The sequence below is a fragment of the Pistacia vera genome, unplaced genomic scaffold (assembly GCF_008641045.1).
Source record: "Pistacia vera cultivar Batoury unplaced genomic scaffold, PisVer_v2 Contig736, whole genome shotgun sequence".
Lineage (NCBI taxonomy): Eukaryota > Viridiplantae > Streptophyta > Magnoliopsida > Sapindales > Anacardiaceae > Pistacia > Pistacia vera.
Genome location: NW_022196597.1, coordinates 1,743 through 73,831, shown reverse-complemented (window position 1 = coordinate 73,831; position 72,089 = coordinate 1,743). Strand labels below are relative to the sequence as shown.

The window sequence follows — 72,089 nt, the reverse complement described above, 5'->3', positions numbered from 1 at the left end:
GTGAGGTCCTTTTTTTTTCTAATCTTTATTTTGCAGAAAACATGTTCGGAAACAAAGATAAAGGCACTACTGATGATTCTTCCATTCCAGCGACTCTAGAGCTTTGGAAGGAGGCATTAGTAGGGGAGATGAGACAGATGATGAAAGGGGAATTAGAACATTTGCTTGAGCGCTTAGATCAAGTGGAGAACGCACGCGTAGAGCAGCCACAATCTATTCCACAAGAACGTGGGAGTGAGTGAGCTCCAATTAGAGAAGAATTTAATAATTACTATGGGGATGAGTATGGCAAGGAAGAAGAGTTCGTGGGTAGTCATAGGAGGAATGGATAGGGTAGGAGAGATAGAAACAAGAGGCTGATAGCTTTAGTGGTATAAAGATGAAGATTTCGTCGTTTCAAGGGAAATCTGATCCTAAAACCTACCTTGAATGGGAAAAGAAGATGGAACTTGTGTTTGATTGTCACCACTACTCTGAAGCACAAAAGGTAAAATTAGTTGTGATTGAATTTACTGACTATGCTGTGATTTGGCAGGATCAGTTAGTTATTGGTAGGAGACGGAATGGAGAACGTCCGATTGCAATGTAGGAGGACATGAAGCCCGTGATGAGAAAGCGCTTTGTGCCAAGCCATTACTACCGAGGCTTGTATCAAAAATTGCAAAGTCTCACGCAAGGCAATCGAAGTGTGGAAGACTATTACAAAGAGATGGAGATTGCCATGATTAGGGCAGATGTGAAAGAAGACCAAGAAACAACAATGGCTCGTTTTCTTAATGGCTTAAACCAGGAGATTGCTAATGTGGTTGAGTTACAACATTATGTGGAGATAAAAGAGATGGTACAAAAGGCTGTCAAAATTGAGCAACAGCTTAAAAAGAGGGGCAATACATGACCTTCATCAAGCTTGCAATCCAATTCTTGGAGACCGAGCTATCCAAAGAAAGAAAAAGACAAGGCCCAAACGTCCACCATTCCCAAGCCAAAGTCCGAGCCGTCCAAACAAGGAAATCACGGTAAAACCAAAACTCCTAATTCTCAAAATCGTGATATTAAATGTTTTAAATGTCAAGGCAGGGGACAAATAACAAGTCAATGCCTGAATAGGCGAGTTATGGTGATGCGGGATAATGGAGAAATTGAGATCGATGACAAAGAAGATCATTTGAAATCCATGTCTCCATTAGAAGACGCCTCTGAGGAGGAATATTTAGCCCATGATTCATTGACTTAGTGGCAAGGAGAGCGTTGAGCTTGCAAACAAAGAACAAAGATAAAGTTCAACGAGAGAACATCTTTTACACTAGATGCTATGTCAAAGACAAGGTATGTAGTATAATTATTGATGGTGGTAGTTGTACTAACGTTGCAAGCACAACCATGGTTAATAAATTAGGATTGTCAACGATACTACATCCTAAGCCGTATAAATTGCAATGGTTGAATGATAATGGTGAGGTGAGGGTGACTAAACAGGTGTTAGTGGCTTTCCAGATTGGTAAATATGAAGATGAAGTTGTGTGTGATGTAGTACCGATGCAAGCTGGGCACTTGTTGTTAGGACGGCCACGGTAGTTCGATAGGCAGGTGAAGCATGATGGATTTACAAACACAAATTCATTTGTACTTAATCAATGACCCATAACCCTTGTACCTTTGTCACCGAAACAAGTTCGTGAAGATCAAGTGAGGTTGCAAAAAGAGAGTGAACAGTAGAAAAAGAGAGAGAGGCCAAAGAAAAAAAGAGAGAAAAGGCAATTATAGATTCGACCATTGAGGTAAAAACAGAGCGAAAACAAAAGAATTTTTATGCAAAGGCCAAAGAAATTAAGAGAGCGATGTTTTCAAATCAACCGATGATTGTACTCTTGTACAAGGAGGTACTTTTAAACACTAACGAACTTGACCCTGTTATGCGTAGTTCTGTTGTGTCTCTATTGCAAGAATTTAAGATTTTTTTTCCCGATGAGATGCCGCATGGTTTGCCTCCAATTCGGGGAATAGAGCATCATATTGACTTTGTACCCGACGCTTCCATTCCAAACTGACCAGCTTATAGGAGCAATCCTGACAAGACGAAAGTGCTTCAAAGGCAGGTTAGTGAATTGTTAGAAAATGGGTATGTTAGGGAAAGCATGAGTCCATATGCGATTCTAGTTTTGTTGGTTCCTAAGAAGAATGGGACATGGAGAATGTGTGTTGATTGTCGAGCGATCAACAATATAACGGTAAAGTATTGTCATCCTATTCCTCGTTTAGATGATATGCTAGATGAATTGCATGATTCTTGTGTATTTTCCAAAAATTGACTTGAAAAGTGGATATCATCAAATCCGAATGAAAGAAGGCGATGAGTGGAAAACTGCATTCAAAACTAAATATGGATTGTACGAGTTGTTAGTAATGCCATTTGGTCTAACTAATGCTCCGAGTACTTTCATACGTTTAATGAATCATGTTTTATGTGTATTTATTGGATAATGTGTTGTGGTATATTTTTATGATATTCTCATATATATCAAAAACTTGGGTGATCATGTACAACATTTGAAATATGTTTTGGATGTGCTTAGAAAAGAACAGTTATTTGCTAATCTAAAGATCTGTACCCTTTGTACCGATAATCTTGTGTTTCTAGGATTTGTTGTGAGTAGACAGGGTATACATGTTGATGCGGAGAAGATACGTGCCATCCAAGAGTGGCCGAGTCCCACAAACGTAGGTAATGTAAGGAGTTTTCATGGACTTACTAGTTTCTACCGACAGTTTGTGAAAGGCTTTAGCACATTGGTCTCACTACTTACTGAAGTAATCAAGAAAAACGTGGGTTTCAAGTGGGGAAAAGAACAAGAAATGGCATTTCAATTGGTCAAGCAAAAGCTGATCAAATCTCCCTTATTATCTTTGCCTAATTTTACTAAAACGTTTGAAATTGAATGTGATGATTCAGGTATTGGTATAGGCGCAGTTTTAATGCAAGAGGAACAACCAATAGCTTACTTCAGTGAGAAACTAAGTGGGACAGCCTTAAACTACCCGACTTATGACAAGGAGTTGTATGCATTGGTTAGGGCTTTGGAGACATGTCAACACTACCTATGGGATAAAGGATTCGTGATCCATACAAATCATGAGTCCTTGAAACATTTAAAAGGCCAACATAAACTGAACAAAAGACATGCCCGGTGAGTGGAATTCATCGAGACATTTCTGTACGTTATCAGATACAAGCAAGGTAAGGAAAATGTAGTTGCTGATGCACTTTCTCGCAGATACGTATTACTTTCAACTCTTGATATAAATTACTTGGTTTTGAGCAAATTAAAGAACTGTATACAACTGACCATGATTTTTGTGAAGAGTATAAATTATGCGAGAAATCCACAAATGGTAGATATTTTAGGCATGATGGGTTCTCGTTTTGTGAGAACAAATTATACGTGTCTAATTGCTCTATGAGAGAATTGCTGGTTAGAGAATCCCATGGTGGAGGCTTGATGCGACATTTTGGAATTGCAAAGACTTTAGCTATTTTGCAGGAACACTTCTATTGGCCACATATGAAACGGGACATTGAGAGGATTTGTGTACGATGTATCACCTGTAAGCAAGCTAAGTCCCGAGTGCAACACCACGGTTTGTATACCCCTCTCCCTATTCCTAGTGAACCATGGATTGATATTTTAATGGATTTTGTGTTGGGTTTACCTAGATCTAGACATGGGAAAGATTTAGTTTTTGTTATTGTGGACAGATTTTAAAAAATGGCACATTTTATTCCATGTCACAAAACTGATGATGCTTCAGATGTTGCAGAGCTGTTCTTTAAAGAAATTGTGCGTTTACATGGCCTACCTAGAACAATTGTTTCTGATAGATATGCTAAGTTCTTGAGTTATTTTTGGAAGACTTTATGGGGTAAATTAGGAACTAAGTTGTTGTTTTCAACTACTTGTCGTCCTTAAACCGATGGTCAAACATAAGTAGTAAATAGGACTTTATCTACTTTGTTGCGAGCAATTATTAAAAAGACATTAAAACATGGGAAGATTACCGCATGTTGAGTGTGTTTATAACTGTCCACTCTACTACTAAATTATCACCATTTGAGATTGTTTATGGGTTTAATCCTTTAACTCCTTTGTATTTATCTCCATTACCTTTGTCTGAGCATGTGAATCTAGATGGAAAAAGAAAGGTTGAACTTGTAAAGCAGATCCATGAAAAAGTAAAACTCAACATTGAAAGAAGAACTAAGCAGTATGCGAAACAAGTTAACAAAAGGCGGTAACAGGTGGTTTTTGAACCTAGAGATTGGGTTTGGTTGCACATGCGTAAGGAGCGGTTTCCAACTCAACAGAAATCCAAGTTACTACCTAGAGGGGATGGACCATTCCAAGTCTTGGAACGAATCAACGACAATGCATACAAGTTGGACTTACCTAGAGAATATAATGTAAGTGCTACCTTCAATGTTTCTGATTTAAGTCCTTTTGGTGTAGGTGATGAACTTGATCTGAGGACAAATCCTTTTTAAGAAGAGGGGAATGATGAGGACATTGCTAGCACGATATCATGGAATGTGGATCCAATTCAAGTTCCCATTGGTCCAGTTACAAGAGCACGTGCCATGAAATTCCAAAATGCGTTAACTGGGCTGATTCAAGGGATTTGGGCTCAAGCAAACACGTGGAGCCCATTGATGGTGATGAACGAAATCTCTAGCCTTTAACAAGCGTGATTCAAATCCAAGAAAGTCAATAGGCAAATTGAGAGCTGATTTAGGATTGAAATGAATTGTTCCTTTCCTGTTACACAATTTTAAGCTGAAATATTAAGGAATTAAAGTCAGATTTGACTTCCTTAAACTGAGGCCGAAATTATATTAGTTTAAGAATATTTTATTTTTCAACTTTTCCTTTTTCGTTGCCTTAAGCACATTTTTAGGAATTATTGTTGCAAACTTTGGGATTTCTAAGGTTGATCTTTTGTGGCCTTAGTATTATAAATTGTACTTTTTTCCCATTCAATAGAAGGCAGTTCTTTTATTCATAAAATTGAGAGTAATTTCTCTTTTGTTCTTTGAGAACTAAATTGAACTTATCAGATTTCTCTGTGGCGTTCATCCTTGACTTATCAATCGAGTATTCCATCCTTGATTGTGGCATCCTCCTTTATACCAAGGTTCACATCTCTTTATAGGTGTTTGGTTGCGATTTCCATCTAAACCTGAGTGTAGAACGATCTTAGGCAACAATCTTGACACAGGAGTCGTTACAACTTGACGGGGTTTGTATCAATAGAGGCTCTAGGTTGAAAGTTCCGAATAGTTTCCTGGACAGCTTCACCGGCTAACTGCTTGGGTTCTCGACCTGGTAGATAAGAGAACTCTGAAATAAAATTAGCAATAGTCTGCCCTTTGATTGTTGTCTTCGGTCTGTAATGCATATCAAATTGACTTAATTCCATAGCCCATTTAAGCAACTTAACTGAAGCCTCTGGCTTTTAAAGAACTTCTCTGAGTGAGTAGTTAGTCAGGACATGGAAATAAGGTCATAGCTTCCTAGAAGAGATCAACATGGCATAGGCTAATCGTTCCATCTCTGGATACCGTGTCTCAGCATCCAATATTCGCTTGCTAGTGTAATACACTGGCCATTGAACTTTGCCCTCTTCTCGAATGAGAGTTATGCTGACCGTATATTGAGAAACGGATAGGTAGATAAATAAGATTTCCTTGGGAAGAGGTTTGGATAGAAGAGGTGGCTTTTCGAGATGTTTTTATATGCTCTGGAATGCTTGCTCACATTCTAGGGTCCATTAAAACTTCTTGTTGGCCTTGAGAATATTAAAGAACGGCAAGCAATGACTTGTTGCTCTTGATATGAAGCGACTGAGAGCTGCTATCTTCCCATTCAACCTCTGAACTTGCTTTCGATTGGCAAGACTTCTCATATCTAAGAGATTTCAATTCCCTGGTGGTTAACCATATACCCTGGGAATTTCCATGAGGATACTCCAAACGAATACTTAAGAGGATTAAACTTCATTCTATATCTACGGAGTACGTCAAATATCTCAGCGAAATGTGCTATGTGATCTGAAGCGACATGCGACTTAACCAGTATGTCATCGACATAGAAAACACCAATTTTCTGATATGCTCAAAAAACATACTGTTAACCAAACGATGGTAGGTTGCCCCATCGTTCTTCAGACCAAAGGGCATGACCTTATAACAATACAATCCTCGATCTATGATGAACGAGGTATGCTCCTCGTTAGGCTCATACATCAAGATCTGATTATACCCTAAGTAGGCATCCATAAAGCTTAACAACTCATGTCCAAAGGTGACGTCGACAAGCTGGTCGATCTGGGCAAAGGAAAACTGTCTTTCAGATAGGATTTGTTGAGATCAGAAAAGTCAATGCACGTTCGCCACTTGCCGTTAGGTTTCTTCACCAAAACTGGATTGGCGACCCAACTTGGGTAATAAGCTTCCCAAATGAACTCATTTGAGAGGAGCTTATCCACCTTAACTTTAAGAGTAGCATAACGCTCTGGGTTCATGGCTCTTCTCTTCTGGCGAGCCGACTTGACCGCGCTATTAATGTTGAGTGCATGACATATTATATTCAGGTTGATCCTGACCATATCAGCATGAGTCCATGCAAAAACATCGACATTTTGTCTAAGGAAGCTCGTTAAATCTGAAACGAGTTGAGGGCTGAGATTATTCCTGATTCTCAACACTCGCGTCGGCTCATCTGGTCGACAGATATCTGAAAGAACCATGATGCGTGATTTCATAAACATGCAAATGTAGCAAGTGTTCTAGTCACAAAAAGTAATAAAGTGATAAGTAGAGTATCGTTCTCACGATGATAGAGTTATTAAGTACCGATTTCTCTAGTTTAAGTCCTAATTAAGGAAACAATAAATTGGATTGATGGAAAATTAACAAACTAAATACAAATTAACAAAATATAAATGAATGATAATGAAATTAAAGCAAAACCCAATAACTTAACTAATTAAACAATGCTAAAAAATGCTAGGGTGTTGATTTCACCTAAATACGCTAACCCAAATCATAGAATCTATTACCCAAGTTCTAATTCCTTGATTGAAAATTGAATTCCCTAAGTTGTAAAACATACCTTCTCAGGCTACATTTCCCTACTTATCCCTATTAAGCTTCTGCACCCAACAAAATGAAGATTAATAGTTCAAAGTCTTTTAAGCTTTATGAAATACTATCTAGATTTCATAGATCGCTAAATCTATCTCTAGTGTTTACTTAATCTACGGTATTTATCCCAAGAGGCACAATCACAAATCACTTCTAAGTCTCATTATGAACAACACACATTTAAATGGTGATCAAGCATCCAAAGTCATTAAGCAAAAAGATAAACACTCAATCATGAAATTAAAACTCAAAGTAAATCAATTTATATAAATTTGAATCATTGTATTAAGGTTACATCAAACCCTAGCTAAACAACTCAGTTCATACTCAAAAATGAAATAAAATAACAAAAACAAACTGAATCAAGATTCATCATTGAAAAACAAGCAAAAGATGGAGAAATCTTCTCTAATTTGAAGCCCAAATCTTCAATAATCTTCTTCTTCCAAGAGTTGCCTTCCAAATGACGAACCAAGACTCTTTTCTCTTCCTTTTTGCTCTAATTTATACCTCTCTCACTTAAGGATGAAGCCCTACCAAGGCAAAAGGCGTCGTTTTATTTTTATATCTGATGCAGGTTTCACTGCAGCGAAGCTTTTTCCTTGCCACGGCAAGGAATTTCAGGCAACATTTGAGCATGATAGAATCTGAATCTGGAAAAGTGTTAAAAATATTAATTATATCCCTTTAAATTATATTTCTACTCGTTTAAGAATCAGCACAATCCGAGATCTACATCTCAAGTTATGGTAGAAAGACTGAAGCACGTCCAAAGACGTTTTTCTTCAGTTCCCAGCGTACTTTTCACAACTTCAAGCCAAGTTTTCACCCTTGTCCAGTCAGAATTAGGAAAAACCCAAAACATAAAAGTTGTAGCTCTTCTCCTTAGCTTTCCAAAGCTTCTAAATTCAGGTCATTCTGAGTTTTCAACCTCAAGTTACACAATTTACGCTTAAAACTGTCATTTATGCTCAAAATCATCGTTTAGGCCTGTAAAGACAAATTAATAGAATTAGGTAGCAATTATGGCCCAAATTGTATGAAAAGTATCCTAAATCCCATCAAAATGCAATGCAAAATCATAGTATAAAATATGATTATCAAACCATGAAGAGGTGGTGGAAAATATTGATTAGAAGCATGTAAACAAGACATGCATATAAAGAGTTGGATTGATAGGATTCAAAAATGCAAATAAAGCACAAAAACATTATACCTTCTCCTAGTGCTTAGGTTTGATGAAGCCAAGATTCAAAAGTATGAATCCTCCACACTTTAACACCACCTTGAGAGAGTGAGAGAGTGGCCAAACCTAAGAGAGAGAGCTTGTTTTTTCTTTTGAGTGAACAAAATGAATCCTTAGCAACCATTTGCATTTATATATACATGGGCCATTTTTTATTTAGTTGTTTTTCACTTGCATGCCCCAATAAAATCTTATTCTAAAAGGAGCCCAAGCATTTATTAATTTGCCCTTTGAATAATCAATATTATTCAAGGGCCCATGTAAACTAAACTAGTTTACATTAACAACCCATACGTTTACCTTTTGCCCTTTAACTTTTAAAAATGTTATTTTATTTCATCTCATTTATCTTAACGTTTTAAGATATAATAATTAAATGCAATTAATTATTGCTTGACAATTTTAACCATTAAAATGTCACAAATAATTTTCTATATAACTATTATTATAGAAATCATGTCATTACCCTCGGAAGGTGCTAGCCCTCTTCGGATAATCATTTCTCTCTCTTATCCTTCTCTAACTTCTCAAGGCTATTGGTGTGACCATGTAGGTCCACCGTGGATTAGCAGTGAGCCAGTTCTGGATGAATCCGAAAACCTGTTCGGAGGCCTAACGACTATGGTAAACATCTAGCAATGTGTCATAGTCCCTAAACCACGATGAAGAAATACTTCATCAAACCCATTTCAGATCATATTTACCATGTAGGTTAAGTCCCTCCATTGATATATCCTGATCGAGTACGGATTCATGGAACGTCAAAATCCTAAACTCAATCTTCTACCGAATCGTCGATCAATATGTCTGGAACTTATCATCACAAACTTGCTTTCGTATGATTAATAATAGAATCTGGCCAGAGATTCTGATTTTCTACATTTATTGACGTTCGTTTAGGAACTCAAATCCGGATGGAGTCAACGGTACTCCTGATCCTATATTTCTGATTCAATGGATCCCTTCTTGACCATCATTCGTTTCCGCATATGAACAACGTATGACCAAATAGGCTTTATCATACAAAACATGACTAGTCTCGTACTTGTACATCGTATGAACCATACGTATCCGTATCAGATCCGACCACAATGTCTCAGGTCAAAGGACTACATCGTGCACTAATATAACCAAATGATAAATCATTGACTACATGCTTTTCCAAGTGATTTGTCATTATTCAGTCACGTTCGAAAAATAGTTTACCAATCGCTAATCCATGCTAATGCCCTATTGACATGACTATCATCGTCATCCGTACTTATATCAACTCATGATATCTTTTGGAAGCATCCAGTATGCCTACTATGCAATATAGTTGCCCAAATTATATCTCTTCCGTAGGGAACCCTTTGATAAATTCATTTACCGATTAAATGAATTATCTGGATAATTCATATACATACTTTATTTTAAATGCATGACTGAATAAAGAAAGCAATTTATATATATGAATCGAAGAACTGTTTCTTCTATTATTTATGATATATTAATACAAGACAAAATGCTTTGAAATCGATAACACGAATGGTTTCTAGGGCATACACTAACATACACTAACAATATCTCAGACAGAGACTCAACCAGCCCACTGTGGGAATACTCCTCCTGAACACGAGGATCTATGCAGTCTTCCACTAGACCCAATTATGGTTCGATCATACTGATTGCCATTGCTTGCTCAAGAATACCCATTGGCTTCCCTTTCCCTTTGCATGTCATCTGCACTACTCTCACATAACAGTCGCGAGATTCATTCTAAGACCCTTTCATTTCCCCACACCCCATCGGAGTGGAAAACTTTATCTGTAGATGATAAATGGAGGTGACATCCTTGAAGCTTCGTAGTAGAGGTCGTCCCAGAATGCCATTAAAAGCGGACGGACAATCTACCACTAAAAATTATGTCATCTTGGTCACTTCGTTGGTCTTGCCCAAAGTGACAGGAAGTGTGATCGTTCGCTTGGGAATCAAATGATCCCCAGTAAAACCATAAAGAGGGATAGAGGTAGGCTTCAGATCTGCCTCATCCAATTGCATTTCCTCAAAAGCTCGTTGAAATAGGATGTTTGCAGCACTACCATTGTCTACCAACTTCCTCTGGACTTTGCATTGACCTATTTCAGGCACGATGACGAGTGCATCATCATGGGGAAGATACAATCGTACCACATCTTTTTCTGAGAAGGTAATCTCTTCTTCTCTGCGAATCTTAGCGGGTCACGACGCTGTGCTCATCACACTCACAGGGTCATGCCAAGCTTTTCGAGCGTACCTTTCCTAGGCACCCTGAGAATTCCCCGCGAGGTACGACCCTCCAAAGATGATCCTTACAAAGTAGAGACCCTTATGGCCATGACATTTCTTCCTTTAGTCCTCTTAATCCTTCTCCCAAACAAGAGTCGGACCATCAATATACTCCTTGAAATGCCCCTACTTAATGAGGTCTTCAATTGCTTGCTTAAGAGCCCGACACTCATCGGTGTGGTGCCCATTATCCCCTATTATCTCAATGATAACAGCAATACTTCTTGCTTCTTCTTGTTGACGGGGAATTGTTCATGGGCGCTAGCTCTCCAAGCAGGCTGGCCTTTTCTAATTTATCCAGAATAGCCAATACTGATGCATTCAGAGGAGTATACTAATTCTTGTCACGATCGCGATGAGGAACCTGGGTATAGGATTTTTTGGGCTTGAACCACTGTTTCTTTCCTTTCTGTTGATCGTCATTAGCTCATCTGCGATAAACTCTTCTACTACCCTCTGCCCGGTCAGGAACACTAGTTAAAGGACCGGGGTCATGGAGATTAAGAGCAGCCATGAAATTCTCTATTAAAAGGTACTTCTCCGTGAGGTCATAGAAACGGGTAAGGGAAATGCTGTCCTCGGATTGCAGTTTTTTTCACAGGTCAGTCTATAGGCGAACTCCTACAATAATAAGAGTCTGAACAGATTCTTCAGGTGTGTTAGCTATATTGTGCAGCTCCTTGTAGAACCTGCCAATGTAGGATTGGAGGGATTCATTTTCTCCTGTCGTATGTTGCTCAGATAGCTCAACGACATTGAAAACTTCTTATTCGCCTGGAAATGTCTCAAGACTAACAAGCTCATCTACTGCCACGAGTTAATAGACCCTAGCGGAAGCGATCTAAACCAACGCTGGCAGTCAGGGTCACTGCCAAGTAGCGACATTTGGCCAAGTTGGAGACTCGGTGAAGCTCCATCAGGTCGTTAAACTCACAGAGGTGATGATGTGGATCAGAATTGCCATCAAATGCTCACATATCGAGCATTTTAAACCTTAACAGGAGAGGAGCAGCTAACATTACTGGAGAAAATGGAGATGCCTCAGTGACCTACCCACGCTCATTTTGCTGAGCTCTAAGTTGATCTAGAGCTCGCTGTAATTCCTCAATTTAAGGCAGCGGAGCTACCTAAGGATCACTTTCCACAAGGTGGATTCGACCCTCATGGTTGCGGTTGAGGAAAGACCGCATATCAGACTCTTCCTAACCTTAGCCGGAAGCTCCAACATACCTTGACACAGGCTTATTGGGGCCATGTGAAGGCAATGAATGGTTCAGGGAGTTATCCCAGCCTCCACGGTGGTCTAAACCAAGCTACAAATGGTGGGGGTTTCCCTCACGATAATGGTTGAGGCCATCCTTCCAGCGATAATGGGAATCTCCCTGCCTTGCACCCTTATAGGCGTGCCCATGCGATATGGCATGGGACGGTTCATGATGCAACATATCGCTAAGTCGTAAAGTCACAGGTATTCTACCTACTCATGACCGACATTCGTTGGTCTCTTGGAGCTTTTTGGCCCATTACTTGCCACCTGCTTTCCCTTGTCTGTACGCACTGTAATGCGTGCAGCATGGGCCTTCACCCATTTCTATGCTTTAGCACGACCTATAGGCATCTTTGGCGGTGGCACCGCCTTGTCAGATTCGGGTGCTATGACCTGATCCAAATGGTCTAACCTTGGTTAACCGTTTTTAAAGTATTATTGAACCTCTCCAAGTAATCCATCACATCTGGGTCAAGTTGTGAGCTCGAATGAATATCCCTCGTGGTATTTTGCTAGATCAAAAGCACTTCGAGAGAAGTGTTATCTTGTACCCGGGGGACTTCCTCGTTACTAGGGTTAGCCCACTCAGTTTTGAAACCACGAGCCATTTGCTAGCGAACAGAACTGATTGATTAGAGATTCCTAATGAAGAGTGAATACTAAATCAGGCCCTTCTTCTAGCGCCAAACTATTGATGTTGGATTTTGACACCAATTATTCGCACGTGCAAAGCGCTAAGATGACTTAGGAATTACACGTGAACTGGAAATGAAATAAATAAAATGGGAGATGAATTTTAAAATGGTTCAAATGCTCTCAGCAAATCCTACGTCCAATGCTTTTTATAAATGGGAGATTACAATCAGGTCGCATATAGCGACCAGAGAATAGAATTATAGAAAGGGAGAGTGAGTGTTTATGTTATCATGATATTATCAGAATCCCAAAAAAGAGAGGGGAGCCCTCTATTTATAGTAAGAAGTTTCTTAGTAATGATTATAAGTCAGCCAGCGAACAGGTGCCATACATTTCCTACCCTGCTTCCCATTGGTTGGTTGCACGGGAGATAACCTTAAATCACATAGGGCTTGGGCATGTGGGTGACTCCCAACCAAACATTTACCTACCAAGTTGATAACAGCCTTACTCCTTCTGTCCTTGGACGACGTGATAGTGCCTGGGTAGCACAAAACCTTCCTAAACTCTGATTGGCCCTTACTGATGCGAGCCTGCGTCAACCTTGATTTTTTAGGCATAAAAAGTTCTTTATCATTTTTAAATGAAAAAAATATTTATGTAAAATCAACATTTTACCTTCATGTCTAATAAATATGAAAAATATTTTGTCAACTCCAACTCAAAATATAATTGTGATTGAGCCCAAGCTTTAATAAATAAACTACTTTAACTGTTTGATAGGTCAAAAAAGAAAGTGAAAGCCCAGAATGAAACCCAATGAAGTCCACCAAAAAATGTAAAGCGAAAGAAAAAGTATTGAAAGATGACACGACAGAAAATCAATGAGTTGACAAAAAAATGTGCAAGAAGCATCTTTAAAATTTTTGCTTTTTATGGCAAATGTACCTATATAAGGAGGAAGAAACACGTAACTTTTAACCACTGGTGGATAGTTTATGGTAAAAGAGAAAATATGGATTTAACATGGTCTCCCAAGTTTGAATCTTGTCGATGGTAAAAGAGTAAGAGGAAGATCTAACATGGTCAATTGAGTTTGAGCCCTCACGGTTATTAATAGGGGGTGGTTACTAGAGCTCTTACTCGGCCGGTAGTTCCAAGGTCCCGGGAGATTAGGATGAGGATCTAACATGATCTCTTAAGTTTGAGCCCTCACGGTTGCTACTGGAGCTCTTACTCGGTCGATAATTCTAAGGTCCCAAGAGATTAGTTGAGGTATGTGTAAGCTAACTCGAACAACCCCGATCATTAAAAAAAAAAAAAAAAAAAAAAAACGTAACTTTTACTGCCAACCATTTAATAAAAGGATTGAATATTTTCTCAAAGTGTGTGCTAAATTAGTCTTCATTACCTTGAGTTACAAATAGAGCATAAGCTCACGGAATTAGTTGTTAATATTATTATGCAACTTCATAAGATGGTTGTTAAAACAAGATAAGGTAGTTCATTGGAAACACAACTACCAAGTTTATCAAGCTCATGGAATTAGTTGCTAATGTTATCCTGCAACTTTATAATTAAGATGATTGTTGGAATATGATAAGGTGGTTCATTGGAAATAAAATCACCAAGTTTACCTTACTCAATAGTTGGAAGGTAAAGATAATTTTTATTCTTTGAGTCCTGATTTGTGGGTTAAGTTGACAGGATCTTGGATTTTTTTTTCCAATGAACTAATTTTTGGGATGAACAACAATAGAACTTGGCCTCCTTTATATAAGCCCCAAATCCTAAACCTATTTATATTCTCACTTGATGTGGGATTGCAAATTATCTCATTCTCATTTCCACTAGGAGTGGGATTAGGATTACTAAATTCCTATTCCTTATGGATTACTAAATTCTTATTACTTATAGATTGTAATAAGTCAATTTTCAAAATGTATATATATATTAAAACCCCTTGAGCTCTGTGTATGTGCTACTTTCATCTTATACATCATGCACATAACATGCACAATCTGTGCACATGTTGTGTGCAAAATTACTCAATAACTTGCATTCCGAACTATTTTTCTTTATTGTGTGAACAAAAAATAATTAAATTAAAAAAAAATTGTTCCGCTCTACATTATCGGTTCAACTAAAATTAATCTAATGAAAAACCAACATAATTTGTAATTTCATGTAAGGGTGGGAGGGTGAAGTGTCATGGTTTTTGAATTGGATCATTTGACTTCCACCTAAACCTGGCAAAACGGGTCCAGACTCGCGGATCGACCCATGCCCAGGTAAAAAATATAGGGTATGGGTCTAATGTATTAGACTCATTTTTTCAGACCTGTACTCGGCCCAACTTGTATTATCAATGGGTTATACGGGTAAACCCGCGGGTGTTCACCGGTAAACCCGCGGGTGTTCACGGGTACCTGTTTATTGTTTAAAAAAAATAGGGGATTTGAAAATTGAAATCCCTAACTAAAACAATTCGACTCTGAACTCTCATTCTCTCAACTCTCAAGTCTTATCTCATTCTCAACTTCTCATCCCAGTCCCAACGTCGCCATCTCTGAACTCCTCTCTCCACAGACCACAGTCGCCACTCACCATCTCCTCTCTCTCACAAGTCATAGACCACAGTCGCCACTCGTCAAGTCGTCATCTCCTCTCTCTCTCTCCGTCGCAAGACTCGCAACTCTCTTTTCTCACTGTCTCACATCGTCATCATCACTGTCACCATTGTTGTCAACATCTCTTCTCTCACACCAACATTGCAAATTGGTGAGTTTTTAACATGTTTATAATAGCCCTATAAACATGTTTCTTCTTTCAATCAAGTTAGAGATTTAATTTTTAACATATCTATTATAGATTAAAACAACAAGGTAAAGTGTGTGTGTGTGTGGTTTTTTTTAATTTTTTAAGTTTGTGGCTTGTAATGCTATATGCGAGTTTGGTGTTTGTGAAATGTCTGTGTAAATTTTATGACGCGGGGTTTTGATTTTGAGATAGCTATATGCATATTTGGTGTTTGTGAAAATGCATGTTTGGTGTTTGTGAAAAGTCTAAAAACAAGTGTTGCACTTAAACAAGAGGAGGTAATATAAATACAAATCTTTTGACCGTTGACCTCCTTCATTGTATGTCATATCACTCCGTCAATCTAATATATTTATTTTTCAAATAAGGAGTTGTTGAAAAACTTAGTTTACTCCTTCATTGTATGTCATATCAGAAACTATGATAGCAAGATTTCATGAGGGAATATACTTATTAAACTTACAATTAAATTAGAAAAATCCCTACGAAGATTCCTAAATTTGTAATAGATTTAAGGGTTAAAAAGGGTTGTTGTTGTGTGATAAAAAAACTGTCCAGAAACTTCAAAGCTCTTATGGATATGGGACTTGAATTCAAACATTATTATGAACCAAAGGTATTTATTTAACCATAGTATAAAAGAAAAAATAGAGCCATACGTTGATTTATTCAATCCGACATAAACATTACGGAGAAAAAACAAGAAGCACCATTTTCGTAAGCAAGATATTTATGTTTATTAAGTCCAAGCTAGGATGGAGGATAGATTTAAATTACTTCATTTTGATAAACAGAAGTGAGGAAAGAACGTAAAGACACAATAGGAAGAAGCCAACTAAAACTGACCAGAATGCATCCATACAAATATCAACCAAGAAAAAGCAATTAATTTGCTCCCATTACGTTTAGATCCCAGGTCATTGAGTCATTCAAACAAACATTTAGTTATATTTATGTTTCAATCTATTTTAATGTAATATTTATATTAATATTATATATTGGTAGTCTCAAGCATTGACATGGTAGATTCTGAAACTATAGATACGGATATGGTTAACATGAGAGCAAGTGACGATGCTTCTAGGGTAATGCCACCTCCTTCTAATTCTAGTTTTCTTGCAACTAGTTCTAGAAATAAACGTAAAACATCAGAAGTTTGGAATTACTTTAAGACATATGTTGATGAGAATAAGAATGAGAGGGCTAGGTGTAAGGCGTGCAATAAAACTTATGCATATGGTAGTACCACACATGGGACTAAAAATTTGAAGCATCATATGGGAGATTGTCCAAAACGTGTCAACCATGATGTAGGGCAATTATTGATTGATCATGATCATAGATTGCAAAGTAGAAAGATTAGTCAAGAGACTTATCGTGAATATATGGCCTTATCAATTATTCAACACAATTATCCATATTCATATGTGGAGAATCAAGGAACTAGGAGAGTCTTTTCATATGTGTGTAAGGAGCTTAAGCATTGTTCTAGGAACATTGCTAAGGTGGATTGTTTGAAAATATATGAAAAGATGAAGCAAAAAACTAAGCTTGAATTAGGGAGGCTTACTAGTAGAATCTGTTTAACTTTTGATGTCTGAACTTTTGGTACAACTGAGGGATATATTTCTTTGACAATTCATTATATAGATGAGGATTGGGAGTTAAAAAGTAAAATACTGAACTTTTGCCATATTCCTCCTCCACACTCAGGGGTTGTTTTGACAGATAATATTATAGGGTGCATTTGGTTTATTATTTTGGATAGGATTTTGGGAATAATATTGGATAGTTGAATATAGTTATAATTACGAGAATAGGATTTGAAGAATATGTGCTTGGTAGAGTATTTTGACCTTGATATTTGTGTTGAATATTTGATTGATATATTTTTTTATAAATGATTTATTAATATTATAGTTTGTTAAAATAATGTATTAATATGATTTATTAATATTATATTGTGTTGTTCGAATTGAGAGGAAGATGGTTTCACAGTGGATTAGTTCAATAAGAGGAAGATGTGACGGTGAAGCAATCAGGACAGAAAAAAAAGTAAAGAAACAAAGGAAAACTGCAAAAGTGATTAAAGAAAAGCTGATTGCACAGGCAACGGTCACAGGTGTGTCAAAATTTGATTTTCAAAATAGTTTCTGCTGAATAATAAATCAAACACTATTTGGCTAATAGGATATAGAATCTGGTTGCAAATAATGAAACAAACGCAGCCATGAATTTCTTGCAAGAGTGGGGAATTCAAAAGAAAGTTTTCTCAATTACTTTGGCTAATGCAAGTAGTAATGATAGGATGGAGGATATCTTGAGGAACTAGCTTTGTGTGCAGAATGCTTTGTTATGTAGGGGTGAATTTTTCCATGTGCGATGTTCTGCACATATCTTAAATCTTATTGTTTAAGAAGGGTTAAAAACTACTAGTGTCGCTTTAAATAAGATTCGAGATAGTGTGAAATATATTAAAGCAACTGAGGCAAGAAGAATCAAGTTTGGAGAACTTGTTGTACAAATGGGAATGAAAAGCTCAATGGGGTTGAGTTGGATGTTTCCACTGGATGGAATTCGACATTTTTAATGCTTGAAACGGCGTTAATATACCGTCCTGTGTTTGTGGCTTTATCAACAATAGATCTCAGTTATAAATTTTGTCCATCAGATGACGAATGGGATGGGGGGCGAGGATATGCAAGTTCTTAGAACCATTTTATGATATTGCAACTTTATTCTCGGGTTTTAAATATCCTACAGCAAACTTATACCTGAAATGTGTGTGGCAAATTCAATTGTGTTTAATTAAAGAGATGATGAGTGAGGATGAAGTTGTTAGGAGCATTGGGGAACAAATGATCCCAAAATTTACAAAATATTGGGATTCTTATAGTCTTGTGTTGACGATTGCAACTATTCTTGACCCACATCTCAAGTTTCAGTTTGTGGAGTGTGCTTTCAAGGAAGTTTCTGATTTAACTACTGCCACACGGAAGTTGGAGGTTGTTAAGAATAACTTGCAACAGCTTTTTCAAGCTTACAAGGCTCAATGTTCCAAAGAAGTTCCTGCCTCACCTTGTTAGAGTAGATACCCTAGAGCCAATCAATTATTGTAGAATTGACTCTTTGTAATAATGTTCATTAATCAATAAAAATGCATTTTATTCCATATCGCGTAAATCATTATTATTGCAATATGTATTGATATATGTCCTTAGAATGGTAGAACCGTGACGAGGATATCAAGTGTTTCAAATCTTGATAGTGAGAACCCTATGAGCACATATGGTGGCCATTCTAGAAACGTCCGTAGCCTAGTATTATTTTGAAGTAAGGGAACAGATAATACGGTAAGGCTCATCAGTAGTGTTGAACGACCTGTCAAAAGGCAGTGACTGATCTCACTTGTCAATGTGTTTGGTGACAACCTGGTGCAACCACTGGGTGCTTGCTGTAGGCAATTACCGCAGCAAGTTCATGGACTGACCACACAGGGATTCCATATGGATGGGAACCCCAGTGTCTATGGAACAAATCCTCAACGAATGGTGGTGCATGTGATCCTTAGAATTGAGATCACGGAGCGCCTTGTGAACCGATTGGTGTAGTTTGACACTAGCCTAACGAGTTTTTTCAGAGCTGTCAATACGGTGGTGATTGGTTGCATCAAGAGAGTGTATCAAGACTAGGGGGATTGACAGAGGATTCATCACTCGGGTATGGGAGAGAAAGTTATCTCACTGGTGCAATAGTATATGGCAATGACACTAAAACTGTGGCCAAAGTGGGATTGAGCTGTTGCTCATCCAGTTTATAATACGGGTCATTGGTCCAGAAACTGATAAATAATATCGAGAGTAACCGAAGGTTGACACTATTTCTATGCCTTCGTCTCATCAAGATAACGTATGATGAAAGGATCGAATTGCACGGTAACCAAATCACATTGAGGTAGACTTTGTTGATTGAATCTAGGGTGGCCATGAGCCTTGCTAGGGCTAATCTGGTCTGAGTATTAGTGAGACAATTAATTGGTGTTAATCGCGATACTATACACTGTGATATGATGAGGAGCTATGGGTTACACCATAGAAGACAATTTAAGATCCAAGAAGAAAGAAGGGTGTTTCGTCTTTTAAGGCAAAATGGTATTTGTGTAATTTCACAGTGCAATTAAATTTGTGAGGTCGTGGCCTTACTTAATTGTTAGAAAAAAATAAGTGAAATTACGTTTAAATGTGTGTTTGTTAAAATATATATCATATGTTAAATGTTAAATATTTAAAATATTATATATGATTTTAATTGAGATAATGATGGAAATAAAATAAATCAATGGGAGTGTTGGAACATGGGGCGTTTGGGTTGGAGCCAAGATTCCGTATGGGATTAGGGCAAATTGATTAACTATAAAAAGAAAAGTGTGTGTGTAATAATTAATGAATTGATTTCTTTTTAAAAGAAAAACACACACAGCAGCCCCTTTTTGATACACTCCCACAAAAGGAAATTTTTGGCCTAAAATCAATTCAATTGATTTTGCTTTCTTCTTATCTGAAGCCAAAGAGATCTACCAAATCCCTTTGGTTCTTTTGAGATTGTCTTCATGTGGACTACGCGGTTCTATCCACACTTGGATCGGTAGCAAAACATTCATCGACAAATTGGAAGAGCCCATCGTGCGTTTGTTTTCTTTAAACTCAGATTATTTTTTTGCAGATTTTATTTAATATGAATTGTAAAATTATACCCTTGATCTTGGCTCATGTAAACGATCCCTGATTATGTTTGTTTCTGTGTCGTATATGGGACGTTTACTAACACACCTTCAGTTGTTTCTCCTACGAGTGGTCTACTCTTGGTAGGTGTGTAGATCATTCTTCTGGAAGTCACTATACTTTTTAGTTTTTATATTCTTATGATAATAAGTATTGTTATTGTGTTAATTTAACTTTTGACACTAACTATTAAATGGTGCAAGATTTTGAGAACTAGAGAGTGATTTATTTCACTAAGAAATCTGATGATATTTATTTGGAAGAGATGAGGTTTGATCGGGCCAAATATCAGAATTTGGATATCCTCGATCATTGGAAGAACAACGTATCGTTATCCGGTACTTGCCATGATGACTCGTGAATCTGACATACAATAACTATGTTGCTTCGAAGTTCTTTTTTTAGTATGGTAGTAAATGCCAACAAATATCGAAGCTCACTTCAACCAAAAATGCAGAATTTTTGATATGCACTTGGACTTGGCTATATGGATATGAGTTTACAGGTAACATGTTAACATAATATTTATATATTTTATTTTACATTTATTATTGTGTTGATCATTGTTTGTAGATGATGATGTGATGATGATTGGATGATCTTGATGTGCCATAACTAACCTGGGACTGTGAAATCAAGAGACTCTATCACCCTCACTATGGGATAAACATTGCTACCTTAAGAAGTTTTTTGTGAACATTTGATATGTTTGTATTTGTAGTATGTTAGTTTATTGACAGTGTGTTGTTATGGTTACTAGTGATTATGTATTTGTCTATTGTGATTGTTTTGTAGTTTTGTATATATATTATTGACTTGTTATGTTTGTTTATTTGTATTACTATTAGTGATTATGTATTTGTTATTTTTGTTGGTTTTATAGTTTTGTATTATATGTTATTGACTTATTGTGTTTGTTTATGTGTTCTTTGTTTTATTTTGGTTCGTATTTGTTATATTCTAAATTGAATTGAATTTAGAGTAGTTGATTTTGGGGGTGTAAATGTAAAAAATTAAAACTGAAGGAATTTTAGGGGTGTAACTATCTTGAAAATTACTAGAGGCGAAAAGTAAAACTAAAACCTAAAGAGAGAAAAAAGGAATACCGCGGGTCCACCGATCTAGAGATGGCAATGGGCCCGACATTTTCGGGTACCCGGCCCGGCCGGCCCGAAAGGGGTGGGCTTTACCCGAGGTTGGCGGGCGGTTGGGCTTGGGCCTGGGCTGATTAAGGCCCGACCTGGGTACGGGCCGGGCATGGTAACATCTTTAGGCCGGCCCGGCCCGGACCGTCCCGAAATTTTAGTATTAATTTTACTAATTTACTTTATACTATATATTTAATTACAATATTATCCATATATATCTATTTTTCCCAACCCTAACCTCAATTTTATCCCATATGAAGGTTTAACATGTTAAAATTGTCTAAAGAGTTAGATGGGTTGGGTAATATTAAAGATGGGATTTCACCATAACATATTATGCACAGCTGAAAAGTTAGTATAATCAAATATTATGGAGTTTTAATTGCTCAATATTGCTTAAATTATTTCGGAAATAGCTTCAATTATATTTAAAAACATTTCTAATAAAAATAAAAAAATTGAAATTTATTAATATTTAAAAATACACATTATTAAAAAAGGCGGGCTTGGGCCGGGCTATGGTTATAAAAAACCCGTCGGGCCGGGCTTAGGCTTTGCCTATCATACCCGTAGCGGGCTGGGCCTGTGTCATAAGGTCGGGCTTGGGCCTGGGCCAAGGGGTACCCAGTCCCGGCCCGCGCCATTGCCATCACTAAACCGTATCGCATAAGGTAGTGTACAGGCCCAATATTTCGGATCTGTATATCTGACCATATTGGGCCCGTACCTGTGATGACCAAACCCAAACCATCAATATTGCCAGGTGACTTTCACCTATGGCTATTTTTCAACCCAAACCTAACAACTTTCTTTAAGTACTATAATATAATTGCGAACAAAATGATCCAAAAAAAATATACTAAAACAAAGATATTAAACGGTTGGCCATTGCAAATTTGGCGTCTGCTTTTGTAGTATCACTTCTAATGGAGCTTCAAACTTTCCGCCTCCATCTTTACAGGTACCTCTCTCTCTCTCTCTCTTCTCTCTCGCTTTCAATGTAAAGTTTGAATTTTTCAAGCTTTCTGAAGGAATAAGTTTAATGGGTAGCATTTTATTTTCTTGGTAATAATATAAGCCTTTCAAATTGTAAAAAAATCTATTTATTCTTGTTGTTATGGCATTTTAGGATAATTCTTGAATTGTTGGTTTGCGGTCGAGTTCGTTAAATATTCAGACAATACCCAGTATTCGTATCAATAGTAAGTAGATTTTTTTTCTTCATTTATTTTCGTTGTTAGGTTACGTTTTGGACTCACTTTTGGGTGGTTCAAGTTCAGTCTTTTTGATTAAAAGAAAATGGAAGTTGAAACAAAGTTTTTTTGGGAACTCAATGATTAGAACCAAAGGGTGTGTATTTGAAGATGAAATTAGCTAAGGACTGAGTTGAGATTTTGTTCATTTATATTTGGAAGTGAAAGGAAGGAGAAGCTCTAAATTGTTGATGTTAGCTTGATTATGGAGGCTCTTGTGACGTTTTGTATTGCGGTGGATTTATAAGTTTTGTGATGAGATATTTCTTGTGCTTATGTAGGAAATGTGTTGTCTTTGATGAAACATCATGTATGCAAGTGGAGAAGTCATAATCAGTTTGGAGGATCTCACATTTTTAGGGATAGACGGTTTGGGAAGCATCCGACATGGAAGGAAATACTTGACAAAAAGTAATGAGGTTGGTTCTTGTTCGTTTAAATGAAGAAAAAATCAAGATTTCAAGCTAAGTGATGCACGGGTGATTATAGTGTAGCTCCTGCTAGGGCCATATCAGGTATATTTACTTGTCTCCTTCACTATATAGATGAAATAGCGTGTTACAGAATATAATATACAAGTTTATGAAGTATTTTTGTGTATTACTCATCAAGGTTTTTTTTATGGGGTCAGCGACCTCCCGACTTCAAATATTATGAGACTTCTGAAGAAGATTCAATGAATTTATTAAAATTAAGTGAAAATTAATAAATTTAGGAAGAGGGATGTTATAGGTTTTAGCAAAACCTCAAGTAGGTCAAAATGAAAGAATATGTAATGGGTGAGATATATTGTATGGATTTGGCTCCTCTCACTTGAATTTGTGTCATTCTCATTTTTCATTCTTAAATTAAACTTAACTTCAGTCATTGGTTCTGTAGGTCTATGAATGTGTACCTTTTTCTCTATGCATACATAAGACCTACGAGGGGTTATTGGCGGCGGACTGAAAAGGCAGCTGTGCTTTTATTAGAAGAAAAATATCTTGCATCATAATTTTGGCATACTAATGGCATAATCGTAACAATTTGTCTGCAGCAATAACAGCACTTATTCAAGTTTTTCCATTGACCAACCCAAAAATTCAGCTATTCAAATAAATTTTTTTCCTCTTCCAATTAGCATTCCTGTTATTACGGTTCAAAGAGTTACATTTCCTCTAATTGTAGTTTGGATTATTATGCAACAGGAGTCCATCAGAATCCCATTTTAGAGTCTGCAATTGGACTACTCTTGAAGAGATGGAACTCACTCAAAGGTATTCACTGCATACATGTTATTATCATTCATTGTTATGTTTTTCAACTTATGCTGACTTTTCTCTTGCCTAGTTATATCGCAACTATATACTGGATGGCTTCTCATTTATCTTGAGCATGAGTGTCAACTCCTGTATGTTTTGGAAAACTATGAAAGCTAATTATATATATAACACAGTGTGTGATTGCACTGCCCAAAGTTGGATTTTTTCTCAAATTTTTTATTAGATAATCTATATCCACGGAGGTTAATTATTTCATGAATTATTGGTTTAAAGAATTGTCTAATGCTGTTGAGAATATTGTTGTCTATAGATTGCAGCAAGTGGACAACAAATGCACTTAGATATAATGTTGCCTTTCCTGTTCTAGAATTCTCTGGATTCATAATGTTGGCCTGGACAATTGTCACATTTTTGTGTGATCATTGAGGTCTTTTTTGTGTGACTTATTGACATGGTCACTAGGTCGTTGGAAAGAAAAGGAAAATATTTTATATGTTTAGCTTGGCGCCGTCCAAAAATTGTCAAGCTAACCATCCTTTCTAAATCCAATCACACACGGACAACTAATGCAGTTAGATAGTAGGTGTTTGTCTTTATTTATAGGTCATGATCATAGCTTGGAAAGAAAACGAAAATATTTGACTTTGGGAAAAAAGGAGGAAGACTTGAAACCATCATTGACTAAGATTATACCTTTTATGAATACTATGATTATTAGATCATGTTGTTTTCTTCTAATTATTATTTTTTCAGTTTTCTACGAAAGTAAAGCACAACATTTGATTAACTGTCTTAATTGGCAAGGAGTAGACAATATATCAGTACTCAATTAATAGGCTTAAGCTTTACATTAGATGTGTAATAATGTATAAAAAAGGCTACAGCATAAGCATAAGGAATGATTATATGAGAAATACTGCAACACCGAGGATCAGCAAAGCATTCTCCTTAATGAAGTTTTCATGGTTACTATGGACAAAGGGGTTTCACGAGATGGAGAAGATTACACCTATTCTATAGTATAAATAAGTTGAATTATTCTGTGATAAGATCACGTTTAAAATAATCGTTGAACAATGGTATTTCAGGTGAACCAATTTGTTATAGCCATGTAATACTTGTTGCCATTTCCGTAGTCGTCCGTTCTCGTGGATGAGCTCATTGAACTTCAAAATTATAAGCCGTTCAGTAGATACTTGCAAATGTTCATGAAAGAGCATATGTATCAGGACTTGAGAAGGTTTCTTACAATTTCCTACTACAGTTCCTTTTTTTGTTCTTTCATTTCTTGGTTTGGTTCATATCTAGAGCAATTTCTTGAGGTGGAATCAGTTCTGTATTACTATGCCTTTTTGTGTTGCTTCCATTTTTTTTGCTAAAAAATAAGTCATTTTATGTACACAAATAACATGCCTGACACACAGAAATGGGGTTTTTGTTTAACTGGGACTTGATAGGATGTCACTAATGAGGGCTAACTCATAATGCATTTGTTAGGCTATGGACGGGCTTCACAACAAGGCATGTGGTGATTGAAGGGCCTGGAACCAAACATTTCTACGCCACTGTAAGGTATTTATTGGTTCTTTTTACCTGATTTACGTGCATTCACTCTCTTCTTCTTATACTATGTACACGATACAGCTTTACTGCAAGAAATCTAATAAAAATGAATTGAGTAAGAAACTTGTAATCTTTCTGATTCTTAAAAAGAACAATCTGGTTTTTATTTACATAAATTTCAGCGGTTAATGTTAATGCCATTTCTTCTCATCCTCAAAAAAGCAAACTAAAGATAAACAAAACATTTTTGTTTGATAAGTAAAAAATGGCGGAGTTACACTGAAGCAGTTCACATGCCAAAGCATTCATCATATCAAGTTTAATTGAGATAAAATGTGTTATGGTTTCGAAAGTACTTTCTAAATAGATATATTACTTATCGTAATGATAAAGGCCCTCTGTTTGTCTAGTCGTTAAGTGTGGAAATAACTCTATTTTTGGGTAATTTGATAATTGTTAATTGGTGAAACTTTAATTTCTGTATAGAGTTTATGGTTTGTCTTGACCACATCATATCTTAGCACACATTAACTAGTTTCAATTTTGATGCTTCAGATATGAATCAAATGTTGTCCTTCCTTCTGTTATTGTATTATCTTGCAGACATTCCAGGAGTCACTTGTTGCAGTGGGGCGGCATTTCCCTTGTTGATTCAGTGGATGTACCTATCTAGAACGTTAGTCTCTTTTACAAATATTTTCCTGTTTGTGGTGTTGGATAATGGTCAGTGTCACTGGATGGATTTGAGTTTTTTTATTTCTAAATGCAGAACGCATATTTAATGGCACCAAAGTTCATTGATTTTTTAAACTCCAATTGTACCATGTGACTACTTTGTGATTGTAAAAACAGAATTTATTCTGAATGTGCGCCCAATTTCTAAGTTTCAAACCAGTACCAGTTACTCTTATGATGTCAGATAAAACTTGTTATTATGGAAACCACCATCCTAAGCCTTTTTCGGTTCAGCAGTTTCAACATCAAAGAGCAAGCCTTGATCCACCTATGAGGTTTTGCTTTGATAAGACCTCCGGGACATCATCGCTATACCAAGGGGCCATGGGTTTTTGTGTTTTTCGGAGAATGTGGCCATAGCAGCAGCTGTTATGCTCAACGTGTCCATGGATTGAAGCGTGTATTTATCATTGATTTCGCATGTTCACCATGGGAATGGCACAACTGATGCCTTCTATGATGTCAGATATATCTTCCTTTCACACACCAAGTAAGCAATGTCACCATACTATCTAACATCTTTTAACCCTTTTGTCATGTGCCAATATAAAGTTGTCAATTTCGTATTATGCTATCTGATTTTATTCCCTAACTTTCCTACTGGCAATGAAGTCTCATCTGTTGTTGTGGCTAAAAATAATTTGCTTTTGATTAGGATCAGTGTATCTGGGAGTAAAGAATACAGTGGCTTGAATCATAATTTTTTCAATTAGGTCAACTAAATTATGCTCAAAAGTAAATATTTAAGCACAATCAGAATGAGAACATTGACATCAAAAATCACCTAGGTGTTATGTTGACAACAGACAGATGCTGATCAAATAAGTTCTGTTTCAGTATTTGCCTATTGTCTAACCAATCATTAATAAAATCTCTATGAACACAGGATGGAAGCTATCCGGGCACTGGTAAAATTCATGAGGTAGGCCATGGAGATGGTGAAGGAACGACTCTAAATCTGCCTTTACCAGGAGGCTCCGGTGACATTGCCATGAGAACTGTTTTTGATGAAGTCATCGTTCCATGTGCTCAAAGGTTCAAGCCAGATATAATTCTTGTCTCTGCTGGGTGAGTTAGCTTTTCCCATGTGTAATACTAATTTTATTGCACACTGCATTCTAGTTCGCGCAAGGTCACTTGACAATAGGGTTCAAGAAAGATGTGAACTTGGTGGCCATTTAATGATCGCATACATAATTTAGTATTTAATTTGACATTTCAATTATGTTGCATACACACGCATTCGCATCTACACCTATCCACACACAGAGAGGCAAACTCGTTGTCCCTATCAGATTAGTTGGATAGATATATAAGAAACTTCAAAATTCGAAAGGAAGGTTTAAATCATTTGTACTAAAGGTAGGGGCCTAGATTGAATTATAATCACTATTCTAAACGTTTACCCGTTTGCATGTCTTGCAACTGAACTTTGCCAGATATGATGGTCACGTATTAGATCCGCTTGCCGGTCTACAGTTTACAACAGGAACATTTTACATGCTTGCAGCAAATATCAAACAACTTGCGAAAGAGCTGTGTGGAGGCCGCTGTGTGTTCTTCTTGGAAGGAGGATACAACCTCAAGTCTCTTTCATATTCAGTTGCAGATTCATTTCGAGCTTTTCTTGGCGAACCCAGTGTGGCATCCGAGTTTGACAACCCTGCCATCTTGTTTGAAGAACCCTCTACGAAAGTGAAGCAAGCGATTCAAAGAGTTAAACACATACACTCCCTGTGAGGATTTCTAGACCTTCATGATTCGCGATTCAAAGAGTTAAAACACATACACTACCTGTGAGGATTTCTAGACCTTTATGATTCGTCTTAACGTATGTGTTGTATATACCGCTTAGCATATACATGACTTGTAAATCATTTTCTTGATAAAGATAACAATTATAAGCAGATTTTGATATTCCCTGCATCCAAATTTGGTGAAGCACATCTAACAATCCTGGTTAGCGTATCTTGTTATCTGTACTATTTGTTCAATAAACCCACAAAATTTATGTCTTTATTCTTTTTTCTTTTATTTAGGAACTAGTGTTTTAAAACCTGGCTCGACAATTGAATCGATTCAACCAAGACCGAGGGCTTTCATTGGGTCGGGTTATTCATTTCCCTATTCACCGAAAACTCTAGAAATTAGGATGATGATCTACAAACAATTGAAGACCTAGATGTTGGGGCTTTTGAGGAGAAAGTGTTGATGAGTGCAATGGTGGCGATGAAGGTGATTTCCAATGAGTGAATCGACTGGAAATAAAAAAAAAAAAAATCGGTGGCGGTAACAATTGGCTTTTGTCGGCAATTGATGAGGTGAACAGGAGTGGGGTGAGATGAGTTTTGGTCAAGAGGCTGAGGGAAGTATTTTTGTGGTGATGGGGAGGGTTGTCGATGCCAGCGGTGGTGAGATCTGGCCTGAAATGTCGACACCGACGTCAGTGAGATCAAGTCGAAATGGGGGAGTATTTTTGTGGCGATGGGGAGGGTTGTCGATGCTAGCGGTGGTGAAATCTGGCCTAGAATGTCGATATTAGCGCTGGTGAGATGTGGCTGAAATCGAGCCGATTTCGGCCACATCTTAGGTAGACTTTCTAGGGGAATAAGCTCAAGGAATGATTGAGATTGCATTTGGTGTGTCGCCGTTGCCAACCAGTCGATCACCGATTTATATTTGGGGTGTGTTTGCTAAATTTCAAACATGTAGGGACTTAACAGTAATTTTTAGATGTATTTTTGTTGAATTTTAAATTTTTTGACACCTGATTGACCGATCGGTCAAACCGATTAAACTGGTCAATTTGGGACTCAGCAACTTTTGCAGGCTTTCACCCTGGGTTGGTTATGAATACATTGTTAGGAACTGATATTTTATGGAAATAAAATATAAACAACTTTGTCATAATAACATTTTATTTGTTACCATGTAATATATAATGTTTGAAAAAGGTACAAATATGGTTTTGAGATTTTTAATGTGTTACTGACTGGGTATACTTGGAGCATTAGATCTATTCGATGGTTTTCAATTTTCAGAACATATGATCCAGTTAAGAAGTATCAAAGGTACCGTTACCCATAGTTGGACTATTGAATCTCTTCAACAATTCTCTAACTTTTAGTACATATGATCCGGTGGGGAGTATTAGAGGCAATGTTACCCATGATTAGACCATCAAATCTTTTCAATGGTCTTCAGCTTCTAGAATATATGATCGAGTTGAGAGATAAGGTTATCAAATAATATAAGAAGGTTTAACATGTTAAAATTGTCTTAAATGAGTTAGAGGGTTGGGTAAATATAAAGTGGATTTCACCATAACATATTATGCACAGCTGAAAAGTTAGTATAATCAAATATTATGGAGTTTTATTGCTCAATATTGCTTAAATTATTTGCGGAAATAGCTTCAATTATATTTAAAAACATTTCTAATAAAAATAAAAAAATTGAAATTTATAATATTTAAAAATACACTTATTAAAAAAGGCGGGCTTGGGCCGGGTATGGTTATAAAAAACCGTCGGGCCGGGCTTAGGCTTTGCCTATCATACCCGTAGCGGGCTGGGCCTGTGTCATAAGGTCGGGCTTGGGCCTGGGCCAAGGGGTACCCAGTCCCGGCCCGCGCCATTGCCATCACTAACCGTATCGCATAAGGTAGGTACAGGCCCAATATTTCGGATCTGTATATCTGACCATATTGGGCCCGCCTGTGATGACCAAACCCAAACCATCAATATCTGCCAGGTGACTTTCACCTATGGCTATTTTTCAACCCAAACCTAACAACTTTCTTTAAGTACTATAATATAATTGCGAACAAAATGATCCAAAAAAAATATACTAAAACAAAAAGATATTAAACGGTTGGCCATTGCAAATTTGGCGTCTGCTTTTGTAGTATCACTTCTAATGGAGCTTCAAACTTTCCGCCTCCATCTTTACAGGTACCTCTCTCTCTCTCTCTCTCTCTCTCGCTTTCAATGTAAAGTTTGAATTTTTCAAGCTTTCTGAAGGAATAAGTTTAATGGGTAGCATTTTATTTTTCTTGGTAATAATATAAGCCTTTCAAACTTGTAAAAAAATCTATTTATTCTTGTTGTTTATGGCATTTTAGGATAACTTCTTGAATTGTTGGTTGCTGGTCGAGTTCGTTAAATATTCAGAACATACCCAGTATTCGTATGCAATAGTAAAGTAGATTTTTTTTCTTCATTTAGTTTTCGTTGTTAGGTTACGTTTTGGACTCACTTTTGGGTGGTTCAAGTTCAGTCTTTTTGATTAAAAGAAAATGGAAGTTGAAACAAAGTTTTTTTGGGAACTCAATGATTAGAACCAAAGGGTTTTATTTGAAGATGAAATTAGCTAAGGACTGAGTTGAGATTTTGTTCATTTATATTTGGAAGTGAAAGGAGAAGAAGCTCTAAATTTTGATGTTAGCTTGATTATGGAGGCTCTTGTGACGTTTTGTATTGCGGTGGATTTATAAGTTTTGTGATGAAGATATTTCTTGTGCTTATGTAGGAAATGTGTTGTCTTTGATGAAACATCATGTATGCAAGTGGAGAAGTCATAATCAGTTTGGAGGATCTCACATTTTTAGGGATAGACGGTTTGGGAAGCATCCGACATGGGAAGGAAATACTTGACAAAAAGTAATGAGGTTGGTTCTTGTTCGTTTAAATGAAGAAAAAATCAAGATTTCAAGCTAAGTGATGCACGGGTGATTATAGTGTAGCTCCTGCTAGGGCCATTATCAGGTTATTTACTTGTCTCCTTCACTATATAGATGAAATAGCGTGTTACAGAATATAATATACAAGTTTATGAAGTATTTTTTGTGTATTACCATCAAGGTTTTTTTTATGGGGTCAGCGACCTCCCGCACTTCAAATATTATGAGACTTCTGAAGAAGTTCAATGAATTTATTAAAATTAAGTGAAAATTAATAAATTTAGAAGAGGGATGTTATAGGTTTTAGCAAAACCTCAAGTAGGTCAAAATGAAAGAATATGTAATGGGTGAGATATATTGTATGGATTTGGCTCTCTCACTTGAATTTGTGTCATTCTCATTTTTCATTCTTAAATTAAACTAACTTAGTCATTGGTTCTGTAGGGTCTAATGAATTGTACCTTTTTCTCTATGCATACATAAGACCTACGAGGGGTTATTGGCGGCGGACTGAAAAGGCAGCTGTGCTTTTATTAGAAGAAAAAATCTTGCAATCATAATTTTGGCATACTAATGGCCATAATCGTAAAATTTGTCTGCAGCAATAACAGCACTTATTCAAGTTTTCCATTGACCAACCCAAAAATTCAGCTATCAACATAAATTTTTTTCCTCTTCCAATTTAGCATTCCTGTTATTACGAGTTCAAAGAGTTACATTTCCTCTAATTGTAGTTTGGATTACTATGCAACAGGAGTCACATCGAATCCCATTTTAGAGTCTGCAATTGGACTACTCTTGAAGAGATGGAACTCACTCAAAGGTATTCACTGCATACATGGTATATCATTCATTGTTATGTTTTTCAACTTATGCTGACTTTTCTCTGCCTAGTTATATCGCACTATATACTGGATGGCTTCTCATTTATCTTAGCATTGACGTGTCAACTCCTGTAGTTTTGGAAAACTACTGAAAGCTAGATTATATATATACACAGTGGTGATTGCACTGCCCAAAGTTGGATTTTTCTCAAATTTTTATTAGATTAATCTATATCCACGGAGGTTAATTATTTCATGAAATTATGGTTTAAAGAATTGTCTTATGCGTGTTGAGAATATTGTTGTCTATAGATTGCAGCAAGTGGACAACAAATGCACTTAGATATAATGTTGCCTTTCCTGGTTCTTAGAATTCTCTGGATTCATAATGTTGGCCTGGACAATTGTCACATTTTTGTGTGATCATTGAGGTCTTTTTTGTGTGACTTATGACATGGTCACTAGGTCGTTGGAAAGAAAAGGAAAATATTTTATAGTGTTAGCTTGGACGCCGTCACAAAAATTGTCAAGCTAACAATCCTTTCTAAATCCAATCACACAGGACAACTAATGCAGTTAGATAGTAGGTGTTTGTCTTTATTTATAGGTCATGATCATAGGCTTTGGAAAGAAAACGAAAATATTTGACTTTGGGAAAAAAAGGAGAAGACTTGCACAACCATCATTGACTAAGATTATACCTTTTATGATACTAGTTATTATGATCATGTTGTTTTCTTCTAATATTATTTTTTCAGTTTTCTACGAAAGATAAAAGCACAACATTTGATAACGTCTTAATTGGCAAGGAGTAGACAATATATCAGTACTCAATTAATAGGCTTAAGCTTTACATTAGATGTGTAATAATGTATAAAAAAGGCTACAGCATAAGCATAAGGAATGATATATGAGAAATACTGCAACACCGAGGATCAGCAAGCATTCCTCCTTAATGAAGTTTTCAGGGTTACTATGGACAAAGGGGTTTCACGAGATGGAGAAGATTACACCTATTCTATAGTATAAATAAGTTGAATTATTCTGTGATAAGATCACGTTTAAAATAATCGTTGAACAATGGTATTTCAGGTGAACCAATTTGTTATAGCCATTAATACTTGTTGCATTTCCGTAGTGCCAGTTCGTGGCATGAGTCATTGAACTTCAAAATTATAAGCCGTTCAGTAGATGACGTGCAAATGTTCATGAAAGAGCATATGTATCAGGACTTGAGAAGGTTTCTTACAATTTCCTACTACAGTTCCTTTTTTTGTTCTTTCATTTCTTGTTTGGTTATATCTAGAGCAAATTTCTTGAGGTGGAATCAGTTCTGTATTACTATGCCTTTTTGTGTTGCTTCCATTGTTTTTTGCTAAAAAATAAGTCATTTATGTACACAAATAACATGCCTGACAACAGAAATGGGGTTTTTGTTTAACTGGGACTTGATAGGATGTCACAATGAGGGCTAACTCATAAATGCATTTGTTAGGCTATGGACGGGCTTCACAACAAGGCATGTGGTGATTGAAGGCGGACCAAAATTTGCTACGCCACTGTAAGTGTATTTTATTGGTTCTTTTTACCTTTGATTTACGTGCAATTCACTCTCTTCTTCTTATACTATGTACACGATACAGTTTACTGCAAGAAATCTAATAAAATGAATTGAGTAGAAACTTGTAATCTTTCTGATTCTTACAAAGAACAATCTTGGGTTTTTATTTACATAAATTTCAGCGGTTAATGTATATTGCCATTTCTTCTCATCCTCAAAAAAGCAAACTAAAGATAAACAAAAATTTTTGTTTGATAAGTAAAAAATGGGGAGTTAACTGAAGCAGTTCACATGCAAAGCATTCATCATATTCAAGTTTAATTGAGATAAAATGTGTTATGGTTTCGAAAGTACTTTCTAATAGATATATTACTTATTCGTAATGATAAAAGGCCCTCTGGTTTGTCTAGTCGTAAGTGGTGGAAATAACTTTATTTTTGGGTAATTTGATAATTTGTTAATTGGGTAAGAAACTTTAATTTCTGTATAGAGTTATGGTTTGTCTTGACCACATCATATCTTAGCACACATAACTAGTTTCAATTTTGATGCTTCAATGATAATCAAATGTTGTTCCTTCCTTCTGTTATGTATTATCTTGCAGACATTCCAGGAGGTCACTTGTTGCAGTGGGGCGGCATTTCCCTTGTTGATTCAGTGGGGATGTACCTATCTAGAACGTTAGTCTCTTTTACAAATATTTTCCTGTTTGTGGGTGTTGGACTATGTCAGTGTCACGGATGGATTTGAGTTTTTTTATTTCTAAATGCAGAACGACATATTTAATGTGCACCAAAGTCAATTGATTTTTTAACTCAATTGTACCTGTGACTACTTTGTGATTGTAAGAAACGAATTTATTCTGAATGTGCCCCAATTTCTAAGGTTTCAAACCAGTTACCATACTCTTATGATGTCAGATAAACAATTGTTATATGGAAACCACCATCCTAAAGCCTTTTTTCGGCATCAGGTTTCAAATCAAAGAGCAAGCCTTGATCCACCTATGAGGTTTTGCTTTGATAAGACCTCCGGGACATCATCGCTATACCAAAGGGGCCATGGGTTTTTTGTGTTTTCGGAGATGTGGCCATAGCAGCAGCTGTATGCTCAACGTGTCCATGGATTGAGCGTGTTTTATCATTGATTTCGATGTTCACCATGGGAATGGCACAACTGATGCCTTCTATGATGCCAGATATATCTTCCTTTCAACACACCAAGTAAGCAATGTCACCATACTATCTAACTCTTTTAACCCTTTTGTCATGTGCAATATAAAGTTGTAATTTCCTATTATGCTACTGATTTATCCACCTTCCTACTGGCAATGAAGTCTCATCTGTGTGTGGCTAAAAATAATTTGCTTTTGATTAGAGATCAGTGTTCTGGGAGTAAAGAATCAGTGGCTTGATCATAATTTCAATAGGTCAAACTAAATATGCTCAAAGTAAATATTTACGCACAATCAGAAATGAGAACATTTGAAATTATACCCTTGATCTTGGCTCATGTAAACGATCCCTGAATTATTTGTTTTGTTTCTGTTGCGTATATGGGACCGTTTACTAACACACCTTCAGTTGTTTCTCCTACGAGTGGTCCTACTCTTGGTAGGTGTGTAGATCATTCTTCTGGAAGTCACTATACTTTTTAGTTTTTATATTCTTATGATAAATAAAGTATTGTTTATTGTTTAATTTTAACTTTTGACACTTAACTATTTAAATGGTGCAAGATTTTGAGAACTATGAGAGTGATTTTATTTCCACTAAGAAATCTGAATTAGATCTTTATTTGGAAGAGATGAGGTTTGATCGCGTCAAATATCAGAATTTGGATATCCTCGATCATTGGAAGAACAATCGTTATCGTTATCCGGTACTTGCCATGATGACTCGTGATATCATGACAATACCAATAACATATGTTGCTTCGAAGTTCTTTTTTAGTATTGGTAGTAAAGTGCTCAACAAATATCGAAGCTCACTTCAACCAAAAAATGCAGAATTTTTGATATGCACTTGGACTTGGCTATATGGATATGAGTTTACAGGTAACATGTTAACATAATATTTTATATATTTTATTATTTACATTTATTAATATTTGTAGTTGATCATTGTTTTGTAGATGATGATGTGAATGATGATTCGGATGATCTTGATGTGCCATTAACTAATCCTGGGACTGTGAAATCAAGAGACTCTATCACCCTCACTATGGGATAAACATTTGCTACCTTAAGAATGTTTTTTGTTGAACATTTGATTATGTATTTGTTTATTTTAGTTAGTATTTGTAGTTTATTGACTTATTGTGTTTGTTTATGTGTACTAGTGATTATGTATTTGTCTATTGTGATTGTTATTTGTAGTTTTGTATTATATATTATTGACTTGTTATGTTTGTTTATTTGTATTACTATTAGTGATTATGTATTTGTTTATTTTTGTTGGTATTTATAGTTTTGTATTATATGTTATTGACTTATTGTGTTTGTTTATGTGTTCTTTGTTTATTTTGGTTCGTATTTGTTTATATTCTAAATTGAATTGAATTTAGAGTAGTTGATTTTGGGGGTGTAAATGTAAAAAATTAAAACTGAAGGAATTTTAGGGGTGTAACTATCATAATTGAAAATTACTAGAGGCGAAAAGTAAAAACTAAAACCTAAAGAGAGAAAAAAAGGAATACCCGCGGGTCCACCGTATCTAGAGATGGCAATGGGCCCGACATTTTCGGGTACCCGGCCCGGCCCGGCCCGAAAGGGGTGGGCTTTACCCGAGGTTGGCGGGCTTGGGCTTGGGCCTGGGCTTGATTTTAAGGCCCGACCTCGGGTACGGGCCGGGCATGGGTACATCTTTAGGCCCGGCCCGGCCCGGACCGTCCCGAAAATTTTAGTATTAATTTTACTAATTTACCTTTATACTATATATTTAATTACAATATTATCCTATATATATCTATTTTTCCCAAACCCTAACCTCAATTTTTATCCCATATGAGGTTTACATGGTTAAAATTGTCTTTAAATGAGTTAGATGGGTTTGGTTCAACTTATAAAAGTGGATTTCACCATAACATATTATGCACAGCTGAAAAGTTAGTATAATCAATATTATGAGTTTTATTGCTCAATTATTGCTTAATATTTGCGGAAATAGCTTCAATTAATATTTAAAACTATTTCTAAAATTAAAAAATAAAAAATTGAAATTTATTAATATTTAAAAAATAAACATTATTAAAAAAGGCGGGCTTGGGCCGGGCTATGGTATAAAAAAACCCGTCGGGCGGGCTTAGGCTTGTTCCTATCATACCCGTAAGGGCTTGGGCCTGTGTCATAAGGTCGGGCTTGGGCCTGGGCCAAGGGTACCCAGTCCCGGCCCGGCCCATGCCATCACTAACCGTTCCGCATAAGGTAGGTATAGGCCAATATTTGATCTGTATATCTCGACCATATTGGGCCGCACTGTGGACCAAACCCAAACCATCACCCGTTTTGCAGGGTACTTTCACCTATGGTATTTTTCAACCCAAACCTAACAACTTTCTTAAGTATAATATTAATTGCGAACAAAATGATCCAAAAAAAATATACTAAAACAAAGAGATATTAAACGGTTGGCCATTGCACATTTGGCGTCTGCTTTGCTTAGTACACTTTCTCAATGGAGCTTCAAACTTTCCGCCCTCCATCTTTACAGGTACCCTCTCTCTCCTCTCTCTCCGCTTTCAATGTAAAGTTGAATTTTCAAGCTTTCTGAAGGAATAAGTTAATGGGTAGCTTTATTTTTCTGGATAATAATATAAGCCTTTACGAACTTGTAAAAAAACTCTATTTTATTCTTTTGTTTATGGATTTTAGGGATAATCTTCTTGAATTGTTGGTTTGCTGGTCGAGTTCGTTAAATATTCAGAACATACCCAGTATTCGTATCACTTAGTAAAGTAGATTTTTTTCTTCATTTTAGTTTCTGTTGTTAGGTTAGTTTTGATCACTTTTGGGTGGTTCAAGTTCAGTCTTTTTGATTAAAAGAATGGAAGTTGAAAAACAATGTTTTTTTGGGAACTCAATGATTAGAACCAAGGGTTGTATTTGAAGATGAATTAGCTTAAGGACTGAGTTGAGATTTTGTTCAATTTATATTTGGAAGTGAAAGGAGAAGATCTAAATTGTTGATGTTAGCTTGATTATGGAGGCTTTGTGAGACGTTTTGTATTGCGGTGGATTTATAAGTTTTTGTGATGAAGATATTTCTTGGGCTATGTTAGGAAATGTGTTGTCTTGATGAAACATCGTATGCAAGTGGAGAAGTCATAATCAGTTTGGTATGGATTCACATTTTTAAGGGATAGACGGTTTGGGGAGCATCGACATGTGGAAGGAAATACTTGACAAAAAGTAATGAAGGTTCTGTTTCTTGTTATTAATGAAGGAAAAAATCAGATTTCAAGCTAAGTGATGCACGGGTGATTTATAGTGTAGCTCCTGCTATGGGCCATAATCGGTATATTTACTTGTCTCCTTCACTTTATATATGAATAAGCGTGTTACAGAATATATATACATAGTTTATGAAGTATTTTTGGTATTATCAATCCAAGGTTTTTTTTATTGGGGTCAGCGACCTCCCCTGCACTTCAATATTATGAGATTCTGAAGAAGTTTCCAATGAATTTATTAAACTTAAGTGAAAATTTAATAAATTTAGGGAAAGGGATCTGTATAGGTTTTAGCAAAACCTCAAGATAGGTCAAAATGAAAGAATATGTAATGGGTGAGATATTTGTAGGATTTGGCTCATCTCACTTGATTATTGTGTCAATCTCATTTCATTCTTAATTAAACTTAACTTCAGTCATGGTTCTGTAGGGTCTAATGAAATTTACCTTTTTCTTATGAACATAAGACTACAGAGGGGTTTATTGGCGGACAAAAATGCAGCTGATTGCTTTTTTACTAGAAGAAAAAATATCTTGCACTATAATTTGGCATACTAAATGGCATAATCGTAACAATGTCTGCAGCAATAACAGACCTATTCAAGTTTTTCCATTGACAACCCAAAAATTCAGCTATTTCAACTAAATTTTTTCTCTTCCAATTAAGCATTCCCTGTTATTACGAGTCAAAGAGTACATGTTCCTCTAATTGTAGTTTGGATTACTTATTGCTAAGGAGTCACATCCAGAATCCCATTTTAGAGTTCCGCACTTGTGGACTACTCTTGAAGAGATGGAACTCACTTCAAAGGTATTCACTGCATACATGTTATATTATCATTCTGTTATGTTTTCAACTTATGCTGACCTTCTCTTGCCTATTATATGCCACTATATACTTGGATGGCTTCTCATTTATCTTAGCTATTGACTGTCAACTCCTGTATTTTTGGAAACTACTGAAAGCTAGATTATAAATAATCACATTGTGATTGCAATGCCCAAAGTTGGATTTTTTCTCAAATTTTTATTAGATTAATCTATATCACCGGAGGTTAAATTTCATGAAATTATGGTTTAAAGAATTGTCTTAATGCGTGTTGAGAATATTTGTTGTCTTATCGGATTGCAGCAAGTGGACAAAACTAATGCACTTAGATATAATGTCCTTTCCTGTTTCTTAGAATTCTCTGGATTTCATAATGTTGGCTTGGACAATTGTCACATTTTTTGTGTGATCATGAGGTCTTTTTTGTGTGACTTATGGCATGGTCACTAGGTCGTTGGAAGAAAAGGAAAATATTTTAGTGTTAGCTTGGACGCCGTCAAAAAATTGTCCAAGTAACATATCCTTTCTAAACCAATACACACCGGACAACCTAATGCGTAGATATTAGGTGTTTGTCTTTATTTTATAGGTCATGATCCTTAAGGCCTTTGGAAAGAAAACGAAAATATTTGACTTTGGGAACAAAAGGAGAAGACTTGACACAATCACTATGACTAAGATTATACCTTTATAATACATGATTATTATGATCATGTTGTTTTCTTTAATTATTATTTTCAGTTTTCACAAGATAAAAGCACAACATTGATTAACGTCTTAATTGGCAAGGAGTAGACAATTATATCAGTACTTCAATAATAGGCTTAAGCTTACATTAGATGTGTAATAATGTATAAAAAGGCTAAAGCAAAGCATAAGGAATGATAATGAGAAATACTGCAACACGAGGATCAAGCAAGCATCCTCCTTATGAAGTTTTCTAGGATTACTATGGACAAAGGGGTTCACGAGGGAGAAGTTACACCCTATTCTATAGTATAAATAAGTTGAATTATTCTGTGATAAGATCACTGTTTAAATAATCGTTGAACAATGGTATTTTAGGGACCAATTTGTATAGCCATTAATACTTGTTCATTTCCGTATGTCTCAGTTCCGTGGATCAGAGATCATTGAACTTCAAATTATAAGCCTGTCAGTAGATGACGTTGCAAATGTTCATGAAAGCGATATGTATCAGGACTGAGAAGGTTTCTTCAATTTCCTACTACATTTCCTTTTTTGTTTCTTTCATTCTGCTGTTTTGGTCATATCTTAGAGCAAATTTTTGAGGTGAATCAGTTCTGTATTTCTAATAAGCCCTTTCTGTTGGTGCTTCCATTTTGCTAAAAAATAAGTCATTTATGTACACACAAACATGCACTGCACACGAAATGTGTTTTTGTTTAACCGGGACTGTAGGATGTCACATGAGGGCTAACTCATTAAATGCATTTTAGGCTATGGATCGGGCTTCACAACAAGGCATTGTGGTCATTGAAGGCTCTGGACCAATATGCTACTGCCACTGTAAGTGTATTTTATTGGTGTCTTGTTTTACTCTTTGATTTTGCTCGTGAATATACACTCTCTTCTTCTATATACTATGTACACAGATACAGTTTACTGCAAGAAAATCTAAAAAGATGAATTTGAGTAAGAACCTGTAAATCTCTGATTCTTACAAAGAACAATCTTGGTTTTATTTATCATAAATTCACGGTTTAATGTAATATTTCATTTTTTCATCCTCAAAATGCAAACTAAAGATAAACAAACATTTTTGTTGATAAGTAAAAAATGGGGAGGATCACTGAAGCAGTTCACATGCAAGCATTCATCATATCATAAGTTTAATGAGATAAAATGTGTTATGTTCAGAAGTACTTCTAAATAGATATATTACTTATTCGTAAGATATAAAGGCCCTCTGGTTGTCTAGTCGTAAGTGGTGGAAATAACTTTATTTTTGGTAATAATTGTTAATTGGTGTATGAAACTTAATTTCTGTATAGAGCTTATGGTTTGTTCTTGACCACATCATCATCTTAGCCACACACGACTAGTTTCAATTTTGATGCTTCAGTATGAAATCAAAATGTTGTTCTTCCCTTCTTTTCTTATGGTATTATCTTGCAGACATTCCAGGAGTCACTTGTTGCAGCTGGGGATGGCATTTCCCTTGTTGATTCAGTGGTGATGTACCTATCTAGAACGTTAGTCCCTTTATACAAATATTTTCCTGTTTGGGGGTGTGGAAATCATGTCAGTGTCAAGGATGGATTTGAGTTTTTTTATTTCTAAATGCAGAAACGCATATTTTAATGTGCACCAAAGTTCAATGATTTTTAAACACATTGTACCTGTGACTACTTTGTGATTGAAAGAACAGAATTTATTCTGAATGTGCCCCAATTTATAGGTTTTCAAACCAGTTACCATTTACTTCTTATGATGTCAGATATCAACTTGTTATATGGAATACCCACCATCCTAAAGCCTTTTTTCGGGTGCAGTTTCAACATCAAAGAGCAGCCTTGATCACCTATGGTTTTGCTTTGATAAGACCTCCGGGACATCATGCTATACCAAAGGGGCCTATGGGTTTTTGTGTTTTCGGGAATGTGGCCATAGCAGCTCGTTATGCTCACGTGTCCATGGATTGAAGCGTGTATTTATCATTGATTTCGATGTTCACCATGGGAAGGGCACAATGATGCCTTCTATGATGATCCAGATATATTCTTCCTTTCAACAACCAAGTAAGCAATGTCACCATACTATCTAACTTTTTAACCCTTTTTGTCATGTGCAATAAAAGTTGAATTTCCTATTATGCTATCTGTTTATTCCCGACTTTCTACTGGCAAGAAGTCTGTTGTTGTTGTGGCTAAAAATAATTTGCTTTGATTAGGATCAGTGTCTGGGAGTAAGAATACAGTGGCTTGAATCATAATTTTCAATTAGGTCAACTAAATATGCTCAAAGTAATATTAGCACAATCAGAATGAGAACATGACATCAAAAATCACCTAGGTGTTATGTGACAACAGACAGATGCTGATCAAATAAGTTTGTTTCAGTATTTGCCTATTGTCTAACCAATCATTATAAAATCTCTATGAACACAGGATGGAAGCTATCCGGGCACTGGTAAAATTCATGAGGTAGGCCATGGAGATGGTGGAAGGAACGACTCAAACTGCTTTACCAGGAGGCTCCGGTGACATTGCCATGAGACTGTTTTTGATGAAGTCATCGTTCATGTGCTCAAAGGTTCAAGCCAGATATAATTCTGTCTCTGCTGGGTGAGTTACTTTTCCATGTGTAATACTAATTTTATTGCACACTGCATTCTAGTTCGCGCAAGGTCACTTGACAATAGGTTCAAGAAAGATGTGAACTTGGTGGCCATTTAATGATCGCATACATAATTTAGTATTAATTTGACATTTCAATTATGTTGCATACACACGCATGCTATCTACACTATCCACACAAGAGAGGCAAACTGTTGTCCCTATCAGATTAGTTGGATAGATAATAAGAAACTTCAAAATTCGAAAGGAAGGTTTAAATCATTGTACTAAAGGTAGGGGCCTAGATTGAATAAATCACTATTCTAAACGTTTACCCGTTTGCATGTCTTGCGACTGAACTTTGCCAGATATGATGGTCACGTATTAGATCCGCTTGCCGTCTACAGTTTACAACAGGAAACATTTACATGCTTGCAGCAAATATCAAACAACTTGCGCAAAGAGCTGTGGTGAGGCCGCTGTGTGTCTTCTTGGAAGGAGGATACAACCTCAAGTCTCTTTCATATTCAGTTGCAGATTCATTTCGAGCTTTTCTTGGCGAACCCAGTGTGGCATCCGAGTTTGACAACCCTGCCATCTTGTTTGAAGAACCCCTACGAAAGAAGCACAGCGATTCAAAGAGGTAAACACATACACTCCTGTGAGGATTTCGAACCTTCATGATTCCGATTCAAAGAGTTAAACACATACACTTCCTGTGAGGATCTAGACCTTTATGATTCGTCTTAAGTATGTGTTTATATACCGCTTAGCATATACATGACTTGTAAATCATTTTCTGATAAAGATAACAATTATAAGCAGATTTGATATTCCCTGCATCCAAATTTGGTGAAGACATCTAACAATATTGGTTAGCGTATCTTGTTATCTGTACTATTGTGCAATAAACCCACAAAATTATGTTTTATTCTTTTTTTTTATTTGAGAACAGTGTTTTAAAACTGGCTGATCATTGAATCGATTCAACCAGACGAGGGCTTTCATTGGGTGGGTTACTTATTTCCATACATCGAAAACCTAGAATTAGGATGAGTGATCACAAACAATTGAAGCTAGATGTTGGGGCTTTTGAGGAGAAAGTGTGATGAGTGCAATGGTGGCGATGAAGGTGGTTCAGTGAGTGAATCACTGGAAATAAAAAAAAAAAAAATCGGTGGCCGGAACAAGTTGGCTTTGTGGCGATTGATGGGTGAACGGTGGGGTGAGATGGTTTTGGTCAAGAGCTGAGGGAGTATTTTGTGGTGATGGGGAGGGGTGTCGATGCAGGGTGGTGAGATCTGGCCAAATGTCGACACCGACGTCAGTGAGATCGTCGAAATGGGGAGTATTTTGTGGGATGGGGAGGGTTGTCGATGCTAGCGGTGAGGAATCTGGCCTGAATGTCGATATTGGCTGGGTGAGATGTGCGAATCGAACCGATTTCGGCCAGATTTGGTAGACTTTCTAGGGAATGGCTCAAGGATGATTGGTGAATTGGTTGTGTCGCTCGTTGCCAAACAGGTCGACCATTATATTTGGGGTGTGTTTGCTAAATTTTAACATGTAGGGACTTACTAATTTTTAGTGTTTTGTTGAATTTTAAATTTTTTGACACCCGATTGACCATTCGGTCAAACCGATTAAGGTCACCTGGGACCTGGCAACTTTGCAGGCTTTCAACCGAGTTGGTTATGATTCACATTGTTAGGAACTGATATTTATGGAAATAAATATAAACAACTTATCATAATAACATTTTATTGTTACCATGTAATATATAATGTTTGAAAAAGGTACAAATATGGTTTGACATTTTTAATGTGTTATGCTGGGTATACTTGAGCATTAGATCTATTCGATGGTTTTCAATTTTCAGAACATATGATCCAGTCAAGAAGTATCAAAGTACCGTTACCCATAGTTGGACTATTGAATCTCTTCAACAATTCTCTAACTTTTAGTCTATGATCCGGTGGGGAGTATTAGAGGCAATGTTACCCATGATTGACCATCAATCTTTTCAATGGTCTTCAGCTTCTAGAATATATGATCTAGTTGAGAGATAAGGTTATCAAATAATATAAGAATATTGTATTTCAAAGTTAATCTTAGACTTCTTCTATAACTATAGATAAGAGGGGCGATTGGTGTCATAGTATGTTCTAATTAATATATATGTAGTTCGATGTGATATGGTACTACATTTCATATTCACTAAAGTGAATAAAACAAATAGGATCTTTTCTATGGGATTTAAAATTTGGTGGTTTGAAAAGCAACCTTTTGCTATTGGAGATCAACAAATCTGTGTCTAAGGCAATCAAGATCTCATCTAATCAACCAAAGATAAAGATTAGATGAAATAATTTGGTTGCACTATTAAAAAAACAAATTTGCAAATTCATTGAAAAAGATTCTTCAGTATATACAAATACTCATATGTGTTATAATGTAATGATCATATTACAAATTTAATATAAAGACGGATACACAAAAAAAAAAAAAAAAAAAAAAAGGCCTATTTAATCAAGATTATTGTAAATGCTAAAATTTACAATCGAGTTTAGGAATGAATCGTGTGGAGCGAGCCACTGACAACCTTGGTGGACCTGCGGGGTGCCTCCTAGCATCTCTCAAGGAGTCCAAGCAATGCCAGGGGATTGAGGTAGATTATGGGTTTGGTGATATAAGTAGTAGGGTTTTCTGATGATCTCCCTCTATGGGTGGGCTGACATTAGCTTATATAGTGAACCGCGGGGGGCCGAATCCTAGTAGGTCTCTGAGTCCTATTTGGTAAGGGAACTCTCTTTTCGGGAATAGATTAGATTCTTTACCTTTATCTGTCAAGGCTTTGTCGATAAAGGAGTTTGGTTAGGATTTTGATCCTCGTTATGGACTGTTGCGAGTGAATGGGTCGGACCCAGTTTAGCTTAACTCAAGGGATGGCCCAACTCATAAAGCTGGCAATTCCCAAGGTGTTCTAAGCGTGGGCCCAATCGAGATTGGACTAAGGCTCTGGGCCGTCATTCATTATTGTTGCAGTTGGATCTCGTCAAGTCCAATACGAATTTTGGCCCATACAATTTATCCCCCACTCTCTTAAGTTAAAGAGTATCTAGCTTAAGAGACTAGGATCGATTATCTGCGTACGGGATGCGTGTAGGCAATGGTTCTTCAGCAGGTTGCTTGGCCGTCGAGGCGTAATTGGGACGCATGGGAATCGGCTCAGTTCGAGTTACCGAGCCGAACTAAAAAGAGGGTGTAGAGATTGTGGTTATAACGCTCGAGCCTGCTCGGCTCGTCTAGGTTCGGCTTTAGGGTATCCGACCGAGGCGAGGTGTTCATCGTTGGGGTCGTGTTCGCGTGTTTATCAGATGTTAAGCTAGCCCGTCGCGTCTTAGGCTTCGTTCCGCCAATCGGATGCACATCGGCGACTTCGGGGGGGCTTACCAGGATGTCACCGACCTTCTGAGGAGACACCGTTATGACGGCATGGGTCCTCGCTGTGCGGTAGAGAGGTCTTACTAAGACTAGCATAGCCGGTTCGGCTCGGAGGGACTAAAAGGGGCCCGAATTGGCACGACTTAGGTGTGCGAGGCTTCCACTTGATGTAAGCCACGAGCGGGAAACGAAAAGTCTCTAGCCTCTCATTACCAATGAGATCAAGCCACCTGTCCCCTGTCAATTAAAGGCGGCGACCCTTCGTTCCTGCCATTCTTCGCGTTCAAGTTTCTTTAGGAGAGAGAGAATATCAACTTCGCTTATTTCCTTTGGGAGTTTCGCGTTTTCTACTCTTGAATCCGGTAAATCTTTGCTTCTTTTGTCTTTTGTCTTTTTTCTTGATTTTTCATTGTTTTTGTTTCAAAAAAGGCGAGGAAAAGAGGGTTTAGGATACTGTTTTGGGGGTCCTAGCTTGTTTTTTATTCGAAATCCTGCATTTCTTGGAGAGAGGGTGGTTTTTGGGAATTTTGGGTTGGTACCTTTTGAACGGGGCGATTTTTCGGCTGGGTCTGAGAGGGATACGTAGTGAGAGGGGCTTTATTTGGTTCGGATCAGGATCTGAGCCGAGTGGGGTCGAGTATCGGGGTACTTGGATGGCGCCGAGGTGGAGGAAGATCAAAGTCCATGAAGCAAAGTAGTGATGTCCGGAGGGAACGAATATGAGGACGCACCGACTATGGTGGTGATGCCAGAAGGTGATGAGGTAGCTCCATCCGAAAGGGTGAGTGTCACCTTTCGTCCTGGTGATGAGCTGAGCGAGTCTACGTAGAGCTGAGCGATGATGAGTCGACCGACGGAGGGTCTAGTAATGAGTCAGAGCCAAGGGATGCCGCCAATGTGGGTTGTGCCAACAGTGAGGTTCCGTCAACCAGTGGTGTTGATGGAGACAAGCAGAGCCTACCCGGTGCGAGAATGTTAGCCGATAATCCTCCGTCGCAGATTGAGCCGGTGGAACTATCGAAGCTTCAGTATCTGTACAAGATTCCAACTTCGATAGAGATGAGGGTACCGAGCCGGTTCGAAAGAGTCGACTGGTTTGTGCCGTGTTGGATAAGCATTTACGAGCAGACCTTGGTAGAGGGGATGTGTTTCCCCATTCCCCAGCTAGTTTGTGAAGTCTTGAGTCACTACGACATTGCTCCGAGCCAGTTGATGCCGAATGTCTAGCGGTTGCTCATGTCAATAGAATGTTTGGGCGCTCGGCTCGGAGTGGAGTTCAGGATGATGGATTTGCTCCTTTTGTATTACCTGAAGAAGCATGATAAGGAGAGAGGTCGCTATCTTTTCATGCTTCGGCACGACCGAAAGCATTTGGTGATGGGGCTAAAGTCATATGACAAAAAGTGGAAAGATATATCCTTTTTTGTCAGGGGTGAAATAGTTTTCGGAGTAAGAGGAGTCGAGGGCATCCCGTTCTTCTGGTAGTCGACAGGTGATAAGGCTTGGTTTCTATTTCAAGTGTTAGTACTTAATCTCATTGTTTCTTCTTTTGTAGATCTCAACTACAACAGACATTTGTCAGGTTTTCGTGCCGAGGAAAGGAGCCGAGCAATTCTAGCCTTACCGGAGGAGGAAAGGAACTACCGCTAAGTGTTCAACGAGGCGAATTTGTGGAGAAGTCCTTTGTGGAGTCAAGTTCCCGAGGTGTAGGAAGGTATACTTGTTCCGCTCAGGTATCTGCTGCTCTACGTGTTATTGGCTCGGTATAGCAATCTCATCGTGTTTGGTAGATCTGTACGCCATCCACTAACAGTTGAAGAATTATACCTTGCAAAAGAGAGAATGTCCAGCAAGTTTAAAGTGTCATCGGTGAAGGAGATAAAGGAGAAATGCCGGTCGGAGTCTGCGCAGAAACGCAGAAGGACAGAACAGGGTGGCAGCTCGTTAGCTCCAACAGAAATGAATCTGGCTGTTGCTCCCCAATCGACACAGAAGACGCTGTCGACTGCTACCTTGGTGGTGTCGGATGGCAATAATGTAAAGATCATTATCCCGTCTGACACTTCGGCCTACTCCGACACATCTTTCGTCGGGGTCGTGGTAGACTTCTTTCCTCTTCTCGAAGATGAGCGCCAACTCAGGAGGCTCGACGCAATGCAAGTGGCCGAGTGGACAATGGCCCATCTTTTTCAGGTGACTTATCCCATTTTGTTTAGACATTTTACCCTTCGCTTTACTTTATCTAACCCGTTTGCTTTTTCGTGCTTGCAGGCCCTCTCCGGAGGTGCTCACCTCCAGAAGTTAATTAGCTCGCAGGATCGAAGAAAAAAAGAGTTGGACTGGCGCAACAAGGAGCTCACAGATGCAGCCTTTGAGCTGGAAAGTAGGCTCTGTGTGGGCCACAAAAGAGAAGCTCGGCTAGAGAAGGAACGCGTGGACTTTGCTCGGCAGCTGCAGAGCACCCAAGCTAAGTGCGAAGCTAAAAGGACCTTACTCCTCTGCAGGCTGGAGGACGTCTCTATAGAGGCAGTTCTGAAGACTCACTCAGAGCTCATGGAGGAGTATAAAGCGGGGAAGCAGGGTGAATGGGAGTCGGACGAGGATATAGAGGAGTATAGAGCTTTCTTTGAGGAACGAGGCCTTAAACCCGAGCTGGACGTCCATGGGGACGAGATCGAGGCGCCGAAAGCTGATGTTGGTGGATTGGTTGGAGGGTCACAGGAGACGACGGACGACGAAGTGGCGTCGAGCCGTTTTGGTGGGAGATGTGATACCTTGGAAAAGCGTTGGCAGCTGTCACATGCCTTTCCATATTTGGCTGTCCAGAGCACATGGTGGGCCAATAGTAGCCGGCTGTCAGTGTCTTGTTTGCGAGACTCCGCCTTGCCACACTCGTCTTCGTGGAGCTCTGCGAGTACGTACTTTACTTCTTCTAGGGTGATGCAGTTGAGGTATGGTCCTGAGAATGATCTCCTAAGCAGGCGACCCTTATGAACGGTGAACCGTACTGCTTTAGTTTTGAGCTGCCGCACTTCGTTTTTATCCTTGGGGAGTTCATCGTTCTCTAAGTAGTGCAGGATGGTTGTCATCCACGAGTCGTCCGAGGCGATTAAAGCAACTTCGATCGGGTCCGGAGCAATCGCTGATGTCTGTAAGTGTACTAGCAGGATCGTCGTTGGCCGTTCGGTCTTAAGCACCAAGCCAACATTGGCAAGGGCGTCTGCATGGGAGTTTTCGATCCTCGGGATCTGGCTGATTATGCATTCCTCGAAAGATGACTGGAGTTCTTTGGCTATGGTCAAGTACAAGTTCATCTTGGTGTCCCATGCCTAATAGAACCCTTGGAGTTGGTTCACCACTAGTTGCGAATCTGATTTCACTTGTATCTTTTTTATCCCCATTCCTTTGGCCAATGAGAGTCCGACGATTAGCGCCTCGCACTCGGCTTCATTGTTGGTTGTTTTGAAGCCACACTGACGGCTTGGTGTAGAATGTCTCCCTCTATAGAGTTAGTACCAGGCTCATGCTGCTGCCGTTGGCGTTACTTGAACTGTCCACTGTCAGGGTCCATATCGAAGGCGTGTGGTCAATCAAGCACAGGAGTTCTGTTTCTGCCTGAAGAGAGGTGTTTGGTGCAAAGTCGGCAATGAAGTCAGCCAGCGCTTGAAACTTAATGGCGGTGCAGGGTCAGAAGGTGATGTCGAATTCGCTTAATTCCACTGTCCATTGAATGAGGCGATCCAAAAGATTCGGCTAGTGCAATATCCTTTTCAACAGGTAGGATGTTTAGACTATGATGGGGTGACACTGAAAATACGGTCGCAGCTTCCGGGCAGCTGTGATCAAGGCGAGGGCCAGCTTCTCGAGTTGGCTGTATCGACTTTCGGCGTCGATAAGAGATTTGCTAGTGTAGTGGACTGGGAGTTGCCTTCCTTCTTCCTCTCGAATCAGGACGGCCGAAGTGGATGACTCTGATACTGCCAAGTAGAAGAAAAGACGTTCGCCCGTCTTTGGTTTGGAGAGTAATGGGGGCGACGTCAAGTATCGCTTCAGCTGGACCAACGCTTATTTGCATTCCTTCGTCTATTCAAACTTCTTTGATTTCCTAAGTGCCGTGAAGAAGAGGTGGCACTTTTTCGTAGACTTAGAGATGAATCGGCCCAAGGCGGCTACCCTTCCTATGAGGCGTTGAACATCTTTTATGTCGGTTGGGGAGGGGATTCGTAGCATTGTCTCGATCTGATCTAGATTACCTTCGATGTCATGCTGCATCACCATATATCCGAGGAACTTACTGATAATCATATTTTACACTATGATTTTGCATTGAATTTTGATAGGATTTATGATACTTTTCATACAATTTGGGCCATAATTGCTACCTAATTCTATTAATTTGTCTTTGCAGGCCTAAACGATGATTTTGAGCATAAATGACAGTTTTGAGCGTAAATTGTGTAACTTGAGTTTGGAAACTCGGAATGACCTGAATTAAGAAGCTTTGGAAAGCTAAGAAGAAGAGCTACAGCTTTCATGTTTTGGGTTTTTCCTAATTCTGACTGGACAATGGTAAAAACTTGGCTTGAAGTCGTGAAAAGTACGCTGGGAACTGAAGAAAAACGTCTTTGGATGTACTTCAGTATTTTTGCCATAACTTGAGTTGTAGACCTCGAATTGTGCTGATTCTTGAACTACCGAAAATATAATTTAAAGGGCTACAATTCATATGTTTAACACTTTTCTATATTCAGACTCTATCATGCTCATATTTGGCCCAAAAGTCTTCGCCGTGACGAAACCTGCGTCAGATTTAAAAATAAAACGACGCATTTTGGCTTGCTAGGGCTTCATCCTTAAGTGAGAGAGGTATAAATTAGAGCGAAAAGGAAGAGAAAAGGAGTCTTGGTTCGTCATTTGGGAGGCAGCTCATAGAAGGAGAAGATTATTGAAGATTTGGGCTTCAAATTAGAGAAGATTTCTCCATCTTTTGCTTGTTTTTCAATGATGAATCTTGATTCAGTTGGTTTTTGTTATTTTAGTTCATTTTTGAGTATGAATTGAGTTTTTTAGCTAGGGTTTGATGTAACCTTGATACAATGATTCAAATTTATATGAATTGATTTACTTTGAGTTTTAATTTCATGATTGAGTGTTTATCTCTTTGCTTAATGACTTTTGGATGCTTGATTACCATTCAAATGTCTGTTGTTCACAATGAGACTGAGAAGTGATTTGTGATTGTGCCTCTTGGGATAAATACCGTAGATTAGCAAACGCTAGAGATAGGTTTAGCGATCTATGAAATATAGATAGAATTCCATAAAGCTTAAAAGACTTTGAACTATTAATCTTCATTTTGTTGGGTGCGGAAGCTTGATAGGGATAAGTAGGGAAATGTAGCCTAAGAAGGTATGTTTCACAACTTAGGGAATTCGATTTTCAATCAAGGAATTAGAACTTGGGTAATAGATTCTATGATTTGAGTTAGCGTATCTAGGTGAAATCAACACCCTAGCATTTTTTAGCATTGTTTAATTAGTTAAGCTGTTGGGTTTTGCATTTGTTTTTAGTTTGTTAATTTTCCATCAATCCAATTTATTGCTGCTTTAATTAGGACTTAAACTAGGGAAATCGGTACTTAGTAACACTATCCTCGTGGGAACGATACTCACTTATCACTTTATTACTTTTTGCGACTAGTATACTTGCTACATTTGCATGTTGTAGGAAACACGCATCACTTACCCGAGGACATGCTGAATGAGCATTTGGTCGGGTTTAGCTTCATGTTGTATTTTCGCAATACCTCGAAGGCTTACCTAAGATGCTCGAGGTGATGTTCGACGATTAGAGACTTTACCAACATGTCATCGATGTAGACCTCCATAGAGTCTCCTAGCAAATTGGAGAACATTTTGTTCACTAGTCGTTGGTAGGTGGCCCCGATGTTCTTCAGGTCAAACAGCATCACTTTGTAGCAATATATGCCTCACTCTATGACGAAGGCGGTCTTCTTTTGGTCCTCTAGGTGCATTAGTATCTGGTTGTATCCGAAGAAGCTGAGCAGTTCGTGTCCGACGGTGGCATCCACTAGCATATCAATGTGGGGAAGAAGGAATGAGTCTTTTCGGTAGACTTTGTTCAAGTCGTGAAGTTGATACAAACTCTCCATTTTTCGTTCTTCTTTTTCACTATCACCACGTTCGCTAGCCAATCTGGGTATTGAACCTCTCGGACCGAGCCATTCCCGAGCAGTTTCTCCACCTCTTCATTGATCACCTTGTTTCTCTCCAAGGTGAATCTTCTTCTCTTCTATCTTACCAGAGGGACGCCCGGGTTGGCATTTAGTCTGTGCATTATGCCCTCGAAATTGATCCTGGTCATATCGGAGTGAGACCAGGCAAATCAGTCTTGATTCTTCTCTAGAAAGTCGATCAGCTTTCTGCGGATGTCAGGTAAGAGCAGATAGCCTATTTGTGTCTTTCAGTCTGGGTACTCCGGGTGTATCTAGACCTCATCTAACTCCTCAATTGTCAGTTGGTTCGGCTCTGTCTGTCTGACTGGAAGTATCTGTAGTTGCTACAAGGCGCCACGGTTTGGTTTGAAGGCGTTTTGGTAGCAATCTTTGGAAGCTTTCTGGTCTCCTTTTATCTCTTTGATACCCCATTTAGTGGGGAATCTAATTGTCTGGTAGAAGGTCGAGGGTACGACACGAATGCTATGAATCCATGGCCGACCGAGGATCACGCTGTAGGGAGAAGGGGCATCCAGTATCATGAAGGTTGTTTGTTGGTTAATCCCTTCGGCATAGACTGGTAGAGCAATTTTTCCCAGGGTGTATTTTTGTTCTGAACTGAATCGCACGAGGAGTGTTGGACGGCGATTCATGCTTGATTCCTCCAACCCCATCACCCTGAATGCTTCGAGGAACATGATATTGGTGGAGGAGCCAGGATCTATCAGTATGCTTTTGACAATGATGTTGGCAATCTAGAGAGTAACCATGACCGCGTCGTGATAGGGGTTTAGTAATGCTGCCGTCTCGTTATCCACGAATTCAATTGTCAGGTTGGTAGCTCTTTGCTGTGGCAGTCTAAAATGTTGGAACCGTGGGTTGGCTTCAGCCCAAGCATGGCACTTCACTGCAGAGTAGCTAACTCCACTAACCTTCGATCCGCCTGAAATGACCTCGCACATTGCGTCTACTGGGGGGCTTTTGATGGCGGAGTAACCTAGCGCTCTTTGTTGGTGACAATGTTTTTTTCCTTGTCTGTTGGGAACTCACGGAGGTGCCCTCTTTTCAGCAACTCGACAACTTCTAGGCAAAGTGCGATGTAGTCAATGGTGTTGTAGCCGTGATCTTCGTGAAATTCACACCACTTATTGGTTTCTCGGTGTTTCAACTTGTCTGGCCATCTGACCACGTTTTCCATTTCCTTCATCACTGCTACCACTTCAAGTGGCTCAATATTGAGGTTGTAATTAGGTAGCTTATCCGGTCCAGCTTCTCCAATTTTTCCTTGCTAGCAAATTGCTCTACGAAGGTATCCGTGAGTTGGGTGAATGAGGCGATTGAGTGATTTGGGAGGTTGGTGTACCATTGTGGCATGGGCCCTATTAGGCTGAAGCCGAAGCTTTTGCACATGCATGCTTTGCGAAGGTCCCTTGGTATGGCGGCGGTAAACATTCTCTGCTTTTAAGAGGCTATGTGATCGTCCGGGTTTGTAGTTCTGTCATACAACTTCATGTTTGGGAAGGTGAATTTGCGGGGCATGTCTACGAGAGCTATGGTATCCACAAACGACAATTCGGCGTAGCTCTGGGGTTGACTCTTCTTTCGGGGTGTCGACATCCCCGGGATTCATTGGATCATGGCTTCTACTTCGGCTAGTCGTTTGGTCAGTGTTTGTTCCAGGGCAGTTGGAGTAGAGGTGTTAAGGTTCTGGAGGAGTTGGGGGAAGACTCTTGGGTTAATTTGGATGGCCATGCCAAACGACATGGCTTGGTGGGTCGTTCCGGTTAGAGTTTGCATGGGGCGCATTTGTTGGTGTGCAAGAAGGGTATCTACTTGCTGGAGTAGCGCGGTGTGGGCATGTGTCACGGTAGTTGGATGGGTAGATTCGTGAGGATGTTCCCCCTGGTTCGGCTCGACCACATCTGTAGAGTTGTCTAGATCTTGGTTATTATCGGCGCTGGTGAAGGTGTCGCCGTCTGGGCTCAGGAACAGCTGTCGGGGTTGAATGGGGGGTCGGGAAGTAGATGCATGATGTTGGTTGAATGACCAATCTAGGGAATAAAATTGATTTACCTTATCCTGGGGAGCTTGATTCTCAGCGCGGATGGCGGCATTCTATGTTTCTAGGGCTTGATACCTCTTGTTGCTTTCCTACACCAGCGTAGTGAGTACTTCGATATGGGCCACGGTATCTGGCGCTGCATTTTTGTTGGGATTAGCCATGAGGGCCAAACGAACTGGGAGGGGTTGAACAATAGGTCGCACTAGATCGTTTGGTTGGCAGGGCCCACAGCGGGCGCCAAATTGTAAACGCTAAAATTTATAACCGAGTTGAGGAATGAATCGTGTGGAGCGAGCCACTGACAACCTTGGTGGACCTACGGGGTGCCTCCTAGCGTCTCTCAGGGAGTCCAAGCAATGCCAAGGGATTGAGGTAGATTATGGGTTTGGCAATATGAGCAGTAGGGTTTTCTGATAATCTCCCCCTATGGGTGTGCTAACCTTAGCTTATATAGTGAACCGCAGGGGCCCGAATCCTAGTAGGACTCTGAATCCTATTTGGTAAGGGAACTCTCTTTTCGAGAAGAGATTGGAGTCTTTGTCTTTATCTGTCGAGGCTTTGTTGGTAAAAGAGTTTGGTTAGGATTCTGATCCCCGTTATGGACTGCTGCGGGCGAAGGCTAGACCCAGTTTAGCTTAACTCCGGGGATAGCCCAACTCATAAAGCAGGTAGTTCCTAAGGTGTTCTAAGCATGGGCCCAATCAAGATTCAGCTAAGGCTTTGGGCCGTCATTCATTATTGTTGCGGTTGGACCTCGTCAGGTCCAATACGAATTTTGGCCCATACAATTACTAATTTATCGAGTATTAATTTATCAATGTTTAACTGTATATCAATTCTCATGTAGATTATTTTTATGAAAATATTGAACTTTTATTATCAATTATCTTGTTCAAATACCTTCTCTATATATTTATGTATGATACGATATGCTTTTCAATTTTCAGCCATAATTTTATTAAAACGTTTTCAATACCCTTTATCACTAAAGATTTTATCATAATTTTATTGATCATGATGTCATCATATATTAATTTAAAATATGATGTAAAAAATAATATACATATATATAATATTTAAATACCAATACTTATTATTTAATAAGTTTTTTATTTTTTTTTAAAATCTCTCTCAGATTAAATTCCTGACTAGATAACAAGAGCTTTAAAAAAATAGGAAAAATTATGTAAATAGTGGGTTAAAAAAAGATTTATTATTAAGAATCACAAAATTGAAAAAAATTATATATATAATCGGCCTCTACCGACTAAATTTTTACCGAGGCATTGGTTTGGGGAAAGGCCAATAAGATTCAAATGTAAATCCTTGATATTAAAGATTTTATTAAATAATTTTTGTCCTTAAAATAGGAACAAATGGGACCAAAAACTAATTATTTCATGCTTTAATTAATTACTCTTTTAACAAAACTCCAAAAGAGAGATTAATATTTTATCATTAATGATGCTAATCCTTTTCACGGATGGACCAACAAGTTCTATTTGGCGGCTTAGTTCATGATTATAATTTAGATTAAGTTCTTTTTATAATATGGTTGGCAATGAAATAATTAAAATATATTCTAAATGTTTCATTTATAGAGGGCATTCAATCAATTCTCAATTGATTTTGTATTAATTTTAGCTAGCATCCAATTTTACCCTTAATTAAAGTAGTTGGAGACTTTGTAAATTCAAAAAAAAAATAAAAAAAATCTTTGAAAATGAAATATTTATACTAATATGTGTTATTATTGTAAGGAATCGAGACAGAGACAAAGAGCAAGACAAAGAGAAGCAGTTCAAGACAATAACACTGACAGAGTATGCCCAAGTAAGGAGAAAGAGAGAAGAAATTTGTATATTCAATCTATTGTGAGGCTATACAATTGGCCAATTTATACATCTTCGTAAATGTAAAAAATGAAAGTAATAAATACAAAAAAATCCCTGTAATTGTTCAATCAATCACTTGAATTAAGTAATTGATTGAAACTCTAATTACTGCTTAATTTCAGCCAGTAGAGATTTAAGGAAATCAATAAAAAAACATTTCATATTTCGTCACTCCCCCTCAAGCTTATGGTTTGTAGATGTCAAAAACTTCAAGCATGTTAAGTAAATATGAATGTTGTCTGCTATATAATGGTTTTGTGAAGATGTCTGCTGGTTGTTCTGAAGTACAAATATGTAAAGTTTTGATTACCCCTTCTTATATTTTGTTTCTGACAAAATGGCAATCAATTTCTATATGTTTCATTCTTTCATGGAATACTGGATTTGCTGATATGTCGTTTGCAGCCTTGTTGTCATAGTATAAAAGAATCGGTTTACTTACCTGTACTCTTAGGTCCTTTAATAATCCCAGAATCCAGACAATCTTACACGTTGTCTTTGTCATGGCTCTGTATTCTGCCTCTGCTGAAGAAAGGGATACTATCAATTTTTCTTTGTTTTCCAAGAAATAAGAGCTCCCCCTAGCTTGATGCAGAATCCTGTAAGTGATTTTCTTGTCATTGGACATGTGGCCTAGTCTGAGTCACAATGAGCTGTGATATCCAAACCTTTGTCTCGAGGAAAGAGAAGACCTAAGCCAGGACATCCTTTTAAGTATTTCAGAACCTTTATCGTAGCATCCATGTGAGATTGTGTAGGCTTATGCATGAACTGACTAAGGATGTGGACCGCATAATTGATGTCTGTTTCAGTAGATGATGTCCCATTGTCATATTCCTGAGTAGTCAATTTGGTGTTTTGTTCTACTAGAATAATACTTGGCTTGCATCCTGATAGCCTAGATTCAGAAATCAATTCCAAGACATACTTCCGTTGGCTCAAAGATATTCCTGCTGGGGATTGTGCAATTTTGATTCCTAGGAAATATTTTGGTTCTCCTAGATCTTTTATTCGGAATTGTCTATTGAGATGCTTTTTCAAGGATTTGATGCCTACTTCATCATTTCCTATGATATGAATGTCATCTGCATAGATGATTAGAGCAATAAAGGTTTTACCTTTGTGCTAAGTGAATAGTGCATAGTCATGTTTGGACTGAACAAATCCTATGCCAATGAGAGCTTTGCTGAATTTCTCATTCCATTGTCGGGATGCTTGTTTGAGGCCATAGAGGGATTTTCGTAGATGACATATTGTATTCTCCCCCTATTTGCGAATGCTGGGAGGAAGATTCATATAAATTTCTTCATGAAGGAAAGCATTGTTAACATCCATTTGATGGAGAGACCAATCACGAACGGAAGAAGGAAAGTACGAACAGTGACATGTTTGGCTACTGGTGAGAATGTCTCTTGATAATCAAAGCCCTTAGCTACCAATCGAGCTTTGTAACGTTCAAGGGATCCATCAACACGGTGCTTGATTTTGTAGACCCATTTACAACCAATGGGTTTTCTGTGAGAGGAATGAGGCACTAGATCCCAAGTATGATTCTGAGTCAGAGTAGTAAGTTCTTCAGCCATTGCTTGACGCCAATGAGAGTATTGAACAGCATTTGAGTAACTAGTGGATTCTTGATCGGCAAAGTTGTGACTGATATAGGCTCTGTGTACAGGAGAGAGACGTCCATAACTCATATAATTGGAGGTAGGATATAATGTACCTGAGGAATCTGAAACAGTAGGACATTCAGAATCTGCTGTCCAGATTAGAGGTCGAGTCCGTCGAGTACTGCGGTGTGTGGTAATAACTAGAACTAGAACAGTGATCCTGGTGTGGGAACAATTGGAATAGGGGATCCGAGTAAGGAACTAGCTATAAGAATCTAAATAGGTGTTTCTTCTTAGGGATCATTAGTGGCTGTTGTATTAGAATCATTGGTAGTGTAGTCAGGCTAAGGAACCGAAGGGTCCGGTATCATATAGAATAGAGGATCTTGTTGGATAGTATCTTCAAGAACCAGTCTGTGTGATGTAGATGTAGTAATGTTGTTTGTGGCAAACGGAAAAGTGTCTTCATGAAACACAACATCTCTAGAGATCAGGAACTTGTTTTCAACTGGGTCATATAACCTGTAACCTTTCTACAGCATAGGATATCCCATAAATATACAGCAGGTGGCCTATGTACCAAACTTGTCATGGGAGCCAAGGGTGGTAGCATAACAAAGTCAACCAAATACTCGGAGGTGGTCAATAGCTGGTGGCTTCTTGAACAGTATCTCATAAAGAGTCTTACCATGTAGAACTCTGGTTGGCATGCGATTGACTAGGTATGTGGCTGTGATCACACAATCGCCCAAAAAAGAAACAGGTATGTGGGCTTGGTGTTTGAGGGCACGGGGTTACTTCAAGTAGATGACGGTGTTTTCTTTCGACAACCCTATTTTGTTGTGGTGTATATGTGCAAGAGCTTTCATGTAGAATGCCAAGAGATAAAAATAGAGATGAACAATTATAATTAAAGAACTCCCTAGCATTGTCGGTTCTAACTCTTTGTACAGAAGTACAAAACTGGGTGGTGACCATGGACAAAAAATCTTAATGTGAGTAAGTGTTTGAGATTTGGATTGCATGAGGAATGTCCATGTACCCCGGGAAACGTCATCGATAATGGTGAGGAAAAATCTGGATCCATCATGATTTGGGGTGTGGTAGGGCCCCTAGATATCAAGATGGATTAAAGCAAAAGGTTGGGTTGTAGTGGAAGTTGAAGTGTTATGCAGAAAGGTAATGCGGGCTTGTTTAGCCAATGGACATATAGGACACTGAGGGTGAGGGATAGTTGCACTATGACCTAATTATTGATGAAGAATAAAGGAATTTTTATTAATCATCGTATTACAATGGGAAATTTTATTTGGACTACAAGTAGGAAAACTTTTAGAAAACTCAGCAGGTGCCCAATAGTATAGACCTCAATTGAATTTACCCAAGCCCATCAGTTTCCCAGTCGAAAGGTCCTGAAATTTAAATGTGTTAGGACAAAACTCTACAGTGCAACTATTGTCTTCACATATTTTGGATACTGAGATGAGATTAAAATGAAATGCAGGAACACATAACACATTTTTAAGTGATAAAATGGCAGATAAGTGGACGATTCCTATATGAGTAGCTAGGGTGATATTTTCATTCGGCATACGAACGGAAGTGGATGAGGTAGTGGAAATAGTGGTAAAAAAATTTGGGTGACAAATTATGTGATCACTAGCCCCTGAATCAATAATTCACATTTTAGTTGTGAGTACATTAATACAGTAAGAGGTACCTGCGTAAGATGCAGTGGGAGCAGTCGGGGCATTGTTCAGTAATTGGAGCAGTTGATTATATTGTTCCGGATTGAGAGTAGGTGCTGACTGATTTCCAAGAGAAACTTTGAAAGAAGAAGAATGACCATTTCTCTCCTTGCTGTTGGAATCCGAAAGACCATGTAATCTCCAACAATTATCCCGATCATGATTTCTTCTTTCGCAGTAATCACAATATAATTGATTTTTATTGGATCTTGAATTTCTCGGCCCATTTGACCCAGATCCAAACCCGTTTGACCCATTTTCCAAATTCAATTGACCCATTTGACCAAGAAGTTGACCTGTTTGACCCATTGCATGAAGTGGCACGATTAGAGCAGTGAGATGCGTTTAAAAACACGATGAGTTTCTGGCCATCAGATCTCAAGGTTGAATATGAGCCCTTCATCTCGTCATATATAAGAGAAGGTTTTTCACCTTCATTGTGCCCTAGTCGCTATGGATCCCCATTCTCTCTCAACCCTGCTAGAGCCATTGAATCCGGTGATGTTCTGTCAGAGTTCAACTGGCTTTGGCTTTCATCTTGCACCGCTAGTTGAAAACTCCAGTGGAGAGAGGGTGGTGGAGACGTGGCCAGTACCTGTGTCTTGAAAGAGAGAAAACCGTCATTTAATCTAAGTAAAAAATGCGACAATCGATCGCGATCTCGCATTTTGTGGTACTAATTGAGTGTTTCCAGTGGCCCCTCAATTGTTTCTTTGGCAGCGTCTAACTTGTTCCAAACGGCAGAAAACCAATTGAAATAAGTGATGACCGAGTTGTTCCCTTGCTACTCGATGAGACGTTGCTGGAGAGTGAAGATTTTAGCAAGATCGAGCTTCCCATACATCTCATTGATGTTAGCCTAGATTTCAGCGGCCATTTCCATTGGTGGGAGCCCAACCGCAACCTCTGACGAAAGACAATTGATGATCCATGATCGGACCAACATATTTTAACAATTCCAATGGCGTTGAAGATGAGGTTGCGACAATGGTTGAAAAGTCCCATCAAGAAATGGATCTTTGTCTTTGGTGATGAGGGCTCGTTAGAAATCGTGAGACCAGGAGGCATAGTTGTCAGATCCGGTTAGGGTTTGTTTGATGAGGACTAATTCAAGTCCATCAGAGACCGGTGAGAAGAGAACATCGTCTGGTTCAGGGCGATTGTTCCCAGAGGTTGGAATAATTCGAAAAGGGTGCAGGTAGGGATTTGGATCCGAACCCGATGTGGGAATCCGGGTTGTAACCCGGTATTCCAAGAGAGGCATAGGTTAGGCCTTGAATGGGTAAAAAATTTTGGGTTGTAACCTGGCATTCCATATAGATAACGGGCTGGGTCAGGCCTATTTTGAGTTGTGTGGGCTTCAATTGTGTGGGTTGTAGCAGGTAGAGATTGGTTGTTTGGGCCGGAGCTGTGTGGGCTGTCTGTGGTGATTGGGTTGTTTGTGTTAGTTGGGCCGTCTGGGTTTGTTGTAGTTGTATTTGGGTTGAGTTCCATGCTGAAGGGTAATGGTGTTTTTTGATTGTTTGCAGGGACAAAGAGAAAGAAGCGAAATTGATAGGCAAGCGGAAGCTGTTAGTTGTGCTCTAATACCATGAAAGGAATCGAGACAAAGACAAAAAGCAGGACAACGAGAAGCAGTTCAAGACAATGACATTGCCAAAGTATGCCCAAGAAAAGAGAAAGAGAGAAGAAATTTGTATATTCAATATATTGTAAGGCTGTACAATTGGCCAATTTATACATCTTTGTAAATGTAAAAAAGGAAAGTAATAAATACAAAAAATCCTTGTAATTGTTCAATCAATCACTTGAATTAAGTGATTGATTGAAACTCTAATTACTACTTAATTTCAGCCAACAGAGCTTTAAGGAAATCCATAAAAAGCATTCCATATTTCGTCAATTATGATATATGTTGAAAAAAAAAAAAAAAAAAAAAAAAAGAGAGAGAGAATTAATTCTCATACAAGAAAATAGAAACTATACTGATTTTGATTGATTGTGAATTTTTTACTGATAATTAATTTAATTTATACTAATTTTTATGTGGTGTCTCAAAGTATAAAAATTAATTTTTATTAAAAATATTTTTAATATAAATTATTTGAAAATGCTTTGTCTTGTGTAATAATTTTCATTTGAATTACCAAAACATAAAACTCACCATTTTAAACATACCTTCCCCCTCTTTCTCTAACAAAAATTCTAAAATCCTAATTTCCTTTCTCTCGAGTACTAGCCCCTTAGTTGATATAAATTCAAGCTTTAAACTTTTCTTAGCTTAAAGTTTGTTTAATTCTTAAAATATCATCTAAAAATGGTATTGTATTTATATTTATGTTAACAATGGTTTTTTGTTAAGGAAAAAAATAAATAAATTTTAAGTTAATTGTATCTTGAGAAAATGATATATTTTATGTTATAGATTATAAAAGCTATCATATAATACAAATGAATATAATCATCTTAATGTTTATTGTTTTTATTACAAATTTTAAGTGTGATTTTTAATTTAATTAACCCCTCTTATATTAAATATAAGACTATGTTCATAATTAAAGTAAAAATTCTGGTAAGAGAGGAAGTTTAAGCAAATAATCCTAAATTTTTTTCCTTAAACAAAAATTGAAGTTTAACTTTATTATATCATGCAAAAAGGATATATTAATTCTATGTTAATAACAAAGCTATTGTACAACGCTTTTAACATATAAATACTCAAGAATAACCATAATTATGTCATATTAATTAATTAAAATGAATGTAATCATCAATCTTAATTCTATTTATTTATTTTTATTAATTTAATTTACCCCTCCTAAATTACTACATCCATAATTCTAGTAAGAGAATGACTTAATTGTACGGGGGAAAATGATATTAAGGGTCCTCGTAATTATAGAGGAATTTTTGATGCTTTCTTAATAAAACAGATGAATTTTATTTTAACGTATTGTATATTATTTGTATTATTGTATGAATTTGTATCTATTAAATTGAATTTTAGATTACTTTGATGATCATAATAACACTTTTCTTTTAAAATAGAATCCTAGTTTTTACTTACAATAGCAAAAGAATAAAAATTAATGAAACAAAGTGACAAAATTGAAGCTTAGAGGTGGGATAGTGAAGCAATGACAACTCACCAAAGTTTCCATCTTGGCTGGCGATAAAAAGAGAGTAAAATCATGAAAATGGAGAAAGAGAAACATATCCATACATTAGAGGTAGACACATAAAAGAAAAAAAGTTGAACAAATGTCACAAAAAAAAAAAAAAAAAGAAGAAGCTTTCAAACCCTTTAATTCTCTATAGCAATTAAGTAGCAACACTCCACTATCATCCAGTAATTTCTAGAATTCTTGTGGATGTCAAAAGCCCATTTTATGATAAAATTAAGCTATCACACATGTCTAATTTTCAACTATTGTAAGTGACCTACCAAGTACCAACTACATAGGGGATTACCATTCCACCTTTAGTAAAAGGGAAAAATACCATATGGATCCCTCAGGTTCAGTTTCATAACACAGATACTTTTGTGGTTTCAAAGATATGTGTCGAATGATAATCAACGATGCTCTTGTATTGTCAAAGATATTTGTTGATATGGTGTTAAATTTGCTGGGTTTAACTCCTGATTTGTTTTGACACGTTAAATTTCGAAAGTCAACAGTCAAAATTTTAGAGGATGCTTTTTAGATATTTCTAGTCAAATCAAAAGAATTAGACATGGTTTTAATCCAAGATAATTATCTAACTTACCCTAAAATTTATTCCAAACGAAAACTAACTTCTTGTAGTTTCAAAATTATCTTTTACCTCCTTTATCATTAGGAAAACCCTGTTTGAGAACAATGGAGGACAAGTACCAAATAATTTCAATCAAGTCATTCATTAAATCTGCAAAAATTCTCTATTAGCAAGAAAGTTAAAAGATAAATAAAAACCAGAACTCCACAACAAGACTAGGATAGTTCTACCATATTGAAGTCGATGTATTTATAGTACTATATCTATACATTTTTTTTTCTTCTCATTCATCTTTACAATTAATATGATCGGTGATTATTAAATTGAATATTTATCATCATACACTAACTTATAAAACCATTGATATGGGTCTTACATATATAAACTCTCTTTCAAGATTAATAATAAAAACCCTAATTAAAATGACTAATAGCATAATAACAATAATGTGAGTCATAAATAAGTTTCAAAATGACAGGGAGTATTGAAAAATTGACTAAAATATCAAGGGCCTATTTGATATAAATTTGAGCTTATACAAAACCTAATAGTGAGTTGTGATGATAAGACGTTAAGCAATGAGAAGGGAAGCTTTATGAGTTGTTGATTGCAGACGTAAATGGAATTAGATTTTGCTGTACTTTATTTGTTTCTTTCTTAATGTTTGGTTATGGGTAATAATCAAAAGGAGGACCATATTTGCCAGGTTTCCAATTCTAATTCACACCACTATTATTATTCAACATGCAAACGCAACTTGCACAAAAGGAGTTGGATAATGAAAAGCATCAATTATTTGTCATACTACATTATTTCACCATCCCACTTTCTTATAAGTTGTTAATTTAATCCAAAACCAAAAGCATTTTAGCAATATATAGTAAGAAGTTTTAGAATCTTAAAAAAATTGAACATTGACAAAGCCAGGATTTTTTCTCAGTGGGGACAAGATGGAAAAAATTTCAAATATTATCATCTGTGAAAATTTGACTTTTTAATTCATTAAAAAAATTTAGTGTAGAATATATTTCAAAAGAAAAAAATAAAATAAACGTGGTGATAATGCTTGGATTTTAGACTATTTTCATTAAATAAAATAAATAGGTGTTAGTGTCAAAACATAGAGCAACATGGTATATTTAAAACTTTCCAATTTCAAACTCAACCCTTAGTGGATCCGTCCCTACGAGCGAGTGAACATATACTTGTTTATTTATTTTTAACTGTCTATTATCAGTCCAATATAAAAGATAAAAGTTTATTGTCTGCCATGCCGCTGTAAAAATAGCCTTCTTTAACGTTAAACAAAACTAGTGAACTGTTTTTATCCAATGCCAATTATCAACATGAAGACTTCTTTTAATTTTATTTTTTAAATCCGAACCATTGTTTATATCGTTGATTAATTAAAACGTCAAAAGGAAAGATTTTGCAGCCTTCAATACGATTAAAATTATGTTTCTATTAACTAACACATGAAAGTGTAGGTGTTTATAGAAGATAAAAATAGTTAAAATTCACTGCTACATCATCTTAGGATGATAAGTAAGCCTCATGAAATATTGAGATCAACATGAATGAGGTAAAATATATTAATTTTGGTGTACATATTTATGTATGACATCTTTACGATCCAATCATTAAGATGATTTAATATTAGAATTAATTAAATAATTAATAAAAGTGGCATGGATGAGTTTGATGATATAATTAAGACGGTTTATCTAATTTTGTAACTTGTTGTGCTTCTTATGAAGAAAATGATATTCAAATTTGTCTTAACTTCATCCTTAACCTGCTGTCATTGTTTTACTTTAATTAATTAAACAAGAATATATTGATAGAGAATTGGGATTTTATTTTTTTTTACGTAGATTCTTGACTAAACAGTAGATTTAAATTGTTAATTTTTTATTATTGATATCGTTGTTTAGAGAATTGATAAGTTATCAAGTATAAAAATAACCTTTTATATTAACTTGAACCCTTGTTTTAAGATGAATAAACGAATAAAAAAATTACATCTTAAATATGATAATGCAAAGAGACTTGAAATCCAAACTCTCATAGCTCAAAAAAATCAATAAAATTATCAGCATACTTTTTTGCGACCTACGTGTCTCGATTTAATTAAGGCTGTTTTATTATATGGCTTTTAATATCTTATAAAGAGTTAAATACTCTTGGATAATTGTCTATATATCACCTAGCAAGGTAGAAATTACACTTAAACATCAAATTCCAACATCTTATTCTTATTCATTCCATTTTGAATTTTAAAACAATATACGTAACATACAAAAACAATACACCGATACATAACAAATGAGAAATCTTGAATGAGATAAAAGTACAAGTAATTTAGGGCCTGTTTAATATATAATTTCTTTTATAAAAGAGTATTCCATAATAGCCAATCTGACATGGGAAAGTTTTTAAGTTTTATTTTTTAAAACTCTTTACAAAGAGGAGTATCACATGGGTATGGTAACAAGCAAAATTTTCCAAGTGGGCCGGAGCTTGATCTTAAAGACAATGTCGTCGCATGCCTTGACATTGTTCTTTGCTGTTGCTTGTCTACTACTGTGTTGATTTTTCTTCTACGTTGTTGCTACTCATATGTTGCCGTTCTGGTGCCAACAGTTTAAATATTGTGTTTTGTTTTTGAAAAAAGAACATACAAATAAATAAATCACTTCACGGAATTATTGAAAACATAAATAAATGATACTCATTTATTACATTTCACCCTACAATCGTTGTCACTGTAATAATGTAGATGTTGCACTCTATTTTGTCCGATGCACATCTTAGTCTTCATGTAGATCCGTCATTTGAATGTATATCACAAAACTTAACCATTTTCTTCAATTCTAATCAATCAAATCAGCCCTTTTTCACTTTATATATTCAAATCTACCTCAACCCTATAATATACACACAACAAACCTAAAATTCAAACCCTAAATCATCGCAACTCCACCCAAAAAAAAAAAACCTCAACATATTTACACAAAAAAAAAAAAAAAAATCAACTAAAAGATGTGCGATGACAGCGTAAATCTTCCCCCTGGATTCAGATTCCTCCCAACTGATGAAGAACTTGTTCTTCACTTTCTCTACCGCAAGGCCTCTCTTTTGCCTTGCCATCCCAACATCATTCCTGTTCTTGATCCTTATTTTCATGACCCCTGGCAACTTAATGGTATGTTTTAACGTCAATTAATTTGCTTATTACTTCTATTCTGTGTTCATACTATTTATTGATGATTATCCGTAAGAGTTTAGGCGGATGGTCAGGTCTATGGTTTATTCCCGCCAGCTCTGAGGTTAGAGTCCCATGGCCAAAGTCATTGTTTCTTGCTTCCTAAAGATTACAGGGTTGGCAGGGGCTCCACTTTCGAAGTCAAGCTTGCAGAATTCTCAAAAAAGAAATTTATTTATTGATGATCATCATATTTTAATTGTTTTAACAGGAAAAGCGTTGTGCAGTGGAAACCAATGGTACTTCTTCAGCCAAATGATGGAGAATCGAGTGAGTGAAAATGGGTATTGGAAGGATTTGGATTTTGAGCAACCTATTTTCACAAGTGCCAGCAAACAAATTGGAGTCAAGAAACATTTTTTGTTCTTCATTGGTAAAGCTCCAAGTGGTGTAGAAACCAGTTGGGTTTTGCAGGAATATCATCTCTGCGACTTTGGATTCAATTCTTCTTCTTACAAAAGAAAAAGAAATCCAAAACTAGTAAGTAAATCTTCCAACTTCAGTTTAATTCTTTATAACAATTGTATTCTTGCAGTCTCGTGTCATGATTTTAAAAAAAAGAAAGAAATACTGATGTGTATGATAAAAGGGATAATTTTAATTAATTAATTTTATGGGTTTTAGGATTGCTACAAATGGGTTCTATGTCGAGTTTACGAGAGGGAGAACAATTCTGAAAGTTTGTGCTATGGAGATGATGATGATACTGGAACCGAGCTTTCATGTCTAGATGAAATGTTCTTGTCATTAGAAGATGATCTTGCCGACATAAGTTTGCCTGATTAATGTTTTGATTTCAATTATCAACAGGGTTTAATTATATTTCCCTTCTTGTACACATTTTGGTTAAATATACTAATGAAAATGTAAACTCAAGCCCGTGATCTTATTACAAGAAATTAATGTATTTAATATACTTCTCTATATATAGAAGAGTGGAGCCACATAATGTTGGGTTTCCCTTATGAGTTTTGATTAAGTGTCATATGTTTTTATTGAGGTTGATTGCTTAGCCTAGCATTTTGTTTTTGTCATGTATATATACCAAAACACTTTTTTACATTTTCATTCTACTTCTATTGTGTGAATATTTGACCTAACTTAAATTCCACCCAAAAATTATCCTAAACTTTTGTTTTCACTAAAACACTATTACTAAACAAGATTGTCACATGTCAAGTGTACCAAATCATTTTCACATTATGTTTGAAGAGAAAACTATATAAAAGACATTTTATCCTCTAAATTTTTTATGTCTTCACTCTAGCATGCCTTGAGTTCACGTGACTCTAGTACTAGAGTCATTACAATTTTTTTTTTTTAAATTATTCTGCAAATTAGTGTTAGAAATTAAATATCAAAATTTCTTTAAGATAACAAATAAATTAACTAATTATATTAAGAAATAAAATATATTATTTTAAAAAATGAATAATAAATGTATATAAGAGTTATTTTAATTTTCTAAAAATAAGAAATGAAAAAAAAAAATGCTAGAGTCAACTTGCTCAAGCGCTAGATTTGACTGAACTCTAGTGACTTTAGCACTAGAGTAGCTTTACCTAGCTGCTAGAGGGAAAATAGTAAAAGTGGAAATAAATTAGATGAAATGTCTTATCTACTAAGCCAAAGAAAAAAAGTTCAAATTGAAATTTGACCTTTAAAAAGGGTTTTTAAGTAATTATCTCATGTTTCTTAATATGTTTTTTTTTTTTGTAAATAATTTGGACACACTTTGGAGCTATTTGATTTGATTGATCTATTTGAATGACTAAAATTCCATATAAGTACGGTTTTTTAAAGTGTAATTAGCATGCAAGTTGAATTGAATCTCGATCGTTTAAAATTTTTTTATCTAGCAACTCAAAATTTACATCATATTTGGTATAAAAAAAAAAAAGGTACTCTCAAACATATCTCTTGGCTATATATACTACTTTGCCGGAATTTTTGACAAAGTCAAATCTCACTAAGATTATCATAAAGTTTTGTTTTCACTATGTAATCTCAAAAAACAGAAGAATTGTCGTAAACAGGGTTTGACGTCTATTTAAGTCAATTATAGATTTTTGAGCAATCAATTAGCAGTGGAATTTTATGTTTGTGTAGTTTTCTAAGTCCTTGGAATTTATACTGAGCTTTAGACTCTAAAAAATCCTGAGTTATTTAAGGGTTTATGTTTCTTTATATAAAGTGGGTTGGTTGATATGATGAATGTTTAATGTGTGGGAAATGAAGTTTGGCTTGATCTTATAGGTGGATTGATCTCCATGAATGCAAGTGTGATATTTATCATGGAGCTTTATCCCTTTTGTATCAATTGGGCTTTCCTAGAGTTGAACATCTTTAGAATGGCTAATTTCACTCATCAACCTTCAACTTTTTCTTATTTTTTTAACACCTCCATGGTTCTAATTTTTTTGCTTATCTTACCTATTGTTGGGGAATATATATGTTAAATTTGACATTAGACTTGTTTCGAACATAAAATTTCCTATATTACCCTTAATTCTTTACTAAAATTACATAATAGTCAATTTGTTGATGACACTTGAAGGAAGAAGAATCTTACGTACATATTGAGAACAACTTATTGTTGAAAACCAACTTGTAAGGGTAGGGTCTCCAAGTATTTATAAATTCAATTTTCAAGTCTTAGCTTAACGATTTGGGAATGAGTTGGGTCATTACAGAGAATCAAAGCAAGATAACAACCAAAAATAAATTAAAAAAAAAAAAAAAAAAACCATCATCAATAAGTTATTATCTTGCGCTATTACTAATAATAGTTGCTAGAGGAGGTGGTGATGAAAATGGCACATCAATCCCATGAGTATTTGAGTTTTAAAGTTGGCCTTGAATGGTAAGAATAAGGAAAATATATTAAATGTCCACTTTGTCTTCCTACATCAATTTTAATTGATTTTCACTAAGTTTTCGGAGGTGAGTAAGAGTTTTAAAACCATCGGAGGTCTCTAATATTAGGCCAAACCTCAAGGTTGGTCCAAAATTACTCCTTTTCACAAATTAAGAGTCCATAGCATATTCCTAGTATTGGGCTTTTGTTGGACCTTGTTGATGATTTAGTCCATAGTATTTCTTTAGATGAGGGGCTTTTATTGGGCCTTGTTAATGGTTTGAAGTTAAGAATCCATAGTATATTCTCCAGATGTTGGGCTTTTATTGGGCCTCTTTAATGATTTGAGCTTGAATAGTATGGTGAGTGGTGTTATTTTTAAGCCCCAAATCAATTAAATTTAAATATATTTTATTTTATTCCAAAATTAACCTTCTCTTGGTCCTTTTTAACTTCGCTACTTTCCTAATCTTTTTAATTTGTCTTCTCTCTTAATCCTTTTTAACTTCTCTTTTATTTAATCATGATTGATAAACAACCGACTTGTTAAAAAAATCTTGTATTTTTTTCCTTTTTTATTTGTTTATTTTTTGAAAGTGAATGAAATTTTATTCGAATATATAGTAAAACCTCTCTATAATGATAGTCTATATAAGAATAAACTCTATCTAATCATAAAAAATTTTATTCCTAACTTGAGATAATTATAATAAGAATAAACTCCATATTGTAATAAGTTATAATTTTTCTAATTTCTATTTTAAAGAAAGTTGCCTTCACATAATAATAATTATTTGTATATTGCAAAAAAATATATTATTTGTTACATTAAATGTTTAAAATGAAATAAAATATTTATTTAAAGTTGTTTGAGGGAATGGTTTATATTTTAAAGTTATTACCATATCTTTTAACTTGTGAGTACATTACCCGCTAGTATGGACATGTTCTTGTTAAAACTAAAATATTTATAGTTTCTCAAGCATGTTTGGAGCTTCTTGGCACGAAACTTTTTGTGTTTCCGTACTATCATCTTCATGATTATTTCTTTTCTCTTCTTGTGTAATTGTAGCAATGATTTTTTTTTCAGTTAAAGGATACATGACTTGTTCCTCATTTGAATGATTTAGGAAAATATTAATATCCATTTGATTAGTGTAGTAAAGTTATCAAATCTGATCTCTAAATTCTACAATGACTTTTTCATTCTTCTCATCCACTTTATTTATAACTTGCAATTCATCGACATCAGGAGTCCTAATTTTATAATGCTTAAAACAATTAGCAATTGTTTGTGACTTCACATCAATTTAACCATACGACAATTGTATTTACAATTCCATCAAGAACACTTACTTTTATTGGTTTCAAAATACGATCTTCTATTTGTTTAAAAAGTAGACAATTGAAGCTCTAAATTGAAATCTTAATACTATTTAAACATAAATTGAAATCTTAATACTATACTACTAAAACATAAATTATAAAATAAAATTTTTTTGTAACTGCGCCTCTATTAAATTATAATTTTCTTATAATAATAAAATTAATCAATCACACCATTATAACTATGGAGAAGTTTTGTTGTATTTGTGATTGGAAAAAAAGTTACCAAAACCCTTACAATCAAACAAAACATCCCACCACGAATTATGACAAAGAAATATTCTTTTCAATCTTGTTTTGATTTGTTTTTATGAGGTTTCTGTATTTGTTTCTAACTCATGAATTTTTTGTAATAGCTTGAGGTTACATATTGTTAAAGGTTGGCAAAAATTATTTGGGAAACATCCTAAATCAGTTAATATTTTAAACTTTTAGTATATGGTAGGTGTAAGTGTTTTTTGTTAGATTAATATATTTTTTTATAAATTTACTTTAGAAAATGATACCCTTAAACAAAATTAATTAATAAATATATTATATGTTATTGCTTCCATAGTAATAGTATAGTCATTATAAACGTTGCATCACACATTGAAATAAACGTCCCTTTCTTATTGCTTTAATTGTCTCTATGAAGCCCATAGTTCTTCAATCATGCAAAACATTTAATACTTGAATATTTGAAATTTAAATAGTTAAATAGTGTTTTTGATTATTTGAAAAATAGTTAAAATACATAAAGATCTTAAGGAATTAATTGAGATGCGTATAAGTTGGACCGAACACCCCCGATGATAAAAAAAATATTAATTATTTTTTACTAACAATAATTTTCTCAAATTTTCTAAAAATACCCATCTAATATATATATATATAAAAACTAATAATGTTTAATTGTTAAGCAGGAGTCAAATCAAGGGAATGGAATCAAATTGATAGGGTCAATTGTGCTTTTGGCATATGATGAAATAATTAAAATAAGATATGGGGCATACAAGTGGAGGGAAAATGGGATTAAATTTGGCTTTAGGAATCATTCACATCTAGAAAAAGATTATTTGTTTAAAGAGTTGTCCTATTAGGCTATTCCTATCTAGAAGCGCTTTTTGTTTGGATTTGTTAGTACAAAGGAAGCGCTTAGTGGCCTTTGCTTTTATAGTTCTGTTAATAAGAGGTGGATGCTGATGCATGCTTATCATAAAACTTTCAACGTTCTTTGAACCTTCTGCATTCACACGTGTATCCTTTTTTCTAGAAAAGAAATATGAATGAGGGAGTATATCTCGAGAAAAAGTGACTATTGTATGGTCTTATTGGTGAATAAAGATTTAAGTCTTTTATATATGATAAAGTATATGATTTTTTTTTTTTAATTGAACTCTAAAAGAATACTTATATTCCGTGGTGGATCCAGGAATTTCATTCGACGGGAGCAAAATATAAACAAAAAAAAAAAAAAATTAAACCAATCATAACCATACTTTTTTTTTTTTTCATTAGATAAGCTTCAACAAAAAGTTATAAAATACAAATAAATATTTTAAAAAGATACAATTTTTGTAAAGATAAAACAATTTTTCTACAATTGTCTTTGACGAGTTTTCATATTTTGAAAACGTTAGATAATTATCTCATCGTTAATTGTATCAAATACATCTTTCTTAATATAGGTGACCAAACAATTATTCATTTATTGATCTCCCATTCGATTGTGTAACCGACTTTACACAAGATTTATTGCAGAAAAAACTCTTTCAATGGTCACAATTACAACTGGTAAAATCAATGCAAGTTTAACAAGCTTATATACCAACAGATACAAAATGTATTTTTTAAACCGAACTAAATTCTTAGCCAAATCACCAATTCCTTGTAACTCAACAAATTTATCACAAGAATGCATGTCAATAACATAAATCTCAGCCTTGTTCTTAAGTACCATCAACTCAAGTGCATAAAAATCATATGGATAAAA

The 72,089-nt window shown here is 36.5% G+C and overlaps 1 protein-coding gene and 2 pseudogenes across 1 annotated transcript; all 3 read left to right on the top strand.

Moving 5' to 3' along the window:
• The first annotated feature begins 18,287 nt into the window (after nucleotides 1-18,287).
• LOC116115303 lies at nucleotides 18,288-28,130 on the top strand (annotated as a pseudogene).
• Nucleotides 28,131-35,007: 6,877 nt separating this feature from the next.
• Nucleotides 35,008-42,503, top strand: LOC116115302 (annotated as a pseudogene).
• A 23,039-nt stretch (nucleotides 42,504-65,542) lies between these two features.
• LOC116115305 (NAC domain-containing protein 104-like) lies at nucleotides 65,543-66,850 on the top strand. Its single transcript, XM_031401458.1, has 3 exons — nucleotides 65,543-65,811; nucleotides 66,083-66,351; nucleotides 66,496-66,850. The coding sequence occupies exons 1-3, from the start codon at nucleotides 65,649-65,651 to the stop codon at nucleotides 66,655-66,657; spliced, it is 594 nt and encodes a 197-aa protein (XP_031257318.1). The 5' UTR covers nucleotides 65,543-65,648; the 3' UTR covers nucleotides 66,658-66,850.
• Nucleotides 66,851-72,089: the final 5,239 nt, after the last annotated feature.

Bases quoted from the DNA above. Each gene is read 5' to 3' on its own strand.
- LOC116115305 (XM_031401458.1), top strand. From the start codon at position 65,649: ATGTGCGATGACAGCGTAAATCTTCCCCCTGGATTCAGATTCCTCCCA. The intron at 65,812-66,082 runs GTATGTTTTAAC...TTGTTTTAACAG, and splicing joins TGACCCCTGGCAACTTAATG to GAAAAGCGTTGTGCAGTGGA. The intron at 66,352-66,495 runs GTAAGTAAATCT...TATGGGTTTTAG, and splicing joins GAAAAAGAAATCCAAAACTA to GATTGCTACAAATGGGTTCT.